The 72089-nt window shown below is 42.0% G+C and overlaps 1 protein-coding gene across 1 annotated transcript; it reads left to right on the forward strand.

Annotated features, from left to right (window-relative positions):
* Positions 1-23775: 23775 nt before the first annotated feature.
* On the forward strand, positions 23776-32352 carry bmp4 (bone morphogenetic protein 4). Its single transcript, XM_033641888.2, has 4 exons — positions 23776-24051; positions 27912-28034; positions 28689-29053; positions 31258-32352. Exons 3-4 carry the CDS (start codon positions 28696-28698, stop codon positions 32109-32111), a joined length of 1212 nt encoding a protein of 403 aa, XP_033497779.1. The 5' UTR covers positions 23776-24051; positions 27912-28034; positions 28689-28695; the 3' UTR covers positions 32112-32352.
* The last annotated feature ends 39737 nt before the right edge of the window (positions 32353-72089 follow it).

Consider the following 72089-nt stretch of genomic DNA (forward strand, 5'->3'; position numbering starts at 1 on the left):
TCCCGTTGTATCCACAAAGCGAGCAGCTCCCTCGCATTTCTGGAATGACTCACATTTCTTCCCTCTCCGTTCTCTTTTTAATTATTGCTGATCTTCTTATGTTCCAAGCCAAAATGCTCCCCCCTTCCCTTCCTCCTTCCTTCCCTTCCTCCCTCCTGACTTGTCCTTTCTGCCGTGTCACTGTCGGAAACTGAGGTGAGATCAAGAGAAAGCAAATCCACCGAGCTGCGGTGAAGGATACTCCCTTCTCGGTCATCTGGACTCCATTTTGTTTCCTTTAGATGTTATCTTTTTAGTCATAGTGCTTTACAATGAAACAATAAAGTGGCAAGATTGAGAAAGAAACCCTGTTATGTTAGTGGATTAACGTGTTTAAAATAAACAGGACCTGTAAGATGAGAACTGTTAATTTTCTCAACGCTACATCACCGGTGCCAAGTCTTTATTTCATAAACAAGATTAAATACCACTTGATGTCATCACTGAAACGTGTTTTTCCCATGCCCTCTGACAGCAGCGCTGGTATACAAAAACAGTTTCATGTCCAGAAAGTGGAGAGATGAGATTTTATCCCACCGCTTGTCTGAGAACAGAAGCAGCTGAGATGCAGAGTTGAGGATAAGAGAGGGGCTGCAAGAGGTACTGAGGCTAAAATGCAGGAAACCGGTTGAGTTACCATTTTAATTTAATGGGCTTATAAAATAACGTATTTTTGCCATTTATACAAGATGTCAAGTCAATATAAATTTGAGTGATTTAAGTGAAATTGGAGGATGTTAATTTAAAGTCAAAGCCCCAGAAACTTACTTTATTAAAAGACAATTCTGCTATATTATTAGCCTATTCATCCATCCATTTTATGCCGCTTATCCTGGTCTCCATGGCAGACCTGGCCCTGCAGAAAACTGTCCCTGCAAATTATTCCAAGGAATTCCCAAACCAGATTACATGTATGTAATCTCTTCAGTGTGTTCTGGATCTAGCCTGGGGTCTCCTACCAGTGGGGTGTTAGTGGAAAATCTTCAAGGAGAGACACTGAGGTGTAAGTGGAATGTTATATTTCTAGTTTTGGTCATTACATCTGCTGCATTTCAGCTATGATAACATTTTACCCAACAAAGTAAATGCTGAGATCTGAAACATGGCAGCATTGCTAAAAAGGAAAAGCGAAATAGGCAATTAAACCAGATTGTTTAACTAGGATATCTACATGATTAAAATCTCTTGATCCACAAGCACAGCAGGTTAAAGTTTAACCAGCAAGTCCATCTGTAAACATAAATACATTTTACAACAGTGTGGGTGGATAATCATTTTACCATTTGCTTTTGTTTTCCCTTCAAAATACATTTGACTACCTTAGAGATTTTTAAAAAAAACCTGTATGATCATCTGACTGTTTTTCAGTGATGTTGCCAGATTCCTAGCTCTCAATATTTTTGTAAATTTCCAAAAATTTAAAACACACGCCCACTTCACAAAGGGGTTGGCCAGGTGTGCAGAGCTGAGTGAGTATGCAGGTTCAAACCTTTCTCAAGTTTACTTTTTCTTAACCCTTCTGTCACTTTTCATATGTACAACTAAGTGCAACACTATGAATGCCTTTGGCAAACAATCAAACAATGTAGAGTCTTCTGCTCGTGATCTGCATTCAGTTTGTCCCAACACATTCTCACTCTAACCTCATCACATATCGACGTTTGGTCATGGACTTTCCACGTCACAACGTGCAAGGTACCCTGGGTGCATTGGTTGTTGACATTCTGGGACACAGTGTCAAGTTCTGCCTGTTACATGCATTGTCTTCTTTCAAAATACACTTCAATTTTCACAGGAAATTTAACGTTTACATACAGTCTCTTTCAATATAAACGTGGTAAAGTTAGGAAAAAAGAACAAGACATAAACACCACTCTCCCAGGTGAAAGTTAGTGTTTGTTGGACCCATTTGCCCACCCAACTCGGACTTTCACCGCCTTATTTTCATTCTTGTCCCGTCTCATTTCCCCAGTGGCGACTGGCTGCATATCATGCCTTCATTATAGGACACCTTTCTTCGTTGGGGTCTGATGCTGCAAATCACTGCCCAAGCGTTGGATTTCTCCGACTTTATTGGTACTTGTGCACATTTTCTGAAAGCTCACAGATACAGACAAAACGGAGCAGTACCACCAAAGATCATGGGGCAGCGTAACGTAGTTCAAGCATGATATGACCATAGCATACGACAAAAACATTTTAAAAATGGTGGAAAGTATGAATCGCTAATATACTGCAAAGAATTTTCAGTCTCCATGCTGCAGTGTATGTAATGGGCTCACAGTTAGTCATCGTCTACAATGCTGCATCCATTAAAAGGTATATTATTACGACCTCTTTCACTGCTGGTTGTTGTAAGAAACTTTCGACTCTGCCCTCTAGTGCCATCTATTAGATGTATCTATGGCAACATAAGGGACACATGGAAGCATGTGAGCAGTGATGGTCACAATGTCTGAAACGAACGAATCTATATTTGTACAGATGGGCATTAGGTGGATCTAGAGTTAAGGTTGTTGTGTCAGTGTTGTCATAAACCTAATTTATCCTTTAAAGTCTACAACTGTGCATAATTCTCCTTCATCTGTGATTGTCTTCATTTTTTTGCTATAACTTATATCACAATTCTGTTGTAGCCTGTTGTGTATCACTAACCATTATCTGCCCAAAGTATCTCAGCTAATGGAGGAATGTTTGCAGCAGAGGCCGATTAGCTTGAATCTCACCTGCAGAGAGAAACTCTATATTTTCACACATTATCCTTATCACCTCAGAGTCAGTTAAATCACCACTGTAATGGCTGCCATGTTTTCCTAGCTCGCCACCATCAGTTATCCCACTCTCTTCCTCCCCTGTGCATCGCCCCCTTCCTACCGTGTCTCCCAGTCCTTTTTTTTTTCCCTCCTCTTTTTTTCCCTTGATTTCCTCCAATCTGCCCCACGGAGACTGAGCCAGAGCACCTGCAAGTGCTCACTTTGAAAGATGTTGCAGGCCCAAGAATGCGCGCAGTAAACACATGAGAGCTGTATTTATAATAAATCAGCTTTATGGCCCTCTGATGGAGGTGATATCAGTGAAATTTATGCTGAGAGACCTCACCGTCCTTAGCAAAGCAGCTGTGAGATAGCACTACACCCCCTCAACCCCCCCAACACCACCACCACCACCTTCACCCCACCTCCCCGCCACCACCATCCCGCCCCACCCCAGCGAATAGCCTGGTCTGACTGGGGTTAGAGAGCCCAACACAGTCCTCTCTATGTGGCGGGGCCTGTGGTCCCTGGAACGGTAAAGTCCAGACTGAAATAGCGTGTGGGCAGGGTGGCGGTAATGGGTAACAGTGTGTGTGTGTGTGTGTTTGTGTGTGTGTGTGTGTGTGTGTGTGTGTGTGTGTGTCTGTGGTTGTGTGTATGTGCAGTTATACGTGTATTTAATGTAGGCTGGGTTGCACAAATAGCATAAGCCTTGTGGAAGAGACCGGAAGAGTGTCAGAGAGTTTCAAGGTACATCAGCGCTCCAGCGAGTCCAGGCCGCTGTTATCTCCACACTTCTTTGACATTCACCCTGAAACCTTTTCTAATGATCTTGCACATTGTTCTTCTGTGAGCATATTAAAGGGCCAGTGTGTAAAATGGGTTGAAAACAGTGACATCAGTGGTCAAATTCTAGATTGCAGGGCTCACTCGCTCACCCCTCCCGTTGGGTAAATGACGGTGGCCTCGTAGGGACAAAAAGCCTTGCGCAGACACGAGTTTTTCAGGAGTAGGTCTATCTAGCGACGAGGTAAATGTTTATTTAGAAATCTAAGCCATGTTACGATATTGTAATGAATCCCTCACAAGCAGGAGACCAGAGTAGCGTTCGGGAAAAAGGCCAGTTTATTTGAGCACTCCAGAAACTCCGGTAACACTCCAGGGGGTAAAAGACTCTGTCCCAAACTCTGACTCTTCTAGCGTAACACACACACTCCATACACACATACTCGTTTACAATACCAAGCGGGCACCCCCTCCCCTCTCTGCTCCACCAATCTCCAGCCCACACACTGACTGACAGCGTAGTCTGTAAACAGAGCTCAGCTGTTTATTTAGCCTAGCAATATCTCCGGACTATAGTAGCTGCAATGGACGACTCTGAACGCGATTTTGAAGAGTTTCTTGTAGCGGACACAGATCCAGAGCCATACCTGTTTGAGCCGGAGTACACAGATGAGAGCCGGAGTACACTGAGCGGGCGAGAAGAGAGGCTGAATCCTCCGCTCCCATTTTGTTGCACAGAATGGGATTCGGTGCTACCATCGTTGGGGAGATATATCATCAGGAGGAAAAGCGCCGCAGAGAGTTGCGTCTTCTTTTCCTCGCAGATGACGGCTCGGGTTCATTCTCTCCTGTTGCGTGGTAAGTGTGGTCCATTCGCAAACTTTATAACTAAAAAAACTTTTCACTACTCTCCATCGACAAACTACTAACACTCTCTGCTGTTTCCTCCTCCTTCTTCCTTCCTCCCGCTGTCTTCGTTGGTTTATTTATACACGCGAAACGCGTTCTCTGGCTGGCTGGATTGTCCGCTCGGGCTGCCGTACATACATGGCGGCGCAAGATGGCGACCTCTCTAAAGCAAGGCCCTTGCTATATATATATATATATATATATATATATATATATATAAAGCATAATTATAAGGCTACGAAAACCAAACAAATTATATTTTATAGCGATTATACACTTATATAAACATATTAATGGGTAGAATATTCAGATTCAGATTCAGATTTGACAATAAACCATGCCAAATATTACACACTGGCCCTTTAAAGCTCAAAGTTAAAGTTCCCCTAAAGTCATATTTTTAAGTATTTATAACTACTCTTTTGCAATTAATATTTTGTTTAATGTGTTTTTTCCACATAAAAAGTGGGGGGAAAAAACCTGTGAAAAGTACATGGACGCAGACACTCTTTCTCCTTCACTCTGTATTTGACCATGTGCCCTGCCCACTACTACTGCTTGCACTAGGTTTACCTCTGAAGAAGCAGTGCACATTAAAATGGCTAGCATTAGCCACAGCAGAGTCGGGCGTGACGTGCTACAAATTAAGTGTGGCCTACTTTTTTTTCTCAGCACTCCAATGATGTAGTGAGGAATCAACCAATCATATGTTTTTGTTACTAGCTGTGGTGCTATCAAAGATGGATAATAATACCAAGATACAAAATCCCACGATGGGCCTATTCAATCCAATGGAGTTGCTCACCAAAAAAAAGTTACTAGCTTCCGGGTTTTATTATCGTGGTATGTGGCCCACTGAAAATGCGCAGTAGTGTTTCTCCCGCTGGCCCCGCCCACAAGTTCCCGCTCGGCTCATAGACTTAACATTGGGATGACGTCACAGATATTTAAATCTTTTTTTTGGCTTAGGGAAGGCTTTACAAATATTAACCCTCCATGAAACAAAAATTCATAATAGAAGGAGTCGTAATTAACCTTGTTTGCATTTCGAGGAATCCTGTCAACAGTTTTACAGACTTCTATTTTATAACGGTAGACTATTGGGAAAATGCGTTTTGTGTCACAGTGTGTCACATTTTTTTGCTGAATACTGCGAGTGGCCACTTGGAGAAATTGGTGGCAACGCTGACCAGCGTTTCTGGAGGGTTAGGGTACTTTGTTATTTAGCTAATATAGCGGACACTGTTCTAGCTTTATGTGCATTACGTTTTGTGCACTACATTAGCAATTGCTTGAGCAACACATCAACGCGATTTTGGAAAAATGTAGCTGGCCATGCTGTCGTGTCGTTGCTTGTTGTGTGAACACGTTACCTCTCTCAATGACAGCTTACTGGCTCCGAACCGTAGTTGAACACACTGGCTTTTTAACATTAAATTAGCTAGGCTCGTTATCAGCTGATAACTAGCTTCTAGCGGTGTGGACCACTCTGCAGAAGGAAGGATGACGAGGCGTTCGGGTGCCGTTCACCAACAATGGCTTTATTGCAGTCCTCACCACAAAACAACAAACACGGCCTTCTCATGAGGTTGAACAGTAGCTTTGAGCTTATCTAGACACTTAATTCTGCTGACTATCATCACTGGCTGTCTGAATCCGTGTTTTTGAGACTGTCGTTGGTACACTGCAGTTCCACAGCATAAATGCTCAGCCATAGCGCTAACTGCTTCTTTCGCTCATGGCATTGCTTGAAAGATTATAAAAGACATCATATAGACACATTAACAACTGGGCTAAAAACTCGAATTATATTGGAGGGGGTCTTTAAAGGTGGCTTAAACAGCTTTGTCACAGTGATCATATTAAAAACTTACAGTAAAACCCAAAAAACAAGCGTTTAGTAAGAATGGGCTCAAGACTGTCCTACATATGCTATCACAAGCACAGATTCACACACACACACACAAACACATACACACAGCTACTCCCTTGATCATCCTGCCGTCTCCAACAGATGGTTTCTGTCACTGCGAGCGAATGAACAGAAAACAAATTTAAAAGCAATGATGTCACAGCCATGTCTGCGTGGTACGGTTTCACCTTACAGAACCCATTCCCATCATTCCATGATGAAAGGTGACCACCCGCCATTATTTGGTTTTCAACAGATGCAGGCAATAATAACAACGGCTGAGGCCCCGATGGTTAGAAGTGTTCTTAAAGCCTCTAAAACGCTGTGGAGTTACACATAATCAAGCCCCGAAATAAACCGCGTAAACAGTGAATTACTGTGTTTTCCTCTGATGTCATCTCCTGCTCGTCTTGCCAAGAAGGGTGCAGCAGCTTCTGTAAATGTTTGTTGTCCTTTTGTCAACAACCCCTCTTCAGGAGCCTTCATTCAAACGTGTTTGCCAATTTGGTATCATGCCGAAACGACACAAAGGTGGATGAGTAGAATCTGGGAGTGAGTCACACCAGCTAACTGTATTTAATACTGATTGCAGGGGAAAAGAGACAAATTTGTTGTTGCTTTTAGAAACCTCTGCTGAAGTGCCTTTGAGTATGGCACTAACAAATAATTGTTGACAGAAAGACCGCAGCTGTACACAAATCCTCCAGGTGTGAACGCCTCCAGCTGAATGAGTGTAAGCAGGCAATTATGGGAAAATGTTACATAAAGCTTTAAAATAAAACACATGGGTGTTTAGCTAAAGGTACTAGGGAGAAAATCAAATATGATCCAGGAAGTTTGATTCATATATCTAAGTTTGAAAGCTTATCTGGCAGTGAGGGAAAGTTTTAAAATACATTTTACTCAAATTATGTACTTAAAGGATTTGAATACTTCCTCAGTCACTGCACATCCATTTAAAATACTACAGAACAGGATTTCACTTATCTGGAAAAGGATCACTGTGACAGTCATTGTCGTGGTCACACATTAGAATACTGTGACTCACATTACAAAGCACACTTCCAGGCAGAGAGGTCATCTGTTCAGGAATATTTGTGGGAAACTGAAGTTTATATTCAACCTGTTACTCAAGCATTACATGTACTGTTTTACTGTTTTTAAAGACTGACTGATATTTTTTTTAGGGAAATTATCATAGAATTAGACTGTTTTGGGGCAAAGAATGTGAAATAATAACAGTAATACCACACTAAAATATCTTCACTAGCTCCCTGTCACAAATAGGTTCCAGTTTGAAATTGTCATTCTTACGTACAGAGCATTACACAGCCAGGGTCCTACTTATTTGGCTCAACTACACCACCTGTATTGCTCAGCTCACTCTTTTAATGTATTCAATTTGCTGTCTATCCCTCGCACTCGCTTTTAGATCCATGGTGATTGAGCTTCCTAGGCCGTAGCACCTAAACTCTGGAATGCTCTGCCTGCACCATTACAGTCTGCTGACTCTGTTGTTTCATTTAAAAGACAGCTAAAGACACACCTATTTAGACAGGCATTTTGGTAACTTGCACGCACTAGCTCTGTATTTTCTTTATTTTGTGTACTGTCATTTTTTCATTATGTATTGTGCAAACGATTTTGAAATTTTAATTACATGGCTGGGGTAGTCGCTTTATCTTCTGTGTTTTATTCTTGTATGTTGTATATCACCCCTGTGTGAGCAACAAAGCCTGGTTGGAGGAGGAGGTGGAGGTCAGGGTGAATGGATGGGTCAAACAAACATCAGACTTTCACCCAAGAGAATGCTGAGTGCTCACACACTCACACACCGATGGAACAGTCATCGTGAGCAATATGGGGTTCAGTATCTTGCTCAAGGATACCTTGACATCCAGACTGGAGGTGCTGAGGATCAAACCGCTGATCTTGCCATTACTACGTCACATACAGTATGATCCTTTTCTTTTTTAAACCTAACCACTTAGTTTTGGCGCATAACTGCGACCATTTCACAACATTAACCACGAGATTCAAATTGCTGAATCTTGCACTTGTCACTGCTACGTTGTTTTGGGAGTCAATGGCAAACAACCTACTCTGTTGTTCAGGTATGAGGACATGTCTAAAACCATGACCTCTTGCCCTCATCCCCTTCTGTCAGCTTCTTGTGTATCATGTGTGAAATAAATAACAGTGGGCTAGAAGTTCAGTGATGGGTGGAGAGAACAGAAAAACCACGAGGAGACGTGGTGTGATTTTTCCTCAGAGCAGCATGAGGAGGGATGGGGGACTTTTTTGAAGTCACTGGGTTGCCCTCTTTTTCCCCTCATCTCCTCTTCCTGTCCTCACTCCCCACCCTCCCCGCTCGGTGTTCTCACCTCCTCTCCCCTGCTGTGACCCAGGCTCCCTGTGGGTGGGGCAGAGTACTGGAGGGGAAACCGGCGGAGTAACGCAACAAATTTGGCAGTTACCCCAACACCAACCACTGGTGTGTTTGAGTGGTTGCCATGGTGACCGGCAGGCTCCCACAGCAGGGATTGAGCCTCCCGTTTTTCGCACCTACAGCTCCAGAGGAGATGAAGCAGCTTGTGATGGAAGGTGTTTGTTGGAGGAATACAGAAGGTGGAGGGAAGGAGGGTTACGTACATTCACTTTTCCTTTTTTTGTATTTTCTGTTGTGCTCTGGTTAAGATCAAATTCAGAATAATATGTTTATACATATCCTTTTTAGATCCTGCTCCCGGATATCCCCCCCCCCCCCCCCCCCCACACACACACACACACATATAAATAAACAAAATATTTCAAATGAGGCCTCAGATACCATTTAAAGTGTGCCAAACCACTAAAGACAACAATAACTGGAATAACATGGACACATTCATCATTATCCTGGCTAATATCACTAAAACTGTGGTATTTTCATTTAACTTTTTTTCTCAATAAACTTTTATTTCGTGAGCTTTGTGAAAACGATATGCTGTTTGCATGCGTCAATACAGACATGGCGTATTTGTGTTTGCTGAATGATAAAGGGATATTGATGTGCCTATAAACACACAGACTTTATAAATTAGACTTTCCGATGGGGAAAAGGGCTTTGAGTGCATGACATTTTACTTCGTTGGAAAAGAAAATCCAAGCGCTTACTGTTAGCAGTATCATTCGGTGCTGTGACCCAGCAGGGCCCTCGAGGGCCTGGCCTCGTCTCCGACGTCTGTGTGTGTAAGATCTGCAGCTGCAGCCCTCAAGTATGCTCCTGCAGTAAAGAAAAAAAAAAGCACAACCACTCTTAATGCTCCTGACTCATTTTGGAATCGCCAACCCTTTGTTTATTTATTTATTTATTTTATTGTCAGCGGAAAATTTGTGTCATGTCAACAGGCCCCGGGGACCAGCACAGAGAGGAGAAAAATGTGGCTTCAGTTAGCTGGATCCGTAACCATGTCTCTGAAACTACAGCGGATAAATCTGACTGCTTCTCCCTCCCCTATTTAGCTTTATTTGTGTTCAAGCCGTGTTTGTTTTTTGAGAATGGAGCATCTTTTTACGACACAATTGTACTCACTAAGTAACTTCCAATGCACTGACGTCACACACTCTCTTCTCCAAAGCAGCCTTTCAACACGAACCTTGATTTGACGTGGAATTACAGGTAATATGACTAAGCATGCTTTTAAGAACTTCCCAGCAGTCAACAACTCGAGTTACATCTGGCCTCGTAACTATCTGATTTAGGATCTGCACTAGCCCACCAGAGGTGCAGACCATAACTTTAACGAGAGAGAATTAAAATGGGCCTGTGGATTAACTCATGGATCACATTCAGCTCAGCACCCTAAGAAATCATAGCGTAATTCTGATGATATTCTCAATTAAAAAAAAAAATAAATCCAATAATGAATTGATCCTAATAAAAAAACCTTTGAGCCATAGACCTCCACTTGTGTCTTAAAAATATTAAAAACACATGAGCCAACAACACTGTAACTGTACTGGGTGACATGTGATTTCCTTGGTGGGGTACATATTCCAGCAATATTTAAATATGCTCAAAATGCCATATATTGATTAAAAAATATAAAGAAAATTGCTATGCTATGACAGGCAACTCTGCACTGCCATCTGACATAATCATTAGCAATCATAAATCCTAATCGTAAATAAACAAAGTGCCATTATTATCATTACCAATTCTAGTATTACAGTGTATTGCAATTCTGCGTGTGGTGTTGCTGTACTGCAGCAGGAGCTGTTGCTCGATTGCTGTGGGTAATTACAATCAATGTAAAACACTGTAGTGTCTGTCACTACACACTAAAGTGTAATTTGAGTGTTTAAGTGTCAGTCATTTATGTTGTGCTGCAAGTGTAATTTATACAAACAATAGCTTTCATTAATGGCATATTCCTATTGTATACTATGGAGCTGTACTTGCTTCTAATATAATATAGAATATAGGCTAATGGGAAAATTTTTAAATCTTTTTCTGGGGGTGGGAGAACCCGAGACCCCCCAGCAGATTTCTTCTCCCCTAAATGTTGACTCCATGGCTATAGCTTTGCTTCAGTATAATGACCTGGGGCACAATTTGAGTCAATCCCACATCAGTCTTGGCACTCATCGCCTATTGGTCTGATGACAATTAAGCATCTGGGGACAACAGCCAATATTTCAGGGGTTTCAATGTAGCCAGCGGGTATCCAGATTATTTGATTTACAAAAGGACAGTGTGCAATGACATTAATCATTTACAAGAAATGAAAACATAGTTGCACCAGATTTAGCAAAACGCCAATTTCAATCTGTAGTCCTACACATAACAAGCAGGTACAATAAGTAAGAAAAAAATTCAAGGTGCAATGCAGACTATAGTAAATCCATGTGCCTAACATAATAGAAGCAGTATGCACATACTGCACCATACAGAATGCAATATGAAATCCACAATAACTACCTTGTAAAGCGACCAGGTTACTGGTGCTGATGCCTTACATAATAAAAACAGTAAGTACATACAGATTCTGCATTCATATGCAGATATCTGCATCAAGACTTCCTTTTCTGTGCACCAGTCATTGTTAGCAGTCCAATGAGGAACTTGGGACACTGTATACACTGAGTCATGATGTTCTATAAACAGATACTTGCATATGAGTGCATATAAATAGATCTAAAAAAGCTAGTGAAAGGCTAAATCGCCGTCAGACGACAGCTGATGGATTCTGAGACTGCACTTTGGTCAGTGCCTCTTTTGCTCTCCATATCGACTTTTTACCTGTACGCAACCAAAGCCAACTCATACATGACTGGTCAATACTACTCAGACTATAAACGGACAACAAGCGCAAACCGTAACACTTCAAATACCAAAATCTTGTCCTGCCAGCTACAGATTCTACTTTCATATGCAGATATCTGTTAATGGGGATTAATCCGATGTAACCATCTTGCTACAATCCATAGTAAGTAGAGCGACAAATCCACTACTGAAAATAGTGCCTACAGTGCCCTGCTGTTTTGGGAAATTATTTAGCCTGTTTCTTTTCAGTGAAATATATTTGTGACCAGTTTTTAAAGATGGATTTTTTTCAGTAGGAACAAATAGGCTTGGGAAAGAAAATGACAATTTGTTGGTATTTTCATGGGATTTGTTGACAATAAGGAAGCTATAGAACAACACCAGCCTCATTTAACACGGTGACCTCTTGTCCCACATGCATGTGTGCATGTCTGTGCGCGCACACATTGTACAGTATGTTGTGTTAGCGTGCCTGCGTGAGTGTATGTGGGGTAAACTGTATCCCACCCCTGAGCTTCAGCTCTCAAATCAAGGCCCTGAAAGTAAACAGTGCACTGCCAGAGGACCTTGTTTATCAAATCTGCAATTGCACTCATAGAGCAAAATGACCTACAATTACAAGCCCAGCTAGAAATTAAGTTTTCAGTCAGCCATCCAGAAAAAGATCATAGGATATCCTGCAAAAGGGAATTCTTCAGGAGTCCTCCCCTTCCACCTTTTTTTCCTAAAAACGCCATACTGCCCTGGCTGTTTGAAGTGACTTACTCCTAAAATATGTTCCTCAGTTTCTGTGGAAGCGTTTATGTAGTTACCATGCACACTAGCACATGGTGGTTGAGAGTGTATATGTCACATCTTGGTCATATTTGTAGAATTTCCTCCCAAAACAACCACAACAGGCTCATTCTTCCAAGCACGAGAGCTTTGTTGCTACCGGCTTCGCCAAGATATTCCGACCACTCCTAAAACGTCAACCGTTCCAGCAAAAGCAATTACATGCCGCTGCCCTGAAAGCAAAGTGGAGAGGTTCTCTCTTTAAAGTGTGTAAAATTCCCTCCTAGTTTAATTATGTGGTGCTGGGTGGAACCTGGAGGCTACTCTCTCCTCTCTGCTTCAACATAAGTGCATTTTCCATGGCACAAGCATGCAACATATCGGTTCCCACAGAGAGATCGGAAGCACGGCGGATCCCAAAACCTAGGTTACAGCATTCCTGGACCTCTGAGCAGTGTGGTGACCTAATCGCCTGACCACCTACTGCTCTGTGCCAAATCCCAAGCAGCAGGCCAGACACCCCTGAGAGTAACATCCGACTGCGCCATGAAATATTACGTCAGGAGTGAGTCATTGGATACTGAGCCTCGGTTAGAACAGCTTTACATACTCACAAACACAGGAGCTTTACTCAGACTGGATTAAGCTGGTGAATAAACCGTATCACTGAAAGGAAACTTGTCATATCTGGCAGCCATATTATGCAGTTTAAAATGTTATAGTACATTTAATGGACACTGATTAAAAACAAAAAGTGGCCTTGAAGGTATTTTTTCTCACATAAAGAAAAAAAGTCTGGTATACAACTGTTGCACATGTATGCGTATGGTTACATCTATGAGCTATGTCATAGCCTCAAGAGTAATTACATGTGCCATCATTTTACATTGCACCGACCCAATGTGTTCAAAATTAGTTTAATTTGCCTCACTGAGGGACAAACACATACTGACACCAATCAATCACAAGTATATTTCTTGTGACAAAAAGCCCCCTCTCAATTCTGCGTCCAGCTGTTGTGCGGTTTTGACATTGCAAACAAATTCACTTTGACAAATTTCCAAGCCGGAGACCCCAAAGTTTGATAAACAAATCAGTCTCTCCTAATAAATCAATTCATGTTGCTTTTATTAGTGTTTTGACGTATCAGTCAAGCACATAATCAGTCAGCATGTGTAGATTACTCACACAACAAGCAAGACCGTGACTATTGACCAGTAGTCGCAAGGCAAAATATATGTATTAAATATATCCCCAGAATTATTCTTTATTGGTTTTGTAGCTGTTGGTAACAGTGTATTCACAGAGAATCATGTACGCAGTTTAATAACAAAACAGCCAAATCCAGGGTCATTACGATCACGTTCAAGCTTGGCCTGATCTAATTTGTGGGGTTACAGATTATGCTAAAAACAAGTCATGTAAAAGTGAAAACATACTTCTTGAACACATAAATAAACAAAGCAGCCAAACAGGGTTACGTCACAATGAAATAACACTCTGTTCGTCTTTTCCATACTAATGATATTACGATAATGTAGCTGTCCACTGCAGTAGAAGAGCAATGCTGTTTCTTTATTTCCATGACTTCTACATGGATTTTCAACTGATGAGGGTGAAAGTTTTTAGCCTGGGCCATGCAGCTCTGGTCTCATTTGTTTAGCACAATATGTACGTAGCCATTAAGTGCATGTTTATGAATCCTTGCGCACCCATTTTGAATGTTATAACTTGATTCAATGGGCATTATTATTGGTTATCAGCCTCAGACATGGGTTAAGCAGGGTCCTGCTACACCATCGAGTTGAGAGAGAGCACCTGTCATTGGGAGCAGTTTTGTTAGGGCTTTGACACAACAAGATGAAAGTTGGTTGTTGGTCAATGTCAGGTTGCGGTGAGTGTCTGTCTGTTTTACAGTGTGTCACACCATTGGCACTAGTGTAGCTTTTATTGTCTGCGTCGGAGATGGCAGAGTCTGTCAGTGAATGTAATGTGTCCGATTGGCAGTTCAACTCAGTGCAATAGAAAAGAAATGGAAGTGAGGTAAGTAAACAAATGATTAAAGTTAAGAGGGTGTGAGACTGAAACAAACTTGCTATATTAGGAAAAAGAGCTGTTCAGCTAAAACTGTAATTGTTTGTGTAATTGTTCCCTGGTGCACGATAAATATAATTTGTTCTTTCAATAACAGTTTCTGTTTTTAATATGCTAACTGGCTAACTAGCAACTCAGATTTATCCTGTTGGTCCTACTGTTTTCCTTTTTGAACGAAAAAAAAAACAGACTACAGCTGCCTGCTGGCATGGAGAACTATTTCCTTTCATGCAGGTGCAGGACACAACTGCTAGTTGGCCATTGGCTCTGGTGTGCTGTAGTGCAACCTTTTGGCCGACACACAGTCGACGTGAGGTGGCCTTCTTCACCACTAGTTTGTAGAAGTTGCTTGGTTAGCTACAGAAAAAAAAAATCATGGTTTAGCTTCAAATAAGTGTGTTTGTTACTACTATAACATAGTAACAATAACACTGACTTCATATTTCACACGGGACATGAACCCCCTACTGGGTGAAAGTGTTTGTTTGACCAATCTTCAAACCCAAATAACTCTCTCTTCTCTAGGTAGCAGAGCACCTAGTCTGCCTAGCTGAATGGTTACAGCACATGCTATATCACTGCAACACACAGGGTTCAATTCCAGTATTGGCACTTTCGTTGTATGTCATACACCCATCTCTTTCTCTGTTTATCATCTGTAAAGGCAAAATTGACAAAAAGAACTGTCAGCTAGGTGCACTGTGACAGCAAAAAGCTGACAGCCATAGCAACAGTAGCTAAAGGGTTGTTCCTTAGTGAACTGTAGGTACACTATGATGGCAAAAATCAGTAACATAGACTCCAGGTTCAAAATAATATAACTGAACTGAGCACTTTATTTCCCTTGATTCTCATGTGTTAAGTGTTTTGTCCTTTTGTCTGTTTCAACACTCTCCTCGCCTCTCCTGCTGCCCATGGTTCGCCCACACAGGGATGTTAGCATATTCCAACTGCTTGGAATTCCTTCCTGCCGTCTTGGGAGCACACACTGCATTTTAAAACTTGTTGGGTCCTTTCAAGTTTTATTTGAAAGTATGTAATTACATTCTTGAAGGAATAACGGGTCCCTGGAGTGATTTGCATGCTGTATTAAATGTCATGGTTCGAAAAGACGCTGTTGACACTTACTCGTTTAAGACCTTCTTCATGGCCTCAAATGATATGACAGCTTTGGACGATGTAGATACAGTAAAAATATAATATAGAGAGGTGGTGGGCTTGGAAATGAAGGCAGAGGTTTAGAGTGTACTCCACCTCTGTACAGTCTTGTTGATATCTTACTTCACAGGGGTTTGTTATGGTGGCTGGAGCTGGTCTGTGATTTATGAGGTTAGACCTTTCACCACTGATAGAGTGCATGCAGTGTGATGATGTTATGGATGCCAGTTTCAGACAATTTTTGATTTCCCAATGGTTAACTGGTTAATTTTCAAGAAAAAAAAAGCAATTTGTTAAATACAAGGGACCTTTCCTTGTATTCAAGCACTCCATTGCCTTAGTGAGTTTTAGCCCAGGTTTCAAAGTGCTGTCAATTTAAAGGTGATAAAATTTAAAAGTTGTGTGATGCAAATGTGTCTCTTTTATTTTAATTTTCTGTTGGCTTTGCTGACAGACAGCCAGCTGGCTGCATCAACATGTGGAAATGTCTTGCCCGCTGCCCACCCTCAAGTTTCCACTGGCTACCTAATGTTAGCCTTTGCTGTTCTGCATTGTGCACCAACTGGATCAGTTAGAAGCTAGCTAGCGGCGCTGCTCATTGGCACCGCCGGTACCACAACCAGAACAGCGTTGTGAAGGAAACATGGTGGCCGACCTCTGGTCTACCCTCAAGTACTTCTAGTGAGTAGTTTATTTTGAGCTGCAAAAACCTTTAGCATTGTTTGCTAACGTATGTTAGCACCACTAGCTGTGCTGACACTGCTAATGGTGCTAACAGAACTAGCAGTTATAACTAGTGATAACCAGCTTAGTTAACAATACTAAAGGGGGTTGTGCACCAAAATTGAGCTACTTACTCTCCAGGGCAAACTGAGGGGAGACCAGAGGGTGGGTATAATGTTTCCATAGCAACGCTGTCAGGTCAGAATGGCTGTACCCGTTGTCATGGCCAAAAGAATAGCGCTGTTAGCTACGTTAGCTACCACTATACCCAGCTGGCAGGCAGTGTAGTAAACTGTAGAGAGGCAAAGTTAACCCATAGACCGGCACACATAACTGGTCAAAAGTACTCTCAGTGGTTAAGTGATTAAAGGTTAATTGCGACACTTTTGCGTTTCTGCTTTTAGTTCAGCATCGCTTAAGCTCTGACTTTTGAGGATCAGATGAGCTGAATAGGAACTTACATTAAGCTACCTTCATAACCTCATTTTGAGAATATAACAACGCGATTACAAATATTAACCTTGAAGTTCTGGTCACAGGACCTCTCAGGACGCTGTATCAGTCTACTGCCTTGCGTTTGATTTAATTATGTTCTATTCTGGTCAATTTCCATCTGTTCAAATCTAATCTGTTTTTCTCTTGAGCACCAGTACATAACACTTCTACATAACATGTCACAGGTTCTCAATCACAAAGAAAGGCCAGCGCTGGAGAAATCATTTGGCTGCCTCTTAGCTTGGCCTCTTAGGGACTGCAGTGTGGGCAAAGTCAATTCCCCTCTCAGATTAAAGGAGTATCTTCAAGTGCCAATCCAAATGGTGATAAAAAAGCTTTTTAATCCATTGACAAAGTTTCCCATTGTAACCCCCCAGAGTCCCAGCATCAGGCATTGCCCCACTCAGGCTGCGTCTGGACAGTGTTGAAGCCCGAGTGTGTCTCCTTGCACCCTGACAGAGGGAGAGAAAGGCCTAAAAAAAGGCCCCCTCCGCCACTCACTTGACCAGCTCCCTTTGATAACATCTGGCAGGGGCAGGTTTGCACCAGCGACAGCAGGAGATGGAGGGACATTAAAGTCCTGTCACTCACTTGGCAGGAAGGCAGTGAGTAACCCCACATCATTCGGCAGACCAAACCTCAATCGCTTGCGCTGGAGTGTCACTGATGATTACTCATTCTAATGGGTCTGATGATATTCCCCAGCAAGAGTGTTATATGAGATGATGGCTGCTTTTTATTCTGAACTATAATCCCTTTATCTTATTGTTAAAATAACTTTGAAAGCTGATACTCTCTTCGCTATTCAGGCCAAACGTCTCTGTACAAATGTATTTCTGACCACAGAGCAAGAACAAAACTGCTGCGACTTGAAACCTAAACATTCTTTATAGAAGGAAACTTATAGTTTATCTAAACAGTGATGTCTGTTTAAGGAGATGGGCCGGAAAAGACTATCTTTGTACTGGGTGAAGGGGGGTGCAAGCAGTTTTGAGGGGGCTAAATGTGAGTTTCAACACAGCTCCCCCGGAAAGGCTCAGACCAATTCAACATCCATCCCTCTCCATTTTCTTTCTGTTTACTTCTAGGTTCATGAGTTTACATGCCAATTCCATTACAGGGATTAAAATAGTTTGTCCAATCCATCCTCAAACTCTGCTTCCCTTGTCCTTCTCCCTCCCTTAACCCCTCACACCACTTACAGGCTTTCAGGTCCCAGGGCTGGGTTAGGGGATTACAGGACAAGCAGCCCGAGCACCCGAAGAAACACAAGGTGGCTGTGCTGGAGAATGTTCCAATGAGATGTCCGAGCATTAGTGAAAGCTGAGGTTTGATCAATGGCTGTGGCGCGTGTCTGCACTAGTGAACACTTCACGGAGTGTCTGAAAGAGAAGAAAGAGAAAATGAAGGTGTGTTATGACATGGGGGCTCAGGGTACAGGCGGCCGGGTCACCTTTGAGCTGCTGCTGATTAAGGGCTGGTGTTCACAGGTGAGCGGCTCCGAGCAGGATTTACTGACATGGGCACAAAGGTGAAATCACCCCACTCTTGCAGCTAATGTCAAAGCAGCAAAGCATCGCTGACCTCTTCCCCAAATGGCCAAAAGGCAAATGTCAGAAGATGAGTGAGCTCTTTGACTACGCTCAGCTCACGCAAAGAAAAGTAATTTCAGTGAACATTTCAAGTTTCTTAAAGCCACTTTTTTCAAGCAAATTATGTACAAAAAGATAAAAAGTTAAAAAAAAAACTAGATAGATGGTTTGGGGCACGAAATACCTGGATCTTTTCACATTTTTTTTCTCATCAACACATGCACAGCCCCACACTTTCAGACCAAGGGTTCATATTGTAGGTGGTGAAATAAGTCAGTCGGTCGCAGCCTGTAGGTCTAAGACACCCGTAGTTGGTAATCTCCATCGGAACTGGAGGGGCTCAACGGGGCTAAGCCTGGTCAACACCTCGGAAGGGACATCCACAGCATTTCTTCAAGTGCTCCCAGCAGCCTGGTAAGTAAAACACAGCTGGGGTTTCATGTGCGGAGGAAACCTAACAAGACTTTCAAGGCCTTTATAAGCAACACCGCTGGAGAACATCTACAGCTGAAATTTTGATTTATGTCAATAGAACAAAATTACAAGGCGTAACTTAATAGAAACATATCGATTTCTCCAAAAATCAGTAGTGAAAGAAAGTGAAAGGTCAAACGTTATGTAAAGAAATGAGAAATGACATTCAAAAAATGACACTGAAAAACGCTCAAGTCCTTAAAAACATTGATTTGCATTAGGTACAATCACGCTGATACTGGCATGCTGGATGCCCCCATTATAATGACGTGCCACCACAAAATACAATTGCGCTGGAACATTGTTAATAAGTTAGATATATAAAAAAGAAGCAACCACCATAATGTTTTCACTGGCCTCCATGCTGCTTTCTACTGTTTACTAACCTGGGCTGTGATCAGCCCCAACAAAATGCAGCAAAATGTTCAAAAACAGAACTGGTGGTGCTTTGAATACCCCGCCGCTGGGGGGCAGGAAATATATGTTTACATTGCCAAAGCAAGAGTGATACAAGAACAAATATTGTATGTACAGTAAATAAAGATCTACCAGACATTTATTTATATATGTCGCTGCTGATTGGCTAACACCTCTGACAACCAAAAAACAAGAGAAAACATAACTCAAAGCCCTCCACACTGTTTCACATTGTTTCAAGCAAAGATGTAGTTCAACCTGGAAACTGTATTAAAACAGTGCACACCATTTCAGATTTAATGTGCCCCTGTTTTCTGGCCTGTCTGGAAAAACAGAAATGCCCTCATCTTCTATTCTACTGACAATGAGAAAGCAGTCTATCGTCTATTTTGAACGGGGTTTCCCGCGTTTAAAATACCTGCATAAACACACTAATTTGTTGGAAAGGGGGTATCTGATAATGATTCAAACTTGGGAAATAATCATACAAGTGTGACATGAGAGTGAAAATAATAAGGGTGATTTCCTGCAAGAGCAATTTCTTAATTTAAATGATAAACCTCAAAGTATTCCTGCCAAACACACAGCTGCCACAAAATTACATGCTGCTGTCATCAGTGACACTGATAAGTGACACTGATGAACCCAAAGCAACAGAAACATAAAAAGGTTTCTTTGTTGTTTTTCTTTCCATCTCACAGCTACATGTACAGTACAGGGTGATCTTTGTGCTATCTGTCCATCACAAAATTGCTCCATGACTCTGTTGTCTGTTTTTTTTTTTTTTTTTTTACGTGACTGTTTTTGAAGCTTATCTGCAGTTTGCATCTTGTGGTCTGAGGTAATGCTGGTGTAGTCTTGCCTGGTTGTCTTGACACATCTACAGATTACGTGCATAATTGACGTAATGTCGCGATATCTTATCCATCCCCTTAATTCATAGAAACACCCTTGTAAAATATGTTATAATTTGGCCATTGTTGGTTTATCTATACAAACATGGTATTATAGTGTCTCTGCAACACTGTGCCTATGATGTGTCGTGGGTTTTATGCACAGTGATATAACACTGTGTCACACATGTCTTAACAACTTCGCAAATGTGTTAAATCAACTAACATATGTTGTATAACCACATTTCAGTGACATTAAGATGCAGCAATGTTCAATTATACTAACAATGTTTCAATCGGTGGAGATAATTAAACAAATCTACACTGAAACACAACCTTGAAAACAGTTCTGGCACTTTGTGATAATATTGTAAAAACATTGCATAAATACTATATATTATCAATCTTTCTATTTTCTAGTATCAAGTGCTAGTGAGCTGCGACACTTGTTGCTGTTTACGACCCTTCAGCTGTATTCAATATGAAATTGTGGCTCCAATAATCTAATGATATCAAACCATGCAATGAGGCTGACAAAAAGGAACGTTTGATCCATTTTTAATTTGCTGGTGCAACATCAGGTCATCGGCACGATCAGTCCCAGACATCAGAACTTGAAAGTGAAAACATGAAATATGGATCCCACAAGAAAGGCTGCAAGTCTGACCAAGAATAAATTGTGCATGACAAGGTCCCCCATCAAAGAGACAAATGGTTTTAGTAATGAGACAATCACAGCTTGAGATCCAGCATCACGAGTCATGCAGAAGGTATGCGCTGGAAGGTGAGGAATATTAAGTGGCCTGAGTCACAAAGAGCATCCCAAATGCCACACACGCAACAGGCTGCTAATCTGCAGCTCTCGCATAACTTTTTGCAGCGAGAGTTATCCTCAAAGCCCAGGGAGGTGAAAAGAAGAACCAAAGTCTGTAAGGGTGACTGAGGAGATCGATAATGATTAACAAAATAAATGATCTGATTTAAAGGGCCCCACAGTGCAAACAATGCATCAGAGTAGAACCACATAAGTAAATGTAACACGACAAACAATGTCAGATTATTTGCGTCCGAGGTCTCTACAGACCGCTGTTCAGTCAATGTTGCCTCACAAGGTCTCTCACACAACCGGAACAATCCAGAGCAGATTTAAAGCATGACAGAATCACTGTAGCCAATTTATCTCCGTGTTTCAGCAGTAAGTGTCAGACCTATAATCCTTCTTTAGGACTAAATCAGCATTAAATGTTTCTTTCTGAACTATTTTCAACCCAAAGCTCTGTTACATTCTTGCTGCTCTCTCATTGGGCACAAAATCAGGAGAAATATTTGGACTAAATCTAATCATTATCTGAGGGTTAGTCAACAGGCTGTGACAATGACACTTCTGAGATATGCAGCTTATCAGTATGTTAATCCACTTCAGCGACATTGGTCATTACGTGTGCGGAAATTCCCAAGAACCCGGAAGCTTGGCAAAGTTTGACTCGTATTGCTCATTAAGACAATAAAAAGCTTTATACTTCAAACAATAGTAGTCCAGCTCTGGATAAACTATTGACAAGTGCAGTGTGAAAATGTCTACGGGATTATATTGAAGAAGTTTTTTTTTTAAATTTTTGAAAGTCAGCATGCCTTAAAAATATACATGACTGCATACAAGAATAAATCTTATTTGCTATTCTTAGATTTTAGCACAGCTTTTGATCACAGGATTCGAAGATCAAATTATTGCACAAGATCAATTACAGCCTCTTCAATTACAGCGTGGTGCACCACAGGGCAGCACCCTAGGTCTCCTACTTTTTTCCTCCAAAGAATTCCTAAAATATGTATCTCATGCTTTTGCTAAATGCCAGACAATTTTGGTACTTTGAGTATGATCTATAAATCAATGAACTCTCTACCAAAAACAAACAATAAATAGTAGCATATTATCTGTACTGGTATTTGGAGAGGTGCTGCAAGGGGAGACATCACTGCAAGCACAACACAAAACAGAGCAGCAATTGTTATTTTGAAATAGTTAAATGCTGTAATGCTTTTGGCTGTTGGATCGGTGGGACATAAATAGGAACAGAGAGTAGCGGTTCCATTTCTCAGACATCTTAAGGGAAAACAGATTTCTTTGTTTCTGTCAAACAATAATAGAATCAAACAGGCAATTATCTGAGAAATGCTTTTGAAAAGTATGAAGACTATTACAGATGCAACATTAAAGAGGAATGTATATGATTATAGTGTGTTCTAACCCTTTCAGCATTTTTTTAATAAATGGCAACATATTTATATAAAGTTTTGTGGAATTAACTGATTTTGTCTTTTTTACTTTATGAAGAGCTCTTGAGAGAGTAGCCTAATTAAGTTTCTACTATTTTTAACAGCTCCATGTGTACATTGGGAATAACTCCAAAGATATTCAAGCACATTGGTTTCCTGTGGGATCTGGGGGTCCCTAAAGAGGGCCCATTGGACCAGTCTTTAAACTTTATGTTACACCCTAATGAGCATCAGAACCTGTGTAAGGATCTAATAGTGCTAACTCACAACAACAAACATCTTCTTAAATGAGGTTCAGGTGTGGTATTGGGTTCAGGATTCCCTAAAAATGACTATTACCACATGAATTTAATCACCATTCCATTTCTGTATATCAGTGACAATGAGCGAAGAACTACCAAGGGGCTTATTAACACTCACGATTTGCTCTATGCATGCCAGATCCCTGAATAAATGCCCCTACATCTGAGACAAATGAAATAAAAATAATCATATTTTTTTAAATCTTATTTCTATTATATATATATATATATATATATATATATATATATATATATATATATTTTAATTATTTTTTAATTTTACTTTTTTTCTTAAAATAACTTTGGTTTTATGTCAGTGCTAGTGCGGAGCAGAGACCAGTGACTGCAGGATTTTTGGTGGGTGATATATAATAATAAGAGCTGCACAGGAAACATTAATTCTGAAAATTTGTCTTGCGTTTCTAATTTAATTTCGGATATATTTTTAATCTGACTTCCTTGTTTACATTATAACTAATTTGGATAACCTATGTAGCCAATAAATGCAACTGAATTTCTTTTCAGACCATTATTTACATCTATAGATACATTTTAGTTAGGGTACCACAACGTTACTTTGCAACAAGTACTTTACTGTCTGGACCCTGGCATTTAAATGCAGATTCAAACCACTCAGCATTTGACCCGTCGGCTGTTATTCACAGTCAAATTACAAAGTTTCACATAATGAAAAAGAAAATAGTGCGCGCAATGAGCTCTCTGTATTTAAAGTGGAGGAGGAGAGAAGGGGGGTTATCCAAGGTGTTTGAGACAGATGAGAGAGGTGGGGGTCGGGGAGGGAGGAGGAGGCAGGGACGGTAAATTGGGCGGACACATAAAAACTGCAAGGGGCCATAGATGCTGGATCATTTGGAAAGTCTGGCCGTTCCGCGCACCACCCGCCCTCACGAGCTGAACTGGAGACGGATAGGAAACCCCGCTGCAGACCCCGAGCGCCGGCCTTCACCCCGACCCCGTCTCCTCTTGTCCGGTTTAGAGGTGTCGCTAAAGGATTAATGAGCCAAAAAGGCACCCAGCTTCTCCTTTAAGGCTCATTTCGGCGCTTTTCGGCTTTACGCCTGGACTGCCTTACACCTTCCCTTTCATATTCACTTCATTCGAGGATACCTGTACCTCTACTGATGGTAAGCGCTCATCTACTGACACATTCACACGTAACAGATCCAGCAGCGCACACACGGAACATGTTGAAAAATACAAGAGGAAGCTGACAGTTGGTGACTTTTTAGTTTGGGTCTTTGGTGCTTGTGCGCGTTTAAAGGACTTCACTGAGAGTTTGGACAGCATTCCCGGTAGGAATGCGCAAGGATACATGTCTATAAACACCATAAATCTAGCTCATGACACAGAAAGGCAGATAAAGTGGAATTAAATTGTGTTTGGGGACGAATAGCGCAGCAGTCCTGGTGGAGCTCTTAGCAGGTTAAAGCCTTTTGTGCCGGAGAGTTGAGCACTGACAAACCAACATAGTGAGGTCATTTTCAAACAGAGCGTCCTATTTCTCTACGCCTGTCTTTTTCCAACACAATTAAAATATTCCCATTGTTACGATGCGTAACTTTTCCCGAAGTTTGGCACCGATCCTTCCCGATTAAACACCTGTATGTGCGTCGTGTCTTCCCAGTGCGTAATGTGAAAGATGGAGATGACACAGTTCGGAATTTAAACCAGAAGTTTAAAAATAAACATTACATCTGTGTCTATGTTTCAATTAATTTAAGCGTAACATAAAAGTTCTCAGGAACACACCGTGCGTAACAGAGCCAGATTTTAAACGGCACATTTCTGTCAAGTTATGACAAAGTCTGCAAAAACAGTCGGTGCCAGCACGTTATATTAGCACAACAGATGTTATTCCGGTTTGTAATTGCTCGGCATTGTAATGTAAGGAGTCACAGGTTTTCACATGTTTTCTAACAAATGATTAAAAAGTGGAATTGCGTCATTTAATACTGTAAAGCTGCAGCACAGAAAACGTTTTGCGGCCTGCAGGCGCATGGCGTCCTTGGCACACTCCTTCACTTTTCAACTCAAGTTTCTGTGCTGTAGTGCAGAGAGACAGACTCGCCAAACTCTGGGTGAGAAAACATTTTATATTCGTGTAATTATGACTTTAAAAAATCACGTGCGTCTGGCAAAGGGGGTTTACTTTTTTTTTGGTCATTTCAGGAAAATAAATTGGCCCAGGTGTTGATGATATTTTGGGGGCTTTTCGCGTTTTATAGGCCTGTTTATATTATTTCACACTCTCAAACCTGCGAATCAGTTGAGAGTATTTATCTCCAGAGTGGTTGTTTTAGTTTCTTCTGTAAAAAAATAAAGATCTACACATGAAATCTCAAATAAAACTCATGCAGCTCATCATCTCTATCTGAGTTGTTGCCTCTTAGAATCCACTACAGCTAACAAAACCATTAACCTGCTTTCAGTGATCTCACTGACTGTGAATGTTCTTACTGTTGAACTGCTCACTGGGAGCAAATAAAATCCCAAACCTGCACTATTCAACAACAAGAGACATTGCAGGTCTGTTTTATTTCTCTCAACACAAATGAGGATATTGCATTTGGTCGGGCATGCTGGCTCAACGTGAAGCCACAGTTAATATTTAATATACTTCCAGCTTTAGTTACAACCCATTTGTTTCAGGAAGTTAAACAGACCATTTAAAGTCTGTTTTCCTTTGCAACTACTGGCTATTTGAAGTAGCCATCAGAGTCACTATGAACTGTGTGTGATCTGAAGCTTAGAAGCACAAACCAGAGAAGCACAAAAACGCAACTCCCATGACTATAAACGTGTTGGTAAACCGATTACTGGCATCGAAAATGATAAAAATCAGGCCAGAGATTTGGCTGTTCCCGTGGTAACCTGTTGCCCTCCTCCCTTCCCTCCCTCCTTCTCGTCTTCCCTCCCACCATCACTGTCAAATTCCTCAGGAAACACATCTGAAGAGCCATGTGCATAGTCTGATCACATTATCTCTGGTCAGAGAGAGAGGGAGAGGCCAAGGGGGATCGAGCAAAGCCAAGGGCAGTTGACTGCTCCGGCCTAATTGCACCCTGGTCTGCGTTTGTTGTTGCAAAATGTGCCTCTGTCTGTCACTCGGTTCGGACGTCCTCCGAGTGTGAAGCTTCTTAAAATACCTCACAATCTGGGATCTGAGAGTCCACAGTGCTGATAAATATGGAAAACTGTTTTTAAAAAAAAAGCACAGAGTTTGGTGTAGCTCCAAGTGTTTTGCTTTTTTTCTACCACAACTGGTGAAAACAGGCCAGCAAAATGAACGCGATGACTTTTTTTTTGTGGAGTTGAAAGTTACTCCCTGTCTGCCTTACATCTTCTTTCATCATCATCGCACCACTTTGAGTGTCTGTCTGTTTTAGCCTGCAGCTTTGTCAGTGGCTGGTTACAGTTACAAGATGTTCTGTATGGTCAGTGTTTTTGAGTGCTATGAATCCCTGTAATCATGGGAGAGGCCCTCACTGTACAATGAACGTTTGTTGTAAGAGATGTGCACGCACACACTCGCGCACACACACACGTTATCCCCCCACCCCATGGGTAATAGAGCTGATCATGTTCTGAACCCTCCTCTCTCTTTGCCACAGTTCTCACGAACATGCAAGCGGTGGCACACACTCGTGCACGCGGACAAGCCCGTTTAGCTCATGCACGCTCACACACACACACACACACGGAGCGCACATCACCCTTTCTTCGCACACACTGGATCTAGTGTCATGACCGAGTAAAGGGGGGGGGGTCAATCGGAGGTCAAAGTCTAATGCTGTTAGGAAAAAGATCCTTGATTGCATGTACAGTGAGCCATGCAGGGGCCAAGATAATCGTACAGATACAAACCCAGACATGCATACACACACACACACACACACACATAATGTTCCTGTTAATGTGCATCCTCACTGTGTAGTAATGCTTGGGTGCTCTCCAATGGAACAGGCTCCAAATGATGACCAAAGACCTACGTCGCTCCGGAGTAGAAATGTCTGCTCTGTGGGGCTGTTGTTGTGGTCACTCTGTTAAAAAATCAGTAATTTTATTAGCATGATTCAACAACATTTAGCACATTTTAATGACGTGTAAAAAGAATTGAGTCATTAGAGCCATGTTGCTGTGCTTGTTAAAACCTAGCAGAGGGGAAAAAAGACGGCTAAGACGGAACCTTTTTTTATTTTTAGGTGTTTTTACGATCTCAGTTGGAGAGTTTGATCCAAAGACTTGTTGTGGTTATATATATATATGATTGAGAGCCCTGCAAAAAACCTACACACACCAGTGCTGCATGTACAACTCTCCTACTGATGACAGTGATGTCAAAGAGCAGAAGGCCTGTCATCAGCGTCACTTCAACCTGTGTGATCCTCAAGTGGGGAAGCGTTACTAAGAGATGAGGCCCTTTTGAGATACATGTATTCAGTTCCTTGTCTGAAATGGGTGATCTCAGTCGCTTGGAGGGATAAAGGTTGACTGAGTTCACTTGATTCCTGCAAGCAAACAGCGCTCTTGTTTTGGATATAGATTTTTACCCCTCCTGATCAAAGTGTTGTTATCAGCTCTTTGGTCTTGTGTGTGAACATGAGAGGGTAGTTTCAGACTTCTTTTTTTTAACTTATCTTTTGATCTTGGTTTTTGCTTATGAAATGGGTTTCTTATCAATTCCTGGAACAGATGTAATAGTGTAATGAGGTGTGTTTTCAGTCTTAGGTGAGTGTAAGGCGTTTGGGATCTGCTGTCTGTGTTGTGGCACATACCTCCTTACATTCCTGTTACAGTAAATAGCTAGCTTTGCCCATGAGCCAAAATGATAAGCCTTAAAGAGACACCGGGTCTCTCTTTTACCCCCACACACACACACTGACACAGATATACTCTCTACTACTCTCTAAGTAAATAACATGTGACAGTGTTTGTAACTGTGTTCAGTATATAATCCCTCTGTGATTTCATCTGTGTCTTTCAGGAACAGGGTCACTCCAACGTTCTCCTGCTGCCGCCCAACACCACCTAACATTTCCTGGAAGAACGTGTCCATTGCCCGCTCCCAACAAACATGGACTGTTTTCCCATGCTTTATTTTCTGTCGGTAAGTAAGTGGACCATGCCATTTCAATTTGTGGCATGTGACACATTGCCGTGCATCTCGCATTCACCCCCCCCCCCCCTTTCCTTTCTGTCCACTGAGTCACTGATTTATGCAGTCAGACTTTAACTGAAAGTCCCTATGGGGTTTTGGGCAAGGCACTTGTATGAGGAAGAGTTTTTTCCAGTTAAATGTGTGGCACATATTCTTTGGTTTGCCCCATGGCTTGTTCAGAGGAGACTCCTTATCGAGTTAAGAATTTGCTCTGACCCCAGGGCTGCCTCTTCTATTTGTCTAATCATACTGGAGGAGGGAGGAGACGGCGGGGGGAAGGGAGGGAGTGAAGAGGAATGGCCCTCAGATTCCATTCAAAAAAGTTGGGTTCTTGAACCAGCTGTTTACCTTTGGAGGATGTCGCCAAAGATAAACTGCAAGTTGTCTATCTGATCGGGGGCTGCTTTACTGTAAACAAGACAGACTGGCCTATTTAAACCAATTAGAGTCTGCCCTCAGTGGAAATAGTTAGAGAGGAGTACTGGAGCTGGTGCAGACATGTAGAACAGGGACAGACAGTTATAATGGAAGCTTTTCTTGTTCTGTTTTTGTGTTTTCTTCCCCTCTTCTTTTCTAAACTTCTATCTCTGCTGCTCCCCCCAGAGACATCATGATTCCTGGTAATCGAATGCTGATGGTCATTTTAATATGCCAAGTCCTGCTGGGAGAGAGCAACCATGCTAGTCTGATACCTGAAGAAGGGAAAAAGAAAGTACCGGGCCTGCAGGGTCGTTCGACCGCTCAGAGCCATGAACTGCTGCGGGACTTCGAGGCCACGCTGCTGCACATGTTCGGCCTCAAGAAGCGGCCGCGGCCCAGCCGCTCGGCCACCGTGCCTCGCTACCTGCTGGACCTCTATCGGCTACAGTCGGGGGAGGCTGAGGAGGCCGGGGCGCATGATATCGCTTTTGAGTACCCAGAGAGGTCAGCCAGCCGGGCCAACACTGTGAGGGGCTTCCACCACGAGGGTAAGGACAAAGATTGAGGATCTTGGCATCATATTTGAGAGGGGAATTAAAAGCACACAACTATAAAGCGAAAATGTTGTCCTTAGTAGAAAGAAAGATGATGAATGCATCATGTCAGCACAGAAACATGACGCCATGCTCATTCTCGCCAGGCATTCCAATGATTTTGGTAGTAATGTATTTCATTAGCATGGGCGAGGACTGCTAAGTATTCAGTGTAAAAAAAACATGTCCTACATCCCTTGAAACATGATTGTAAGGCAGCTCCACCCATCTCACCATAACCAAGGAATCTAAGGATGTGGTCACCAAACACTGTCTACAGAGGGGCAAAAAAAAAATCTGCTAGACAAGCTCTCAAGAGCCTCATTTGACAAAAGTCTGCATGTTTGGTTAGCAGCTGAAGGAAAAGCATACCATCATATTACTGACTTACACTTCTCACCCCACCCAGCAGAACACAGCTTAAAAAAGCCTGGTCTTGGCCTGGAGTTGGAGTGTGCTCCTCTCTCATGTCTCCAGTTTATATGGAGGGCTCTTTTAGAAGGACCTTCCTCAACGTGCAATTATCTTTAATGCTACTCTGCAGCCTTCTAAATAAAGCCCCTACTGCCAACAATGTGGGTGCTGAAAGCAGACGCTGCAGCTCTCTGTAGAGATGGAAAAACAGTCTCAGGAGCTGGTGTGATAGAAAGAGTGGAACGTTAGAAGGGTTTCTGTTTATTGTGACTTGGATCTGCTTAGTTTTAGCGACAAACGCAGAGGTTTCAGTTGGGCTCTGAGAAACTCCAGGGTACCCGATCTGTTAAATGTAAGTCGAGGTTGGAAAGCTAGACTGAAACATGTCGGGTAAATGCTTGAGAACAATCTTTGGCAGAGAGACAGAGGTGATGTACCGGACTTAGCAAGCGTGGTGAACTGAGCAAACTGTGGAGCTTTAGGGCTACAGAACATGTCCGCCCTTAGGGGGAGGAGTGAGGAAGGAGGGATGAGTCAGCCTTAATGGGGCTTGTCAAACACACTACTAGTGGCAGAACGTACCAAGGTTAGATAAGAAGAAAGAGCACTGCCATTGGAGGAGGAACTTCCGCCTGTGATGCAATGTGTGTGTGCACGCGTGTGTATTAGTTTCTACTGCTCTCTAGAGGCATTTACCCTCCTTCTCCTTTGCTAAACTATGTTAATAACATGCTTTGAGGCCCTCCAAGTGGGAGTGCTCGCTTCCATGGAAGCACCATTGTGCGACAGTGTTATTCAGTGGACTGATCTGTCCAAAATACCGTGAGTTACAGACTGTTAGGTGAGGGGACATGTTTACAGGGTAGGTAACAGTTCATCTTGAGCCCAGCAAGAAAGATGTGTTTTATTGGCCGTGTGCAACAGATGACATCTCCCTGTTTTTCATTCATTTCACTGATGTTGTGAATTAAACTACAAACTGCGGAGTATTTGAGAAGGTGTGCACTTTTCACATTCTGACTAAGCTTTGGTTGAGGATTTGAATACATTTGCTTGCAAGACCTCCGTTCCCATGGGCTTCAGATAAATGAGATTCTACTGTATTGTCTGACTCCTTAATGATTATTCATGATGAAAATGATAAACGTCTTAAGTGAACAAACTGCGGAGCTAATCAAAAACACAGCAGGTTTTAATAATGAGAACCACCTGGGTAAGATTAGGGCCTGGGTGTGAAATAACAGGGGTGGATTGAGCAGGAAAATAGTAGACACAACATTCCTTTCCCCAACAATGGTGATCTTGCCAGAAATCTGCAGACAGAGCGTGGAACAGGGAGCCTCCACTGTGTTTATACTGTAGCTGTGGTACGTTAATCACCACCCTCCTTGTAATGCATGTTTCAGCAAAGTGCTCAGGGAAAGGCATTGAGAGAAGGGCTGGATAATCCTTATAGATAGATAAGGAAGCGTGGATGATGTATATTTATATGCCTGAATATCCCAGAGGCCTTGAAAAGTGTGCGTGATGTACATTCTTTTGTGTCAATTGAGCCACATTAGAGTGTGAAATTAGTTTCATAGTTTAAGTCTGAAGGTATACAAGAGATACAGTATCTTCACCTGAATTTATATGATGTATATATGAAGAAAAGTTGTCAATTTACTTTCTACACAATGCATTACAAGTTCCAAACAATAAGGAATTATGAAGCTAATGAAATGTCCCTCATTTCTCATTTTCAGAGCACATGGAGAGGGTCCATGAACTGGACGATGGAGAAACTGCGCCCCTTCGCTTCCTGTTCAACCTCAGCAGCATTCCAGAGGATGAGCTGCTCTCTTCCGCCGAACTGAGGCTCTACCGTCATCAGATCGACGAGGCCATCGCCGACGCCTTCTCAGACGACCAGGGGCTTCACCGGATAAACGTGTACGAGGTGCTGAAGCCCCCACGGCCAGGGCAGCTAATCACGCAGCTCTTGGATACGCGGCTTGTGCGCCACAACGCGTCGCGCTGGGAGAGCTTTGACGTAAGCCCCGCAGTGCTGCGTTGGACTCGTGAAGGCCTCCCCAATTATGGGCTGGCCGTGGAGGTTCTGCACCTCAACCAGACGCCGCGCCACCAGGGCAGACACGTCCGCGTCAGCCGCTCGCTACACCAGGAGCCTGGCGAGGACTGGGAGCAGCTACGCCCCCTCCTGGTTACCTTTGGCCATGACGGGAAGGGTCACCCGCTGACCCGCCGGACCAAGCGCAGCCCCAAGCAGCGGGGCCGTAAACGCAACCGTAACTGCCGGCGCCACGCACTGTATGTGGACTTCAGCGATGTAGGCTGGAATGACTGGATAGTGGCGCCCCCTGGTTACCAGGCCTATTACTGCCACGGGGAATGTCCCTTCCCTCTGGCGGATCATCTGAACTCAACCAACCACGCCATTGTTCAGACACTGGTGAACTCTGTGAACAACAACATTCCCAAGGCCTGCTGCGTGCCAACAGAGCTCAGCGCAATCTCCATGCTCTACCTAGATGAACATGACAAGGTGGTCCTAAAAAACTACCAGGAAATGGTAGTGGAGGGCTGCGGCTGCCGCTAACACACAGACTTACAACAACTTGGACATGAAAAAAGCAACATGGACGCGAAAACAAACCAGAAGGTCTTTTACTCCCAAAAATGTTCACTTGGACCCTTATTTATAACTTTTATGTTGAGGTGTATGTTTGTCTCACTTTTTTTTTGTTTCTTTGACAATATGATCATATATTTTGACAAAATATATATATTTATATCTACATATTAAAAATAAATTGAGTCCTTATTTTAAACATGAAAAAGCTGTACAACTTTTCATAATGTACATTAGATTGTATAAGGTTTTTTTTATTGAGAAAATAGTAAAAACAATCTAAAAAGTAAAGTTTATTTACTGGTAATATTTATTGCATTCATATGATATACATTTTGGAGAAAAAAATAAAAACCTGAATTGTTTCCAATAACACATTCCAGCAGATCACAAGATGCACCCTTTGTCTATGTGAGTAAATTAGAGCACTGCGTGTCACAGTGATATCAGTTGAAATAATCAGAAATGTACACTGACTTTAATTTACCTCTTTATATTAACAATCTGATTTTAGTAGGCCCCTTAACACAAATCCATTTTTACTTCTTTGCAAAATATCTGTAATAACAATACTCAAAGGGGTTGTAAAAATTTAAGTCAATTTGGATCTAAATTCGGAGCCTGAAATGTATCTTGGTGGCTTTTTAAATGTGTTCAAATCGTTTTTTAGCCAAAAGAAAAAGCAGAGGAATCTTTCTGATGCTCTGACTTTCCCAAATAAAACTGGTTTGGTTAATTATCTGGCATCTCACCAACTTTGAATGATTCACACTCCATCAAAGAAAGACAAATAGTGGAAATGATCACCCTGCGGTTCCACATTTTCTCAATTTCCCTCCGATCTTAAATGGCAGAAGCTGTTACAGAAATGGTATGCCATTTCAAAGCTAGCAAGCCTTCGGGTTAGGGCCTTATTGTTCTCAAATTTCACTTTTATGTCAATTAGGCTAACATGTGGTGGTTGGACACTCGCTAATCCAACTGCAGCCGGGGCGGGTTGTTGAGCCCGACTGTGAGAGAGTGATTCTATTGTTCTTGACATCCCCACATTGGGGGCATGATTGTGGCCGATGCGTCCTGCCCCTGACACAAGGCGGCTGAGTCCTCAGAAGAATCAAAGGTTAGACGCTCTGTCTCCTGCCTTTGTCTCCGGCGGCTCATGCCGGCAGAGCAAAGACGCCTGTCTCCAACCTGTGCCCCATCACACAATAGGCTTCTACATCACTTATTTACAAGTTGACGGCTGGCCCAAATTATATGATAATGTTTAGAGAGAGGAACTCCTTTGAACTGCTGGGGGACATTGGCTGTGCATTGTTTCGTGGAGAGTGCCCTGTACATCATCGTGTCTGATGCACAGGGGCACAGATAATTAGAAAGCTGACGGTATATTCATTAACAGGATTCTTTTAAACTTTAAAACCACTAATTTAGGGTCATAATAATTGGTGTCAGTGACAGGACAAAGATAGAAAATGTATTTTTAAACTTTAAAAATGTTTTGACTGGTATAACGTGTCAACATTAGCTACAACATTAGCTGATTTTTTTTTTTTTTTTTTTTTTTTTTTTTGCTAACAAGTCAGGTTTGTTAGTTTTTTACCTACTGGAGCATGCACAGACCCTCAGGCCCTCTAATGGCCACTGGGCTTCTCTTTGATGCCTGCGTATCAGCATCAAAAACGAGGGAGGCTGCTAAAGGAGGAGAAGATGGAGAAGAATTTCATTTTGAAGTGGCTGAAGGCAGCAGAGAAGGGGCTGAAGGGGGGAAGGTACATGTGTGTGTGTGTGTGTTCAGGAAAAACGGGGTTAAGGGGGGGGTGTCTTTTCAGCAGCTTGACAGAGCAATTACAACATTTCAACTGATCTCCTCCTGAAGTCGAGATACCATCAGCCGGTTATGGTAATTGTCTTGCCTGTTCATTATCCCACTACCCTACACAAAGAGAGGATGCGTGTTTATTAAAAGGCTCAGAGAGGGACGTTTATATAAGCTCAGCACACCCAGTGAGCCTGCTGTTCAGTTTACCAGCCTCCAGTCGAGCCCTTAAAGTTTGTGTTTGACGGCAAGTCCCAAAATGCCTCATTGAGTGTCATCAGCCACGTGAGTCTTTAGAACCTCAGGAAATAGAGAGATAAATGTGTGTGGAGGAAGGTAGGCGGGGTGTGGGGGTTGGGGTCTATTACAGAATGAGTCCTTAAAAAACAGATTGAGGGCTTTGTCATTCCTATGTGACGTGCCATTCAGTCTCCTGTAAGTGCTCGTTCTCACGCAATTACAGGTGAGTCATTATGCAGCAGGTCTATTGACACTGCTCGACTAATTGACTGGGTGAAGTCTTCAAAAAGCTTTTTATTTGGACGTTCCACCGTAAAAGCCGAGTGTTTATAGACAGTAAACCTCCCCGCAGGAACAAAGGAAGATGATCCTTGCTCGCATTGCCTTGTTTGAGTGGGTGCACTCCATACCTCTATCGCTGAAATCTTCCCTTTCTCCCCCCCCCTCGGAGTCACCAGATGTTAGAGATCTGAATGTGTGTGTAAACCAGTCACGTGTCACAAAATACATTACAAACCAATTAAAATTCGATTTCTGTGTTTCCGTAAAGTTAAAGGCACAGTTCAGTTTTTGACAAAAGGTGACTGTAAATCCTGTTTTTAAGAGTTCGAGCCGGCAGCTACATGTTCCCTCTCAGACAGCTCATTGGTGGAGTGATATGTGACTGGACAAAAAAGTAGTTCTAACTTTCTGAGAGACATGACACAAGAAATAGCTGCAAGAAAAACCTGATTGTGTTGTAGCTGTAAATCTTTTATGTTTTTAACATGATGTCATGCCGACTGGCTGGGAAATCTTTGTTGAGTAAGGGTACATCCACTGAGGTTTTTATTTTAAAACAAAAACAGTCTCTCTAATCTCCATCCACACTAACACGCACATTCACATACACTGAGCATGCGTGTGCCTGTGTCTGTTTTATGTAGGGCTGATATCACTTGTGAAGATGTGGAATTGTCACACATCTCTTAATAAAGCTTGCCTCCTGCACATGTAGGCAGTAGTAACACTATAAAATGCAGAATTTAACTGACCAAGACAGCTGCTAGCACAGACAACAAGGTCAGAAACCCCTGTAATTCTTTATCCATGTTGAATTAACCTCTGGTAGTCAAGGCTGATTTCATTTGTTTTCTCCTGCAAAGGGTCACATGATACAACATGGGTGTCTGCCTCATCATTTTCAAAAGTCTCTGCCCATCCAGATGGAGTTTTCAAACTAGCAGCATTTTCAAAGGTCTCCATTTTAGGGGTTTGAAAATGCTAGTGTGGACCTGTACGACATCTGTTGCACGTCTGTCCGTCCTGGAAGAGGGATCCCTCCTCAGTTGCTCTTCCTGAGGTTTCTACCTTTTTTTTCCCCATTAAAGGGTTTTTTTTGGGGAGTTTTTCCTTATCCGCTGTGAGGGTCCAAAGGACAGAGGGATGTTGTATGCTGTAAAGCCCTGTGAGGCAAATTGTGATTTGTGATACTGGGCTTTATAAATAAAATTGATTGATTGATTGATTGACCTAAGGTGTAAATGACCAAAGCCTAAGTCTGTCTACCTCATGTAAAAAAATCCACACTATACCTTTAATATTTTAATTTGGTTATGTTAACTACTGCTGCGTAACTTTGAGGTCAGTCTGCATTGAGGTCTTTCACATGTTCATGTTTTTCCAATGGCAGCCAGAGGTGGTAAGTAACAAAGGTGCGTCTTTACTGTACGTAAGTTAGCAGTTTTGTACTTTGACTGAGGCCATGTCTACGAGGTGTGTGTAATCACCTGAAAATAAGAACTGATGTGTTTTCGTTACCTTAGAATGAGCCACTTCTATCTACATAGGGAACATGTTGCACGGCCATGTTTCTACAGTAGCCCAGAGCAAACAAATCTAACATTGGCTCTTGATAGGGTCATTTGCGTTTTCACATTGGCCACCACAGCTGGATCCCCATCTGCCCCTTGCATTGTCGGAGTTACACTGGTTTGTAATCTGTTCAGTGGTTTTACTGGTTTAAAACAAACAACTCAGTTTGTTTAGGAGAGGAGGAGACCGCTGTGGATAATTCAAATCCCGTTAGAAACCTCTGAATTTCTGAATCTTAAATTATCAAAGGACAAAGACGGGCGAATATTACAGGTGCTAGGCTAGCAGCCCGTTACTGACGAGCCGAACTGTGTCAGAGATCCATAGATTTGTAATGTGAAACTGCTTTATTTAGTGTTTTTACCATTTTAAATCATTTGATTGGATAATTTCACTCGTGGTAAAAACCTCCTCAACAATGCGTACTGAATAAATTTTAGTTGGCAAAAGTTTTCGCTAGTTGCAATCTGCATTTACCGCTAGACGCCACAAAATTCCTCTAAATGTTAAGTGTGAGATGTAAAAAACAACAACAAAAACACACACAACTGCTTAACTCTCAAAATATTCAATTTAACATGATCAAAAATAGAAACAAATGGTAAATCCTCTAATTTCAAAACTGGAAAAAGCAAATATTTGGCTTTTTTCCCCGCGATATCTTGAATTTTCTGTTGATCCACAAATCAGTTACTTGGCTAATTGTCCCAGCTGTAATGCCCACTAAATCATTTTTCCCTCAGGTTTGGTCCTCTCACACTAAACCATAATGTTTTTTACCCCTCAACATGGAGCTGGAGAACCTTTTTTCCATACTGTCAAAACTGGAAAACAGCTATCTCATGGCATCGTGTGGATGTGTTTTCTAATTTTGAAAAATTTCTTTCACCGCCAACTCCTTTTGTGATCTATTGTTGGTACATCCAACCATGTGATACCTCTGACAACTTTTTCTTTATCATGTCAGGTGAGTTAATGATCATAAAGTATTGATTTAATTGCATCCAAATGTACCTCACTGAGAACTTTTAGCTTGGTTAACATATAACATGTACAACAAAAACCAAGAGATATCGAAGTGAAAGTCAAATTAAAACAGAAATAAGTGCCCAGAAGAGACAGAACAGAGGTTTAATCTGCCGGCATGACGCATTCTGAAATACTTAATATTTTATCCATTTACTGCCAATCCCTGTTGCCAGAGTTTTGACATACCAACAGAAGACAAACAAAACTGTCAAGAGCGAGGTCGGTAACTGGGGCACTGACTCTGCAGGCACATGCTGCTCTTGAAAATTTCAAATCTAATTTTTAAATGCCTTGAACACCACAAAGGAAATTCTGCTCACTTTCGTCATATTAGGGTGGCGTCAGTAGTTGTGAACAGCTGTGGAGATCTCAAAACATCTACAAATAAAACCAAAACTATCTGCAAGACTAGATATGACTTGAGGTAAAAATACTCTGTGGTTTGGTGGAACTGACCCTCAAAGAACAAAAAAACAGCAGTGTTACTCTACTGTACAAGAACAAGTGTCTATGGACCATGTGTGGAGGACAGGATGCGTCACGCTGCACCACGCTAGAGTCCCAAACTGGAAAGAGTTAGTCGACGCTCTCTTGTTCTGCTCTGTTTGGTAGAGAATCAGGAGGGGCTATCGTGATGATAGCTCATGTCAGTGCTGCTCCAGGTCACGGCCTCTTGTTTCACTCTCCCACTCATACTTCCACACACATGCACGGACACACACACACATTCTTTATCATAGCCTTTTTCAGGGTATATCATTTTTACACAAAGACACGCACGCACACACACTCAACACACAGGTCTGAAACCTTAGACCCTTTCCGCTGTCCATCTGTAGGGGTTATCTGTGTGACACCTCCTCTCACCCCTGTCTGTGACTCATCTCCACTCATCACACACACCTCGGAGCGAGCACATGGCAGCCGGGATGCTACACGGTGCATTTGAGGGGATAAAGCTGTCATCGATGGAATACTTTGGCCTTGGGGTCACAGGCACAAAACGCATCCTCACAAAGACACACAGTGCGGTGCAGTACAGTGCATGTAGAGATGGTAACAGCAGAGGAGGATGTCACTCTGCAGGGTTCACACACAGGTGAATTCATCATAAAACAAGTGCATTGCTTTAGTTGACAGAAAAGTAGTTTACTACACTCACTACACTCAAGGCTCAAAATCTTCAGGGCAGTTAATTCCAGTCACTTAACTATTTCATTGGTGGCATTTATCTTTATTGTTTGGGTTCTTTTGATTCAATTCCATTTACTTTCTGTTGGATTTTTGTCTGATTTTATTTGCCTGAAATGTTTTAAATCCTGGTTCAGCCATATGTAAAGCACTTTGTAACTTAGTTTGGAAAGTGCTTCAAAAAGAAAGTTAATTAATATTAATAAAATACACTTGAAAGCCTGTCTCTATATGCCTAAGCTATTTTATTTTTACAAAGTAATTCTGCTATAGGGCTGCTACAAAGTCCCTTCTTCAAGCTGCTTTTGATTTTTACACAGAAGCAAACAACAGCAGCATCATGCCGCCCCGGTGTGTGATTTGAGACAACAAGCTGGTGTTCCGGAAACAAGAGGCGTGACGTGTAACACGACAGTGTCAGCTTCTAGTGTGACATATAACTTAGGTGTTGGCAGCACTTTCTAAACAATAACAATGGCGTGATATGGTAATAACAACCATTTAGCGTCCCTGTTATATGGCAGCTGATCTCGTCCTTTGCTCGGAGTGTAAGAAGCTCCCTGACCTCATTGTTTCCCCAATTTGCCCCACAGTTAGCCCCACACTGCTACTACCTGCCTAATAAATCTCCTGGCAGTTGGTTGCACAGATAACACATTGTCAGAAATGCCACATCCGTCCTGTCCTGCTGGCTGTTGCTATACACAGATGTCGATTTGGCGCCGTTACTACCTCTGTTGCTGGCTTAAAGGTGAGACAACTCTGTCTCCCCATTCCACAATCGTACATTTATAAAGAACGACGAGGCGGAATAATGGAACTGCAGTGCAAACAAAACAGAATTGCAAAATAAATTTAAAAAGATGGGTGAAAGAAACATTTACATTTCAATGTGTGTGCTTCTCTCAAATTGTTTCAGTATCACTTCAACTAATTCTGACTTTTTCATAGTATTGTGATGACAGCAAAATTAAAAGAGATAAGGACGAAGACTTTAATAAAAAGGGCTCAAGGTCAAAAAACAATTTAATAGGTAGGTACATTTTTGGAGCTTGTGTAGTGGTTGTAGTTTGTTATTATATTCTCATTTATCAATCAAAAGAAGACCAACACATTTGTTGGTTCCAGCTGCAGTTTGAGCTGTAAGTTGGAACAAACGTGCAATTTTAAGGCATCAAAATGGAGATTTTTCTCTGTAGTCTCATACTGTACAGCCTATATGAGATTAGTCAATTAATTGGAGAAAATAATCAATAATGAAAATAAGTGTTAGCTGCGGCCCTACATTGCCTCTTCAGGTTAGCTTGGTCACATTTAGGACAGAGAAAACACTGTTGTTGCTAGCCAAAGGACATCAACTAAAAACACTGATTATGACTGACAGTTGTTAGGGTTTTAGTCATTCTCACCCTCTTTGAGCTTCCTTTAACTTACACTGTGTGTGTGTGTGCTTGCCTTTACACGCACACTTAAGTACACGGTTACAAATGTGCAGTTGCTCGCTCCATTCAGGCTGTTAGCACCCCTGGTGTCTGTCACTGATGTTAGAAGAAAAACAATGAAGGCCTCTCAAAGAAAGCTTAATAACAGTAATTGCTGCCTGAGTGATTAGAAAGAGTATCAGATATTTCCATCTTGACAACTGTTCCCAAACAAAGCGTACAGGAACAGAGGGTCTGGGGCATGGAGTGTATGAGTGTGTGGGTGTGTGTGTGTGTGTGTGTGTGTGTGTGTGTGTGTGTGTGTGTAGAGGGGGGGTTACATACTGACTGTGTGATTAAACCCCCTCGACACTCGTTTCTCTCACCGAGCCTCCCCGACTGGGAAGGGATCGCAGTGGAAATTTCCACTTGTCGAAGAAACAACCCGTGGGTTTAAAATTTGGTGTCAAGTGCCAGTGTCGCTGTGTGGACGGAATGCTTCTTTTGTGGGCGAGTCTCTGGTGTAATTTCGGGCAGGGCAGGGTGTCCCTGCAGTAGGCCTTTCTTCCTCAGGCCCTGTGCAGTTTCATTAGATACGGCTAATGAAAAGATGGCTGCTGGACAGCCTGGCCCCCCGACGCTCCTCTGGCCTGTATTTAGAGCCCCCGCCTCGCATCTCCCACTGAACAGGTGTGCTGGCTGGCCCTCCAGCACTACAGCAACTCGCTGAAAACACTTTTCATCTCCATCTTCTCTTTAACAGGCCATGGAAGGTTATTTTCACAAGTTGATTTTACAGCATTATTTTCGTTTAAAGCAACTTGTTTACTTCCATTAAAGGTCTTTATCTTTGTTTTATGGCTTTGGTTTTATACTTGAAACACAAACATAGGTGCCTTCTACTGTTAGCTGTTAAAGTAAACACTTTTACTCTCATACTAATCCCAAGAACATAAAATAAAACATGATTTGTAACCTTATTTACGATTTATTTAGTGTTGTGCACGCTCACACTTCTTAAGAGCTAGCTCAAAGGTCAGTTCACACAGATTAAAATAAATTACTTCACGTTCATTGTTCGCAATTAGAATTTTGAACCACATTCATAGTCCTGAAAAGACTAGTTCACGTTCATTTCTTCCCTTTTTTTAAATAAAACAATCTTGTTATCATTATTTACTCGCAGATATGTCCCAAGACTAGTTTGATGCTCTAACTCGATGGGTTGTTTCTAATTCATGGCCAATGTGGCTGATGTCATTTTCAGACCCGGCAGTCACAATTTGCATTAAATGTGAGATTTTTTCATTGGAATCGGTACTGTTTTAATAATAAAACTCCTTCAAATATTCATATAAACTGACTTTAGCTGTACCAGTAGCTGCGTTGACTGAATTGCTAGTTGCACTAACCACACAGGTGTCGAAGTCTGTTGCCCTGTCAAATAGTGTTTCCTTCTTCTTAAAATGTGTATCGCGCCCTCTGTGGTTATGTAAAGAAAACAGTTCTTCAGTGAAAACAGTGATTCAGATTTAGGGGAAAACACAACAAAACAGACAAGTGTGCGAGCATTGTTAACTGTTGCAAGAGTGAGCACTCACGTCCATGTCAGTTAGTTGGAAACATTAAGTTCACGGTTCACCAAAAACATGACCATGCTCAATCACCCTGCAGACACATTACATTTAAGTTTAAGTTTAAATTTATTTACTTTATTAATTTATTAATTCAATGTTTTCACTCTTGTTTGTCAATTACACACAGGTCCAAAAGACACACACATGCACAAACAGGACCTATACATGCACAAAGTGGAGAGATGTCAGAGTGAAGGGGCTGCCCTTGGTGAGGCGCCTCGAGCGGTTGGGGGGTTCGGTGCCTTGCTCAAGGGCACCTCGGCAGTGCCTAGGAGGTGAACTGGCACCTCTCCAGCCACCAGTCCACGCTCCATATTTTGGTCCAGACGGGGACTCGAACAGGCGACCCTCCAGTTCCCAACCCAAGTCCCTATGGACTGAGCTACTGCCGCCATTTGTAGCGTACATGACACGCCCATACAAACCATGTCCATTAGTACAAGACCAACCCACCAACAATGGCTACTTGAACCCTGCTACAACACTATACTGTAGTGAATAAATAACAAATGTCACGTAGCTGCTCCAGCTGCAGTCATACCTACTTGTCAATGCACAGCACTGGATTCATTTATGGTACTTGGTAGCTTCTAGCTTACAACTTTCCATAGTTTGTCCATAACATACATTTATATTTCTGAGTTAACCAAGAAATATACACATACTGTATGTGCTTTGGTTTAGTGCTGTACTTCTTATATTCAGTACACACCTGTATAATGTTTTGTACAAGAATCTAATATGTCTTTCCTGTGGCAACTGTATTTTTAATATAAATATTTTGGATTGATGAGGACCAAACTGGAATCAGAACTACCAGATCTATTTGAACAAATGAGCGTTTTTTGAGTCAGTGCACAGCCATTACTCTTTTCTTCATGAGTATAAGCACTTTTCTACATCACAGGGTTAATATACACAAGTTAGGCTGTTCTCATGCACTGTTTATTCATTTACCTAGGAAAAGTAATTTATCATAATTCATATACAACTCGCGTAGATGTGAAGGCTGCAATCACATGACTAGTGCACTGATGGGAGGAAAGAAGGAAGGAGGCCATGTAATAAGGGAAGTTGGGGTGGTGGGTAAGTTTCATAACACAGGACTTTCCCCCAGGAGATCGGAAACATGTGAAACCAAGTGGACTTTAAGGTATTTTAAGATACGTTGTCACCATGTCTCTATTCCTAAACCTAGCCACAATAACTTTACTTTCTCCGTAACTTTACGATAGGTATGTAATGTCATTCCTGGGGGGCTAATTTGTGAGATATCATATAAACCATTGTATGAGCATACATTGACAATCAACTTAAATGCATGAATAAGATAGAAATGGAAATATAGGGATGTAGCCATTTATATGTTAGTCTTTCATATCAATATTTGTTGCCCTACAGACAGTCCAGTAACAACGAGAGGCAACATAAAGTGTCACATATTCTTCTCACATCCTTGTCTTTATTTACACATGTGGCAGGAAATTACAGACAGTGAGTAAATCGAGTATCCCTCAGTTCATTTAACAATCTCCACTGCTCTGAAGCCTCTGGCAAACTGAGACGTTGTAAAAAGCCTCCTGTAATTAGACAAAGCTGTTTATGCACAACTGCTCCATCTCGTTCACCCTATTCCCCTTCCTATGAAACACTAATTTGCCTTTCAGCGTGATAATAGTTGATATACAGTATGGTGTCATCTGCTGACAGCTCATTGTTTTGCTCTTACTTACAGAAGCCTATTTCGGCTACTGGCAGCTTTTCCCTCTCAGGTACATAAATATCTGAGAAGAGGACTGGTGTTTGGCTGGAGCGCGGCCCGAAAGTTAGATCTCAGTGTTTATTTGCTAACAGACTCCCTCTGTGTTCATACGCTGACCCTTTGTGTGGCTCTCTGAGAGGCAGGTGGATTGTGCCTCGGGCTTGCGGGCTACAGTTTGAAAGCAACAACGTGAAACCGGAGCTGTAACACGACCCCGAGGCAATTAGGCCCACAATGAGGACGTTTTTTTTTGCATTCACTCCTTTTGTGTTGCTAAATACTATTTAAGAGCAAATAAAATGAGGAACCTCGGATGCTTTGGCAGAGAGGCCGAGGAAAATGTACAACCAGGTAGCAAATCAGCGACAGATTAAGTTTTTGTGCCTGAGCGATGTTGGGTTGTCTTACATAAGTTGAGGGAGTTGCTCCAACGCATGTCTGTCCTTTGAAGTTGCCCTACCTGGTTGTGCTGCTTTTTTTAGTGTGTGTATGAGCAGGGAGGGGGGTTGGTTGGGCTGGACTGGACTAGAGGATGCAAGACCAATGGAGTCCATTTTCGGGGGGAGTTTTAGCACAGCAGACCCTTTACCACGTTCACAGACAGACTGTGGAAGCGGGAAAGGTGCAAGGAGGGCTGGAAGAGAGCGAGAAAGAGACCCTGCAGCTCCTTCCCTCCTCCTTCTTTCCCTCCTCCCTTCCGTTGCCATATACCCTTCCCTGAATGGAGTGTGTCTACCGGATCTGCCCAGGATGAAATGTCATATCTTAGACTGATCCTTATCTCTTAATCGCTTCCTTTGTCTCCCATGATTCCCCAGACCCTCCCTGACTTCCCTCCTCGGACACGGCCCTTTGATGTGTCAGCCACAGTTAGGGACGCTGGGGGTGGGATATTTGTGGTGTGTGCATGCATGTGTGTGTTTTAAAGTGGCGGTCTGGTTCTGCTCTGAGCTAACAGGAGCCCCAGAGGTTATCAAGATTCGATGGTGGAGCAGACCACTGGAAAGGGTTGTTATTTTGTTAAGTTGGTGCTTTGCGTCTCTTGTGGCTTTAGATGCAAAGAGATGGTGTGTGGTGTTACATGCGTGTGTATGTGTATGGTCCCAAGAATGTCCGTATGGGCTGGAGGGCAGGAGTAATGTGTAACATAGACAGTAATATGTTCCTGTGTGTGTTTGTGCATTGATGACTCTACTTCGGGTAAAATCTTAAGTGATGATACATCAGTCTCACACACTATCTCTTGGGGCTATAAGTCGATGTTTGCGTGGGTCAGACAGTCAAATGTGAAACAAATGTTAGAAATACAAAAAAAGGATACACAAAATACGAATACAGGATCAAAGTGTGAATTCAAAAAGCCTCTGGGTATTACAGATTAATTGCTAGAATCCAGGAAAATTTCTATCCCAGGTTATTTACATCCTGTCTAAAATTGACATGAAAGATATCGTACTCGATCCAGTTATTTTAACCATTTCTAGCCTTGCTGGCAGCAAGGTTCTCTGGATGGCGAGGTTAGTCTGTTGGTCAGTCAGCCGGTCTGTCTGTCACTTTGGTTTACACTGTAATATACATACATTTCCCAACCCAGTCTCATTTCGAAGTCATCGAATACTGGTGCTCAAGCAGTGACTTCTGCATCAGACACCGACAATAAAAGCTGTCCTCTCACGTCTGCATGATATGCACCCAGGCACCGTCACTGTGTAACAGGGCCTGACAGCATCGGGGGAAACATGGCCGGACAACAGCATAAGTTAAGGGGGCGAAAAGTCCAAGTAAGATGGATGGGAGCAGTGGTGGATAGGTTCAACAACCACAGACTTTCTCTTGGGAGGCCGGTGTTCGCTTTCTAAACCTAACCATGTGCATGTGTTGGCTAACCACGTATGTTTGTTGTTGAAGGAAGAAAATGTCAATTTGGGTGTAGTACCGACATAGTATGAACAGTTTGTGAGACTGTACCTAAACTGTACATTTCATGTGAAAACTGAATTGTTTTTTCAATTATTTATTCATTTTCCATAACCACTTATCCTGTTTGGGGTTGCAAAGTTGTTGGAGCCTATCCCAGCAGACACTGGGTGAGAGGCAGGGTACACCCTGGACAGATCGCCAGACTATCACAGGGCTATCACATAGAGACAGACCTGCATGTCTTTGGATTGTAGGAGGAAGCCGGAGTACCCAGAGAAAACCCTTGCTGACACAAGGAGAACGTGCAAACTCCACACAGAAGGGTTTTGTAAGGACATAATGCATGTAACAGGCTAAAGTTGATATGACGTCCCAGAACGTCAACAACATACGCACCCAGGCTACCTTACATGTCATACGTAGACGTGGCAAGTCCATGATCAAGCGGCTATATGTGATGAGGTCGGAGAGAGAATGTGTTGAAATTTCCATGATGGTCCCCAGGGGATAAATCCTACGGAGTTTTGTGATCTGCTGTCTTTTGCTGTAGTCTCACCTGTAGGTCAACATATCCTCATACAACTGCTCGTATGATATCTTCAACATTAACGCCCCTACTGGTTAGGTTAGGTTAAGAAAAAGAATTATGGTTGGGCATCCTACATTACGTACTTGACGCAAAAGCTGACTTTTGGTTTCACACCACACACAAACCCCAGTCTCCTGGGTCAAAGTCCTGTGCTTGTTTGACCTGTCCATCTCCATTGTGATTTTCATACAATGTGACCTCACTTCCTCCTTTGCTTTTGTCATATGACAGAGGATAGCCTCAGTGCATAGGTCATGTGATCACAGCCTACTGGAATAATATCGTACGCAATATTATGCACATTGTTCATATGGCATCTTACAAGAATCACGGTTGGGTGTTGTCACATTAGATTAAGTATGTAATGTGACTGTACATATGTAAAATAAGTCAACATTGACTGTTTACATGAGACACCAGCCCTGTTGTTGGACTAGTCAAACAAAGAGTCAAGAGATGAAATAATAAATGTTCCATGCCCATCCACTGCATAATGGAACATCACAGAACTCCATATACGCGCCCCAGCGAGGGGCGAGCTGAGGATACCTGGCATTCTGGAATACACACGGGTGACAATAAAGCCTACTGCTGCAAGAATTGACAGGCAGTAAAGACAGTGCACGATTGATATCAGTCACATGCTGTATTCCTGCTTATAGCAATTCATACAAAAGAACTAATAAAAAAACAGGTTCTAAATTTGAGTGAATGGAGCCTGTCTGGACGAACAGCCTCAGCAGGTTGACATTTTTGGTTTTTAGTTACCTGTCTTCACACCTATCAGAACAATTGCCATAAAATTTGGTACAGATATCCACGGTGCCCAGAGGATGAATCCAAATGATTTTGGTGATCCAGTGACTTTCTCTCCAGTGTACACAGGCACAAGTAAATGGATTAAACTGACTTTTCATTTGTATTATGGACACATTGAAAATTGTGAACATTTTCACTAGAGCAAAGATGTTTATCAAAGTCCCTTTGTCCAAACAGAAGAGACACATCTTGTACAGAATGCGTCTATAAGTCACCAGAAAGCTAATTTCAACTTTCAAGGCCCTTCAAAACACATCCAGACAACCCTTATTCCATTGTTAGCATTACTAGCTTTGTATCTGTAATGTCAGTTGTGTTGACTGGGCTCATTAACTTACTCACTGTATATTTCATTTCACACAAGAATTTTAAACATGAGATAAAAAAAGTAGATATTGCTCAGTTCCTCAAACTGATCTAGCAGATACAGTAGGTTTAATATTTTTACCCCCCCCCCCCCCCCGCCTGCAGTTGGCTCTGGACATACTGTATTCACTGCACTGATTAAGTTTCCATATTTATATGCAGGTTTAAATAATTCAACAAAGGAAAAGCTAGAGTGACCTGAGGTCTAATTGAACACACAGTAGATCTAATATTTTTGACCTCCCTACCTCCAGTTGACCCAGTCTTCACTGCTCTAATGAATTTTCCATGTTTATCTGCAGGTTTGAATTATTCCACACAAACAGCTCAGTGTTGGAGTTCTTGGCAACATTCTCTGAAATTATTATTGAAAGATTTAATGTGAAATCTCCAATGAAGCTGAATTTATATATCTATATATCAAATTATTTGATTCAATATTCTGGAATTCAGACACATGTTCCTATCACATTTGGTGCAAGCCAAGGTAAAATATAACGCATTTAATACAGTTTTAATCTATTAAGCATGGGTGGATTATGAGACAATGGGCCCCTGGGCACAGACATGCAAAGGGTCCCACCACCTCTCCTACATAGGAGCCAGACACACAGACTTTGTGGTGGTTTTGTGTCTCTGTGCGATCGTTTTGTCTCCTTGTGGCTCTTTTGTGTCTTTTTGTAGTCATTTGGGTCTCTATAAGGTACTTTTGTGTCTCTCTGAGGTAATTCTGTCTTTTTTTTTGTTAATTTGGGTCACTTTGTCGTCATTTGTGTCTCCTTGTTGTTGTTTTGTGTCCATTTATAGTCATTATGTGTCTCTTTGTGGTTGTTTTGCCTGTTTTTGTGTCTCTTTGCAGTTCCTTTGCATCACTTTGTGATCATTTTGTGTCTCCTTGCAGGTATTTTGTGTCTTTCTGTAGTCATTTGAGTCTCTCTGAGGTAATCTTGTGTCTCTTTGAGGTAATTTTGTCCTTTATTTTGTTAATTTGGGTTGCTTTGTAGTCATTTGTGACTCCCTGTGTCTGTTTTGTGTCTCTTTACACACATTTGTGTCTCCTCATTGTTGTTTTGTGTCTCTTTATAGTCATTTTGTGTCTCTTTGTGATTGTTTTGCCCGTTCCTGTGTCTCTTTACAGTTCCTTTGCATCACTTTGTAATCATTTTGTGTCTCCTTGCAGGTATTTTGTGTCTTTTTGTAGTTGTTTGAGTCTCTCTGAGGTAATTTTGTGTCTCTTTGGGGCAATTCTGTCCTTTCTGTTGTTAATTTGATATCTTTGAGGTCATTTTGTTCTTTTTTGTGTCTCTTTACAGTGATTTTGTCTCTCTGTGGTTGTTTTGCATATTTTTGTAGTCTTTTAATGTCTCTTTGTGGTCATTTTGAGTCTCTTCGAATTTTTTGAGTAAAATTTTGCAAGTGAAGGCCAGTGGGGCCCCTGAGCCTGTGCCTGGTAGGCCCATTCAGTAATCCATCCATGCAGCTGAGATATACAGTGGAAACGGGCCTGTGTTCTGCAACTGCACAGTGCAACAGACCACTATATGGAGTGTAGGTCAAGAGTGAATAGAAGCCTCAGAAAAGTATAATGGAGTCAGGTAAGTGTATCGAGGTTAAATATAAATACAATAGGAGTGTAATTAAATTGGAAAAACTAGGCTGAGCAAGTCAGATCACAGTCAGATCTTTTGGGTTTCATAGGGTGACCTGAGGATGGCTCCTTCAAGATTAAGGTGAGATCAAAAAGGTGCTGCTCCTGCTTTTCCAGATATCCAGTGGGAAGGTGTGTGTGTATGTGTGTATGTGTGTGTGTGTGTGTGTGTGTGAGAGAGAGAGAGAGAGAGAGAGCAAAAGAGACAGACCGTGAGAAAAAGAAAAAGACAGACGGAGCTTGTTTGAAAAGGCTCGTATCTTCCAGCTCATCTTCGAGCAGATATACGCAGTCATATCTTGAAACATGTGACTGTATGAGTGGGAAATGTACGTGTGTATCCTATCACAGCTTATTGTATTGTGGTCGGCTCATTTTGCCAATCCAGCATCCGGAGGTTCATTCTTTAGTCCCAAAAGGAATCTCGGGCTGAGGCCAGGGGTGATGGGGGCACATTGTCTGCACCCTCTGGTGGCAGGATGCAACAGCACAACCTGCCCCTTTGTGTGTGTATCTTTGTGTGCCTATGTGTTAATCTGGAGACAGTAAAAGAACGTGCTTCTTCAGGTGAGAGCACAATACTGTATGTTTGTGTGGGGAGGCCACCCAGCATCAGCTGCATATCCCGACAAAGATAGGAGACCTGGCTTACAATTAGAGGTTTTTCGCTTCAGCCAAAAGCAACATTGTTCATTTCAGTGAAAGAGCGGGGCCCTCGGTGGGTCCTGAGCCACCTGGAGATGAAGGAGGGCGGAGGTGAGTGGAAAGCAGCAGAGAAGAATAACAGCATTAGTGTCAGAAAGAAAATGTCACCATGAGAAGAGGCGCATCGACATGTAATGGTAGAGCTATTATTATCCTGCCGTATGCAGCCCAGCGTTCTCAAACCCTGGGTGGATTTTCTAAAAAACGGAGCAGCATTGTTTCAGCCACTGGTGCATCTGTGTGTATTTGCACATCCAAGCCAGTGTAGAGAGAAAATAAGCCAGCCACTTTCCCCCAGATTTAGGTCTGAGCTTGAATAAACCCTGACACTCCCTCCTTTGCGAGCGATTGTCAAGAGGCTGTTTGTTGCTCTTGGCATGAACATACACAACTGTATACATTTAGCCATGGCCGTCGGGGCATTCAAGAGTGAGATCATTAACATATGGGCCGAGCAGTTAAAGCCTGCAGCCATGAGCCCTGGGGGACAGCCTGGCTGTGTAAGTGAATACTGATCATATACTTCAGATATTATTACCTCTCCCTCTGTGGAAAAAGCCTGTTCACTAAGTACTTAAAACCACAAAACGGAGCAGGTGATAGACAAGCAAACAAATCAGGCAACATGCATTTGTATTATTAGGAATTTTTCCTTAGAAGTTAAGGCTCTAACCCTGGACTTCAACTTTTGATTGTTGCTTGAATGATTGGATTTCATGGCCTGGATTTTTGCTGATATGTTTGACTTATAATAAAAGCTGTAATTGAAACAGTTTTCCTTTGTGTATCTGTCTTTGTTCATTGACTTATGACTTTTATCCAGGCCATATCACAAAACTTTCCAAGTGTAGTGATCTCAAACTTGCCCTTTTTTTAGCATTTGTTGCTACAGACCTAACCCAAAGACTCCAAAGGGAGGAAAAACTGTGAAAACGTACAATTAAACATTTCAGACAGTAATAAAAAAGGAGTGGAAGAGTCACGCCAAACAAACAGACCTGTTGCCTTGGTAATGGACAAAGCCCCTGCTGAGGTGGTGCATATGGGCCCTCCAGACTGTCGGGAGAAGGTATCAGAATGAGCTATATCTCTAGAAAGTTAAGGACCACTAGAGGAATAGTTGACAGACGTGAGTTGAGGAAGACAAACATTTTTTTTGTTATGGTTCTAATGTCCTGCATGAATCTGAGGAAAAGGTAGAGGAGAACAGCATCCTAATGAAGACCAGGCTATCCTGGAGGATGGTGCGTTCTATTGGATACAGCACGGGGGTTTCCAAAACATTTGCATTCATTTGTCCTTTACATTTCAGAGAGGACGTGCACGCTGCACATGTTGCCTAGGGTTCACACAAGCTCCTGCCACATGTTAGCCTCTCTGCTGCTTGTTGCCACATACCTGCCATCAGAGATATTTTAATGATATACAAGAGCAGGCGGAGAAGAAAGATGGAGCTTCTGGCTGTGGTGTGATTATGTTAAAAGGGCCAGGTAAAGAACATGGCGACAGTTTTGGTACTGGATGGGACAGATACATGACTAAAGCACTCCGTTTGACTGGTCAACACGTGGTGTGTGTGTGTCTGTGTTTCTGTGTGTGTTTGTGTGAGGCTCGCGGCCACAGCCGTGCCCGGAAAGGCTTGGAGCAAAACCAGTCATTAGGAAGTGAGGCCGTCTGGAGTGCATTATGGGCTGGGTACTGTAACTCTTACAAGCACAGGCTGCTATCAAATCAGGGATGAGGGGAAGAAGGAGGGAATGAGAGACTGTGAGAGAAAGATGGGAAAAAAATCATCATACCTGTGTCAAAAACTTGCTAAGCTTCCTGTAACTAACAGACTTTAAATTAAACTTAAATGTCAGTGTCGTGGAATTGTCCAGCTGCAGGTACTCAAATCAGGATAAAAGATGTTTTACAAGTTAAATCGTTGTTTGGCTCAGGTCTGGTTAAAATGCAGGTGACAGCTTGGAAAAAGAGAAAACGAGTGGAATCAGTGAGGAGTTAATGGGAGAGGCAAGGAAAAAATGAGGAGAGCTGAGGAACAGATTGTTAAAGCATTTAAGCCATCAAAAAGACGGGAGGAAGCGCTGAACGGATGCACGGATGGAGACGGTGACAAGGCTGAATCAGTGCTGCGATGTTAGCCACAGCTGAAGTTTTGACTGCACCTCTCAACAGTTTGACAGGTTTTGGTGCTTCACATCAAATTAGTGCTTACAGTGGTTCTGCTTAGGTGTCATCAAACGGACATGATTCACTCTAGACCATACAAAGAGAGTCAAACTGAAAAGAAAAGCACAGCAAGCATAAACAAAAGTAAATACTTAGGACTTGTTTAATGATACCTGCGGGGTGTAGCATGGAGCAGCTTCGACAGAGCCAGGTTTTCTTTGCCTCAGCTGGCTCGACAAACCCTAAAGGCCCAGTCGGAGATAACGGGTACCACAAAGGTGGTTATCAACTTGCTTTATCAACCAAGGCTTTTCTCACCGGGCTCTGTGTGCATCAAACTAATGTATTTATTGCACCACTCAGTGCACTCTCAGTGCCTACAGTTTATTTCTAACATGACAGCTGCACATTTTAGAGCTCTTAAACTTTAAACTTGATGCAGCAGATTTAAATTTGTACTCAAAAGCTGCATTTAGGTCTGACACTGTCCTGTAATAAAGGATGCATGGACATCATTTCAGTTTTTGGGCAAATCAGAGTGCAACTAGAAAAGTGCTCTCAGTAGAGCGCAGATCTTTGCCAAGCAGCCGCCAGGGCTGACCGCAGCCACTCGAGACAATACTTATAATTTCAGCAGATGCAGCAGTGTCCCAGAAGCTAATAAAAAAACATGTCTTGTCTATTTTTGACAGAGTTGCGGTGCGTTACACAGAGCAGATCAAGTTTTCCTGCTAACAGGCACTGTATGTGAAATATATATACGTATATAATTATGAAGATAAATGTATTTTTAATGATTAAAATACAGCAACAAATGTTTGATCCATGTTGTTCATAACAGGACATTCAACTGTATTAACTTTGTCTGAAGGCTACAGCACAACAAAGTATGAAAAACAACAATAAACATATTTAAAACAGACCCAAAAATGTAACTACATAGCCTGCTTTCTTACCAGAAGCACAAATATCAAGGAAAGTAAACTGAATCAATAAAATCTGCAAGTCTACTATATCAGGCAGGCAAAACGCTCTGTAGAAAACAGAACAAAACCTCGTGGCAGCTGGCCTTGGTGGAAATGCCCAGGTTAGGTCTGCAGCATAAGTTACCATGGCAGTCAAGCTTGTTCTAAGGAGAGCCACCTTTGTGACACCAAAATCTCTTTAGGTTCAACACACCTCGCTAACCCACTCATCTAGCTTCGTTGTACACCCCTCTGGTGAGTACGTCACAATGAATTTAAACAGAGAGTCTTGTCTGAACTCGTCCCTGTGTCTCGGCTAATAAAATGTCATTGCAAATAACAGTACTCAACAAGATGATCAGTAAAGATCTGCACAGGTCTGGCCTGTAGTACATGTTGGCAGGGCAGTTTTCCTTTCCTCTCCAGTGCTGTGGGCAGACACGTTGTAATGCCTGATCATAGTGCAGGCTGATTAGTCTGCCATCGCTCACCACACTTGCACCAAATAGCTGTTTGGCAACACTTTCTAAATAACAGGCTGTCATGTTTTCGTCACAGTGAAGCATTATAAACAGGAGATTGAGCTTCCCGGAATCAGGACAGAAAAATCTTCAAAATCAAACTCTTAAAAAGCTATTTCCATGCAGGCCTCCATCAAGCAGCACGTCTAGAATTCAGCCCCATTGCCAAACACAGCTGATGTTTCAGTGCAGTAACACAAAAACTGATCACCATAAGCACAAGTTTACTCAGCACAGAGAGCTCCAAAATTTTCATTATTGGTTGTCACTACCATGTAGCACCATGTTTAGCAGATGTGATTTGCTGATTTGAACACAAGTAGACACATCGCCATTCCTGCCTGTGTCTATCATGAGTCTCCAGCTCAACACTTGTGTTGAGATTTGGTTACTGTCTAAGTCACTTCTGCTGGAGGGTCAAACGGCCCTGTGCACATTTATCATGCCCAGCCTCTCGCCAGTCATGTTAGCAGTTGTGTCAGTACAGCTGCAGATAGCGCTGTTAGCAGAAGCTAACGCGTCTCCTTCCATAGGGCAAAATGATGGATAGTCACACACTTGGTCCGACTCATCGTAAAGTGGGCAAGTTATAGAGCATTGGCATGCTGGCACCAAAAAAACCCACCACGTCCTGTATTGATGTCTTTTCTTGTCACATCAGGACATGCTAGCATTTACGCTCCAAAAGATATGTGCTCAAACCTGTTGACCACCTGTTTGGACCTTGATAAAGCAAAAGTTTCAACACTTATTACTGTAACCTGAATTCTGTAGTCAACTGGCCATCACTCCATACCAGGTGAGAGATCCACTGGTATCAGCTCATTTGGAAAACTCATGGGCAAATCCCCACTATGGGCCTGTCCCAATACCCACACTTCCCCTAGAAATACCCACTTGCACTTCGTTGTGCGCGTTCACATTTAGGCTAGTGGTGTCCCAAAAGAGAATTGAGGTAGTGGAAGTGGTTTCCAACACTTAAAACCCGCCCTAGATTCCAAGGGAGCCCCGACCCACACTTTCAACAAAGTGGAAGATGAAATTTCCCAGAACACCTTGCGAAGTCAGCAACTTCGGCAAGTTTTGGAATAACAATTTGTTACAGTACAATTGGAATGTAGGCTATACAAACAACAGATGGTTGCACTAGCGTAAACGCATCGGCAATTTGGTTGAACACAGCGTCAAAATATTTAAACAAATCGACTTACCCGAAAAAAATCGGTCAGAACTAGAAGACGTTGTAGGCACCTCCTGTTTTCAGCGTTTCTTCTCCGTTGATTCATCAGACGGAGAAGAATAAACATAGCACACGCCACAACACAAGCACTGGAGCCGGCATTTTCAAACCTGAATGACTACCGGTATCTTGCGTCGCTACTACGCGTGACGTATGCCTGCACGTCGGCCACGCCAATTTGCATTAAGCGGTCTCTCATTTCTTAGGGAAAGATCTCTACCCTAATATTTCTCACTTCCCTCATCAAGGGTTATCTCGCAAACGAGGGCACTCAATACTAAGTGGAAGATTTAAGGGGTAGAAATGGGATTTGGCCTATATCTCCACTCACTACTCAGTTTCTTAAACAGTGACTGCAATTTACATCCTAGCAAATTCATTAGTATGGTCAGTCCTAAAGTACACACCTCCTTTGACCGTCACTCATTCCAGTGTGCCACTCCTAGTGACTAGAACAAGTTAAAAAAGATTAGGGATGCATGATAATATCAGCATGTCATTGGTATCGGCCAATATCAGCTAACTCAGAATCAGCTAACTTGCTTTTTCTTATTCTCCATCTGCTGGTGGGCCATCACAATAAGAGTATGCATGGATAATATGAGGTTAACTCCACTACAGAAGAGACTTGATGATCATTAAAATTAGGTGGGATAAAAAGGTTGATCTATCAATATTGGTATTGGTTATTGGCCAAATGAGTTGATACATATTGGCATGTTGGATATCAAAAAAATCCAATATCGTGCATCCCTAAAAAAGGTGCTAAAACACACCTTCAATAACTCACTAGAGGTGATAGTTTCCGATCACTGCACTTCTTTTTGAATTCTCTGGAACACAGTGTATAGATTGTGTTGTATATTGTCTATTGTTGTTTTATTGCACTAGCTGTATCTGTGTTTTTATGTCTTGCCCCCGTCTCTTGGCCAGGTTGTCAATGAAAATGAGAGTTGGTTCTCCGACTGACGTATCTTGTTAAACAAAGGTAAAATAAAAATAAAAAAAGAATAAATAAAAATGCATGCCAGACCACCTTGGCAACTGGTTTGCCTCATCAGATCACAATGCGTCTTGGTGGTTGTTTACTCTTGTATTTAGCGCTGTCCACATATGAGCGAATCGCCCAAGACGCATTTGAAAACCAAGTTTGAACAGCTGGGTCTCTGTCTCTGCACAGTCAATCTGGGTTTGTATGGGAAGTCCCTCTTGAAAACATGCCTACACCCACATCTCACCCACAACACCCATACTAAGTAAGCTACAGTGCAACAGTGGCACAAACAGAGCAGACAAATACAGACTGTTTTTCTACAAAGACTTAGAATCATAATACGTCTGTGGTGATCACTGGAAGTGTGCAGATAAGTTCTACAGAAGCAATTAGCTGGAAAATTTCAGACTGTGGGAAGCTCACGTGGTCACACACAACGACATCCTTGTTCCAAACTCCAGAATGAATCCATAAAAAAGACTGCATCATACTTATTCACCCAGCACTAACCATAAACTTCAAAAACACTCCAGCTGGATGGGTCACAGGTCACAACCTTGGCCGTCCCACGACAAACTTTTTCAGGTCATCTGTGTCCTTTATCTATTGCTCTCTGTCTATATAGTGAAAATAGAGTTGCTTTTGGGGTCTGAAAAAAAAAAGCCCATGAGTCATCGCTGTGCATCATTCAACCACAAAAATACAAACAGATTTCGTTGCTCGGTGAGTTTGGTGAGGAGGCGGTCGGGAGATTTACAGAGAGTCGAGCCTTCACAGAGGAGCAGCAAATTGTGTTGTAACTGCTTAGTTCAAAGGGTATTCTGTTGATTTATCAGTTGAAGTTTTGCATTTTGGCTCTGTAGTTTAAACTTATGAGACAATCAGAGCAGGTGGCTGCCATTTAAGGCATCGTCTTTGACATCTTGACTTCATCCTGGTGCTCTGTTTTTTGATTTAGCAGCAGGAGAGGAAAGGAATTGCCTGGCAAGTGTCTGGCCTTCATGTTACAGCGGTGGACATATTGAAACACCTGTTTAGATTTATTGTGTTTGGATAGTTGGCAGTGGATGGATTCCAGCACCCTGCTTCTTGCACATGTGCTGCCAAGAAGACACACACACTCACAATGCAACTATCTTAAACACTCACACACACTCACACACATGGATGAGTAAACATCAAGAGTACATATTTGTACAGCCCAACACACACGTTGACACACTGTATTCCTTACAAGTTTTACAAATGGCTTGGTCAAAAGATCAATCATAAAAGCAGACTTTCTGGAAGTCTGTGTTAATGCCTTTCGTTTCTGAACGTACCCCCGCTGAGTTCAGGCACACAGGAGAAGAAACAAGAGAGCAAGGCGGGAGGAGAACAGCACAGTCCAACAGAGAAAAGAATAGTGGAATCAGAGCTGACCATACATCAGTCTGCCCTGAGATCACCTTTGACACGGCCCCACCTGTCAGCACGGACCAGAATCACGCTCCTGCTTTTTCTCTGAACCCAACCGCATTAAACCCAGAGCACATTCACTGTGCAGCCTTTTCTGGTGCCGTGCCAAAGCTCCTCTTTCTGCCGGCCTGCATCTATCTATCTGGTGTACAGACTAGAGTTAAAGAGGAGCAAATAGATACGCCATCTGGCAGTTGTCTGGCCTTCGCTGTCTGTGGGACATATGATGGATTCTATCGGGAAAAGACGCCAAAACACAAAATGGCTGAGGTCAGTAAGTTTAGGAAATCCCAAAAGTGGGAGAGGGCTGCGGATCTTTGTTGTTTGAATGTTAGAGAGGGATCTGGTGCTGTGGATTTGGATGCTGTACGGGTTGGTGTCTTATATCAAACTTTAAATCACAAGAAGTGTCAGTATTTACAAGGCGTCTGGGCTCGAGTCACAAATTCAGTGACTTTAACTCAGCTTGACAAAATCAAGGAAGACCTGCAACTCGACTTGGACTTTAACACCACACCAGTGACTTTTGACTTCACATGGACTTGAGCCTTTTGACTTGATAACTTCCCCAAAGATTTAAAAGTATGTTATTTGAGAAGCATACCACAAATCAATTGATTTCCCTCCATTTCCTGAATCAGCTCATCTTAATGCTTTTTATACTCAGCAAGTTGACACTTAATTCCCCAGATTCACTTTGTTTAAACAAAGAACTAATGTTACGTTACTGAGTGCCCATTTGAAAAAATGGTACTAAAGATAGGTTTGTTCATGTACAAAAACTATGTGGCAGTCAACAACAAAACTGCAGTATGCTAAAGGTACAAGACTGAACAAAATTACAGATGGAGACGCAACAAATTCCGACCTCGTTTGACATTTGAAGTTAAATAAAGAACAGTATGTCTATTTTAGTATTACTGTCACATATTTAGCGACTTAATGTGGGTGTCATGAGCTTACTGTGGTACATGTTAATAATACTATGTGCTATGAATGTGCAGTGTCAGCACTACTTTTAAGGAAGGGCGGTTGCACTTGTTTTAACAAACCTATTTAAAGAAATGAATGTCAATTAAAAAAAACCATCCATGATTTTAGTTAATATATTGTTACTCAGTCATTAAAGCAGTGTTACATTTGGTGAAACTTGCATTACGACTTGTTTGGGACTTGAAACTTAAAGTTAACCCTCAAAGACCAAGACAGCCACCCAGGACTAAAAATAGCTATTGCTCTTAAATGTTTAATAACTTTTAAACCACTACATCTATCCACATACTTTAAAAAGTTGCGTAAAGTGGAGAATCTCAGCTTTTCTATGGTATCACACATGTCTTGTTTGGACATTCAGAGGCTCTGTTGTGAGCATGAATACGCCATCACATTCTGCAGCATTGATTAGCCCATATACCTCAGTCCTCTGAGCCAAGCAGCAACATTGGTGAATGCTTAGTCCCACCCACGTATTCCAATTGGTTCAAAATTTCACTGTGGTGGTCCAAGACATCATCCACACCAATCAACATTGGTTTTCAGAAATTTGAACAAACACAGAGAGAAATCGAGAAGAAGTAGGCACAGTTGCTTGCATGAAATCGCACAAAAATCATAACGGAGCACAAAGCAGGACCAAGATGGCAAAATGTCAGAGCATAGCCGAGAAAGCATTGGGACATTGAATCCCCTACAACACTGAAGTGAACCCTCGTCAGGTTCAGACGCAGGCAGCGAGTGCAGTGAGGAGGGGTACAGACAGCAGATCCATTTATTTCGAGAATGTAAGAATATAGGAATACACCCGTTTTTCTCTAATAAATGCAGATAATTAATGGCTATAACTTGCTAAAGGAAGGCTAGGTGTGGACCAAAATTCATTTGGAAGTCCAACACATCTAACTACAACTTTCTAAAAACAAATCATGGGGTTCTGTTTGTGTTCACATTAAAAAAAACAACAAAAACAACAACACCAAATGTAAAATTGTGACTTTGAATGAGGGTTAGACTGAAACTTCAGGTTCTCCTGAATAAAATGATGTATGGCACCTGATGCTGACCCCTAGGATGAGTTAGAAAATCAAAATAAATATAGGACAGTCAGGCGACCCCGAAATTGTTCTAGGTCTTTAAGGGTTAAGGACTTGAGACTTGCCTGTTTTGACTTGGGACCTGACTCAGGACTTGCCTGTCTCAATTTGGGACTTGAGTGCAAAGACATGAGACTTACTTGTGACAAAACAATGACTTGTGCCTACTTCTAGTTTTTACAGTTTGCTATACTGAAAGACAAATCAGACAGAAAAATCTCAGTGTCTATCTTTCGATCCTCTTGAGAGGCCAGCTGGTATCCGTTCCGCCCTTTCTGGTGGTTCATGTTTGTCGTCACGCTGACGCATGTATACGCTATCCTAATTAGATGGTTGGGGGACCCAGACAACCGTTTGCCAAGGCCAGACGGGGTTCTTCCCTTTCCTGTGTGTCATAGCATGACGTCACAGTCTGGGTACCAGGGCACCCTATCATTGGCATGATCAGGCAGGACGTGATGTGTTTGGGGAGTGACTGAGCCAACCTCAGAGTCCTGTCACAGTCCCAGTCCACCACGCAGCCCAGGTTTAGGAGGAAGTAGCCCATGTGCCAAGGAAGTGTGGGCTGTGCCACTTCAATCCAGGAATTCTTATCATGTTGACTTTTCAAAAGGGATGCACCACACTGCGGTTTAGTCTGCAGCTGGGACAACAAAGTGATGAATGGAGCGGCTAGTGAGGAAGGGATATGCCCACACACTCACCTCCTCCCTCTCTCCTTCTCCCTGTACGCCCTCAATCAATTCACACACACATACATACGTACACCAGTCTCAAATCCTGTGGCAGCCATCCGGGTGGAGAAATTTGCGAGCTGTGGGGCTCTGCAGAGCCACTCTCCAGGGCCGTGGCCATAAAACAAAAGCACTTGTAACATGAAAGAATTCCTGCAATTTACAAGAGGAAGTGGAACATCTGAGGGACGAGGTTTGAATTCTCAGTTTGCTCTTCATGGGCGAAGTGTCAAAGCCGGGGTGGCTGCCGCTGGCTGATGTTTCCCCCTTTCCACCACTGCTGCCACCACCACCCCACAAGTCAAAGCCCCCCCCTCCATCCCACCATCCTTATGCACTCCCTTCAATGCTAAATGTACTTCCTGTTCCCCATTACACCGCCATGTCTCAGTGACCAGTGAGACCTCAGTAAAACATGTCCACCCTGAGTGCAGGCACCCACCGCGCACTGCTCAGGGGCCGTCAAGGGCTTTACTTTGAACCTGGCAGCTCTGGGGAACATTCCTGCCTTGAAAGGTTTATTTGGTTATCTCTCCAAATGCCCCAAGGTGAAATATACTGTTAAGTAAACTAAGCTGATACAAACCAGTTGTAGGCATGCAATAGTAAACAGATTGTAACTGCTCATGAAATGGTTGCTGCCTGCATCGGCGCAGTGTGCTGCACACTGTCTGCCTCCACCCTGCAACGTCAGAAATAGCAGGTTTTTCTCATAATGCATGAGAACTTTAGATGGACGTTTGCCTCGAGGCAACGTGGGGTCTGAACTTTCCCAGGTCCTCTGGTTTTGTGTCTTATAATTGTCTGTACTTTTATGACAAGACTCGGCATATATTGCACAATTCCGACATTTTATAGAAGCAAGGACTTTGTTTTTAGTTTTAATGTGTGCAAAGGTACAACCATTCTTTGCAAAACAGTGTGTAGTGAGTGTGTAACCTGCATGTGTTTGTGTGTTTGCAGTTTTCCAGAATTTGGTCTGCATTCATGTGGATAATTATAACTTTATGGAGATTTTTTTCCCTCCCTTCCTTACAACCACATCTGCAGCAGAGGCAAATAGTAGAGGAAGGGTGGAGGCCAAACTTTCTGGTTCTCTCTCTTTCTCCTCTCTCCGTTTCTGTCTCTTTCTCTTTGCTGCCTGCCTCCTCTCCCTCTCTCTCTACCCCTCCTTCCTTCTGTCGCTCATCTTCCTCCGTGGCCCGGACCACCTACGTTTGGAGCCTTGGGTGGACCCAGAACCATTGCTATCAGCGCAAGTGTACTCAAACGTCCCATAATGACTTCCACTTAGAGCCAGTCCATAAACACTCTCAGATGCACAGAGACACACTCTCAGGGCTCAGGCAGGCTGGCTGCATGCTTTTCTCCTCCACAGAGGCTGCAGTCACTTAGCTAGTTTCCTTAATTCCTTTCTTAATAGGAATCTGTTTGTTTGTTTGTGCATTGGTTCAGTGCTTCAGTTCAGTGTTTATTTGGCTGCCTGTTTTATGAGATTTTGCAAAGTCCTTCGAGCCACCCTAGGAGCTGTGCTAACCTCACATATTAAACTTGAAGCTTTTTACAGTAACTCGTTGAGTTTTCCGGCAGTGGTTAGACATGCGGCGAGGCTACCTCCACGAAGATTTGCCCGTCGGAGCGGCTATATGACTTTGTACTGTCCCCAAAGCTACAAGTCCCACGCCTGTGGACGATGATGTCAAGCCATATTGTGTAATTATGTTTTGCGTTGTGTTAAATACCATAAAACTCATGGACACTGCGAGGGTGGAGCTGACATATTCCTTTAACTCACTGAATGACCTCAAGCTCATTTAAGTGCAGTAAAACGCTGCAATTGGTTTAGTGAAACCCTGAAGAGGATGTTGTGTGATTAAAAATGTCAGTTTGTTCTGCGTTATTTGTTTGTGTTCTCACAGATGTCACTTTTAATCTATGTGAGTATTGAACTGAAGAATGAGTAGTAAAATTATTAACAGTGATTCCATTATATGATCAGCACTTACAGGTTCAATGTTTAAGATATGAGTAGAATTTTTGTTTGAAACATTCAAAAAATGAAACAACATTGTTTACAGAATTGTAAGTAGTATCAGTTTTAACATTATGTCAAAGACTACTATATATTGGGCTGCAGACATATCTAATGAAATGAGCATGCTAACCACCTAGCCTCAACTTGTCCTGCCGTTTAATACCACTTATATCTCGTGAGGTGATGCAATTCAGTCTGCCCTCAGTTCAACATGGGAGGACAAAGTGGTAGAACTACAGACCCGGTTGTGGCACAGTAAACACTACATGAGTGTGAATGGTTGTCTGTCTCTATGTGTCAGCCCTGTGATAGTCTGGTGACCTGTCCAGGGTGTACCCCGCCTCTCGCACAATGTCAGCTGGGATAGGCTCCAGCCTCCCCACAATCCCCAACAGGATAAGCAGTTATGGAAAATAAATAAATGAATGAATTAAACAATAATAAGTTCAATAAAAATGTAAATGTACGTTTGATAAATCACATTTTCAATGCAATAGTTAACCGTAAACTGCTGCAATAAACACAATCACCTTCACATTTACGTTTGTTTACTGTGTGTTTCTACCAAAAATGTTTTGCGTTGGTCAGAGGGTACTTGGCTGAAAGAAAAAATTTCAAAGCAGCACAATATTGAAAAAACTTTGAGAACCACTGATATAAACTACAGGGCGACACCACACTTGAAAATTATAAGAGCAATGTTATTTTGACCGGCTCTCACAGTTTTAGCAGTTGGGTGTACTCTTAGTAGTTGGCTTTTTTTTTACATTAAATAACTGCTGACTATAAATTTAGATTGTATAGACCCAGACTGGTGAAAAGATGCCCCCTATTTCTTAAGCGCGTGTGGCCAGGCATTAAACATCACACCATTAAAAGATAACTGAATTCTTGGGTCTTACTTTTGAAGTTGTGTCGATAATTGTTGTGGCTCATTCCTGTTTTAAAGGTCTATTGTGTAGAATTTAGAGACATCTAGTGGTGAGGTTTCATATTGCAAGCAGCTGAAACTTCTCCCTTGTGCCAAACTTTTTGGGAACTACAGTGGCCAATGCGAAAGGCCCCGTCTAAAGCCAGTGTTTGGTTCATGTGTTCTGGGCTACTACAAATACAACAAGACGCGATGACTCATGGAAGAGAACCCGATCCATTTAGAGATTTAAAAGAGCTAACTCTAAGATAACTAAACATACTTATTATTATACACTAATGAAAACATGATTATGAATATTATGCCAGTAGATTCCCCTTAACCCTACACACTGCAGGTCTATCAGGCTTAAACTGCACAGAGTCAACTGTAGAATCAATTCATTGTTGGTTTTGTTTGTTAAATGGGATTTAATCACATTAAGAAAACTACAGAATATCACCAGACACTCTTTTATGAAATCGCACATTAGCACCTCAGCAGACAAAATCTCTCACGTGACCCTGACACCTGTAGACACTGATTTGAACTTTATCATGTCAGAGGAATGTCAGAAAAGTCCAGCGACAGCATCTGTATCACAACACCTGGAGTTTATCTACCGGTGAGATAAACACAAATATTCACACATCATTCTGCGCAAAACCTCCTAAACACATCATACACTCCCTGTTGTCAGAGATTAGGTGGACTATCTCCTGCCTGCTCTGACAGGATAAGAGAGATAGGCCTTTTGGAAATGACATTTTTGCCAGCAGACTGTAAAGGCCGTTACGTGACAACAAATCATCTCCCGAAGGTTGGGGGAAAAAAGAAAGGAGAGAAAAAGAGAAGATTGAGATCAGACTTTCAGCTGCTCTGCTCCCATCTTCTATCAGTGTTGACATTTCAGTGTTTTATATCATGTCAGAATGTGGTTTTGAAAATGTGCCACTGACATTGCGGTTCTGAAGCCGAGCTGTGGAAAACAGATTTGAATGTGTTTCGGGGTTTTGGTTTTTTTTTTCGCCTGTTTAGGATTTCCAAACCAAACATGAATAGACCCTGATATTCTATATAAATGACAAGCATGTGCTCATGTTCACACAAATCCAGAAATGAATCAAAGACAGTCAGATAAAAACATCCAATAGCCTCTTTCATCTGGATTGTTTAGAATTTTTCCATCTCGTGTTTATCCCTCGAGCGAAACTATGCATCTTGTTTTGCAATCAGCTTGCCTTTAATCTGTTTGGAACATTGTCTCCCCCTCTATCAGTACACAGGTGAGTTATCGCTGCAGCCCTGCATCCTGCCAAGCGTGGGGTTTCACAGCTCAGGGGCCACTATCAGGACTCGCACTGAACAGCTATCTTCACATGTGGGCCAGAGGGCGGACATGTCCACAGCTCACAAGATCAGACACAGCACTGAGCCCTGCCATGATATGCCTGCTCTGAGGTGATGTTGCAAACCTCAGGAGATTACAGATGAGCAGATTTGGGATATCAAACATGCGATGGAGCAGAGGGTGTTAGGTTTTCTGAGTAACTGAGAGAAGATGGTTCTACTTAATGCTCTGTTTAAAACTTCAAACCTGGAATTTAAAAAATCTTATGAAGACCAAACATGAGCAGATAAAATCACTCAACTTATGACATGTTAATCAGAGAAATGCACTTAAAAGGTAGGTATTTAAGTGCGTCATAAAACTGCCTCCATGGCCATCATTGTAAACCAGTGTGACCATATGACCAAAATGTGTGGTTGTAATCTGTACTGGTTCTTTTTGATTCAAGTCATCCTCCTCTTTCTGTTAAAACATATTTTCCCGGTTACCCTTTACAGTCAACTGTCAAATGAAGCCAAGGCTTCATTCCACAAGGTACACTTACTTGTTTTTTCCAAACTTTTCAGATGGATCTTGTGGCCTTCCTCAATGAAGCAGGTTTACTCAGCTGTCATGGGGATGGTTCGTTATCATCACATGACCTACACATGAAATAACTTGATCAGAATTTCATATGAAATGAGAAGTGGCTGAGAGTCTTAGAGAGAAACAGTGATGATAATTTATTAGTCAAAATGAAAGAAAGCTTAATTAGCAAGACAGCTCACTTGTCATCAGACCTTAGCCGATGGGTTCCAAGACTGCATTTGGGCCAATGTGTTCCACCTCTTTTGCTCTCCACATGGATTTTTAACCTGTCATTCAGACATGGTTCATCAATGCAATACCTACAGTTTCTGCATTCGTATCAAGATATGTTTACAGAAATTAGTTGCTGTACACCTTTGTTTTTTCTAGTTTACACGTAACTGTTTGAGTTTGTTGACCTTTTACCTCATGCACATCAGCAAACAAATAAATGATGACACAGATTTAGTTACATACATCATACTCATAGTTTAGTATTGTTGGCAGTATATTAGGCCACATCCACGCTACTAATTTTTTTCATTTTAAAACAGCATTTCAGTACAAAAATGATGTCTGCACACACAAGCAGTATAGCATCATTTCACTAAATACACCTGTGGTATTCCTACTATGACATGTCGAAATGTCTGCTGTGAAAAAGTAAAGTTAGGCACTTTAAAATGAAAACATATTAGTGTGGATGCGGCCTTGGTTATTTATTTGTAGGGACACATTCACGAACATATTTACATAGACGCCACAATGACTGTGTCAGCCTGTTTCAGCGGTGACGCCATATTGGAAAGGTAAACAGTAAACAGGGGAGCTGTATTTTTTCTTGATAACACGGCCTATAATGCTTAGTTTTCTCAACAGATTGATGATGAGTCATTTTTATATTCAAGTGTATATGATCTATGTGGAGGGAAAAAAGTTTTGTCTCCAATCAATTATTATCTTGATATTTAGGCTATAATTGCTGCTGGATGCTCACAAGAGGGGTGTGTGTTAGGCTTACATAAACTGGATTACTTACCTGGTAGAAAATAATTCATTATTATGAGGAACTGCAAATACTCAAGTTTTTTGAGCATGAATTTGGCTTACTTTCAGTGGTTAAATACAGTACAGGCCAAAAGTTTGGACACACCTTCTCATTCAATGTGTTTTCTTTATTTTCATGACTATTTACATTGTAGATTCTCACTGAAGGCATCAAAACTATGAATGAACACATGTGGAGTTATGTACTTAACAAAAAAAGGTGAAATAACTGAAAACATGTTTTATATTCTACTTTCTTCAAAATAGCCACCCTTTGCTCTGATTACTGCTTTGCACACTCTTGGCATTCTCTCGATGAGCTTCAAGAGGTAGTCACCTGAAATGTTTTCCAACAGTCTTGGAGGAGTTCCCAGAGGTGTTTAGCACTTGTTGGCCCCTTTGCCTTCACTCTGCGGTCCAGCTCACCCCAAACCATCTCGATTGGGTTCAGGTCCGGTGACTGTGGAGGCCAGGTCATCTGCCGCAGCACTCCATCACTCTCCTTCTTGGTCAAATAGCCCTTACACAGCCTGGAGGTGTGTTTGGGGTCATTGTCCTGTTGAAAAATAAATGATTGTCCAACTAAACGCAAACCGGATGGGATGGCATGTCGCTGCAGGATGCTGTGGTAGCCATGCTGGTTCAGTGTGCCTTCAATTTTGAATAAATCCCCAACAGTGTCACCAGCAAAACACCCCCACACCATCACACCTCCTCCATGCTTCACAGTGGGAACCAGGCATGTGGAATCCATCCGTTCACCTTTTCTGCGTCTCACAAAGACACGGCGGTTGGAACCAAAGATCTCAAATTTGGACTCATCAGACCAAAGCACAGATTTCCACTGGTCTAATTCCTTGTGTTTCTTGGCCCAAACAAATCTCTTCTGCTTGTTGCCTCTCCTTAGCAGTGGTTTCCTAGCAGCTATTTGACCATGAAGGCCTGATTCGCACAGTCTCCTCTTAACAGTTGTTCTAGAGATGGGTCTGCTGCTAGAACTCTGTGTGGCATTCATCTGGTCTCTGATCTGAGCTGCTGTTAACTTGCGATTTCTGAGGCTGGTGACTCGGATGAACTTATCCTCAGAAGCAGAGGTGACTCTTGGTCTTCCTTTCCTGGGTCGGTCCTCATGTGTGCCAGTTTTGTTGTAGCGCTTGATGGTTTTTGCGACTCCACTTGGGGACACATTTAAAGTTTTTGCAATTTTCCGGACTGACTGACCTTCATTTCTTAAAGTAATGATGGCCATTCGTTTTTCTTTAGTTAGCTGATTGGTTCTTGCCATAATATGAATTTTAACAGTTGTCCAATAGGGCTGTCGGCTGTGTATTAACCTGACTTCTGCACAACACAACTGATGGTCCCAACCCCATTGATAAAGCAAGAAATTCCACTAATTAACCCTGATAAGGCACACCTGTGAAGTGGAAACCATTTCAGGTGACTACCTCTTGAAGCTCATCGAGAGAATGCCAAGAGTGTGCAAAGCAGTAATCAGAGCAAAGGGTGGCTATTTTGAAGAAACTAGAATATAAAACATGTTTTCAGTTATTTCACCTTTTTTTGTTAAGTACATAACTCCACATGTGTTCATTCATAGTTTTGATGCCTTCAGTGAGAATCTACAATGTAAATAGTCATGAAAATAAAGAAAACGCATTGAATGAGAAGGTGTGTCCAAACTTTTGGCCTGTACTGTACTTGTGAAGACACCCCAATAGAGACAGAGGACATGTCAGTCCCGCCCCTATCTGAGGGAAAAAAATTACATCATTCTCCATTGATTTTGTATTGCCTGAAAGTGCCTCCTTGTCATCTACGTCTGCAAACAAACAACACAAAAATACCTAAAAACTGCTCTGTGGCGGGATGCTCTACGAACATGGTAAAGAATCCATAACTATGTTTTTCCAAGCTGCTGGACCTTAAAACTGAGCTTTTAAGTAATAAGATATGAGAAAGCTGTATGATCCTGACACACAGTATTCATTTGTGCAGCAAGCATTTTGCTAATATTTTGCTAATGACTGGTTTTGATCTTTGTTAGTTTAAACGATGATCTTACCTGGTGATCCGATAAAATAGTTGTAAATACCAAAGTATTTCACTACTTGTCATTCAGTGGGATAATTTTTCCGAGATAAGCAAGGTAAGTAGGACATTGACACATACGGACAATATTGAGTTTGTCAGTGTGACTCTAAAATAAGCCTTTCACATGCTGATATCTAAGGTTTTTAGCCAGCCACAAGCATTTTGTTAGCCTTTCAGCCTTCAGTTGCATATTTTTAGGGGCCGATAGCTTTCCTCTCCAGTGGTTTTCAGAGTATGACACATTTAACTCTGTCTATATATAATGTGATTTAAAGTGGAACTGGCAACTTATTAACTTGCCAGCGCGCTAGCTAGCTAACGCTGTCTTCTCACCAACTCCTTGATCATAAAAGATTATAGAAATTGTCACCGCTACTCATTTGAGAAAGGCCAATGCAAGAAAATGTGTTTTTATTTGGATTATCAAACATATAATGGGTTGTAGGAATTTGTTTCTGGCTGCCAACAGTAGCCATAGCTAACCTAGCTAGTGGGCTAACGTAGCTAGCGGGCTAATATTAGCTAGCCTTTCATTTTCCTGTACCTGGATGGATACAGGAACAAATATATGCCAATATATTACATAAACAAAAAATGTATTTTCTTTTGGTGGCCTTTCTAAAATGAGCAGTGTTAACATTTATTATATTCTGTAATGGTCAAGGAGTTAATTAGCAGTGTTAGCTAGCTAGCTAGAGCGCTAGCAAGTTGATATCTACCTCTACATTTAACTATATTATATTGAGACCTCTCCACAAGTATTTAACCATGAAAATATGCTTAATTCATGTTTGACATAAGCTTTTACAATTCCCCATAATGATGAATTATTTCAAACCACATAACTAATTCAGTTCTCAGTTGCTTGCATTTGTTTACAGGTAAGTATTGCCTCTCCAACATGGCAGCCTTGTTGAAGTATGATCTAGTGGCTAATGAGCCATTTCTGTTTCTATATCTATTGGCACATTTGGTTAACTTTTGTACAGTCATACTTTAATTTTTAATTGATCTGTATTTGAGTTACCGGTGCTGGAGTTGCTGTTGTTGTTGTTGGAGGACATCTTGCTCTTGGAGCAGAAGATGCACACCTGAAAGCAGAGCTCTTAAATACAGGAAGTGGTCAATCAGACTGTACCAAGTGCCTGAGACATCATGGGGGGGAATGGGAGTCCTACTGAAAAACTGTGTTTATTTCTTAAATAATATATTAGTTTGTAGGGTGGTATTGTTTTGGTTAATTATTATAATATTCAGACTGATGAACTAATTCTTCTTTTTTGTTTTATTCGTAGTTTAGCTAGTAGTGTTTTATCTGTGTGTTACCCTGTTGTTTAAAAAAAAAAAAAGGTCATCTTATATGTTTCCCTTTGTGTCCAGCTTGTTAGTCAATTTAATCTGTTTAGTTTTATTAAGTTTATGTTATTATAGCTGAAGTTATGTTCTGTTTAGGTGACCTCTTCAATGTGCCTAAAACAACCCTTGTAATATTGTAAAATTGTTTGTTTAAATTTTGGGTAAATAAAAACCTTCCCTTTGAAAGTCCCCCTGTGACTCCTGATGCCTAAAAGCTTGGTCCCTCACATCCTCTAATACTGGCTGTGCATCTGTGTTTATCCCACAAATGTGTCATGGATCTGGTATGACTTTTACAGAAACCTGTCTTCATTTAAAAACACCTTGCTACCTAGAGACCAGTTACTACAATGGCATGTAGCAGTGGCTTCCCTCTCAGGGTCATGCAGAGTTCCTCAGAGGGTGAGTCAATTACACTTGTGAGTGAGTCAATTAGTGTTTGTGACTCACTTTGTGGGCCCATTTTCTCCGTGAGTCACCTAGACGAGCCACTGCATTTCCCGCAACACAAAGAGACTCTCGTTTTTTTTCTTTGTTTTTTAGGTACCCACTGTTTGGACAGAATAGTTCCCTTAATTGACCTCACTTTGATGTTCCCAGTTAAAGGTTTTGTCTGTGTAGTGTCACTCAGCAGGAAACACTAACTAATGACGATCTCCCCCTCTCACTCCTGAATGGTGTTTTTTTTTAAGATGGTATGGTCTCCAGCGAAGTGTTTTCCCCAATACAAGTGCTTCCTTTTAAAAAAAAAAAAAGAGAATCTTGTGAAATCCTAAAGCCAAAGCCACAAAATAACAACATTAATTGGATGAGTACTCCAGGAGCTGTAAGTCAGTAAGCTGAATGAGTAAGTCAACAGTCACTGAGGCCACGTCCAAACCAAGGTGGATAAATCTGGGAAACCATTAACATGGGGAAAATGACTTCCAACTAAACCAGTATTAAAGTTGTTGTTTTGTTAAGTTCTCTGCCCAAACTTTAAAACCAAAACAACAATCAAACAGCTAAATATCTTCTTTTTTTTCAGTTAAAAAGCCACCCAATGTGAATTAAGGTCATTAAGGTATTATACATATTGAGTGGTTACAATTTAGCAATGCTGGTGTTCTGTATGTTGGGTGGCAGCATCTTCACCACACAGTTACCACAACCCTCACCTATGGTCATGAGCTCTGGGTAGTGACCGAAAGAATGAGATCACAGATACAAGCGGCCAAAATAAGTTTCCTCCGTGGGGTGTCTGGGCTCAGCCTTATAGATAGGGTAAGGAGCTCGGACATCCGAAAGGAGCTCGGAGTAGAGCCGCTGCTCCTTCGCATCCAAAGGGGTCAGCTGAGGTGGTTCGGGCATCTGATCAGGATGCCTCCTGGGCGCCTCCTGTTGTAGGTGTTCTGGGCACATCCAACTGGTAGAGGGCCCTGGGGCAGACCCAGAACACACTGGAGGGATTACATATCTCGTCTGGCCTGGGAACACTTTGGGGTACCCCAGGAGGAGCTGGAAAGTGTTGCTGGGGAGAGGGACATTGGGAATACTTGGGGATGCCCCTGCGACCCAAAAATCGATGGATGTTTTGATAGGCTTATATGTTGTAGCCTCGACAGGCTTTCATATAACACGACACAAGTCTATTACTCTTTCAGCAGAGTAATATGAAATTACATCTGTTTCTCTGCCATTGTGTTCAGTGACAGTCTAACAGACTGAATGATTCATGTCATTCATTTCCCTGCTACAGGGTTGTGTACGGGCGCCCTTGGAGGCAAGGGGAAAGAATTTGTTTTGTGGGCAAGGTTGGCCAAACCCTGAGTTTATCCCCTGTGTACGAGGTTATCTCCCATGTACACGATGTGATCTTTTACGTACAGGATCTTATCTCCTATGTAGAAGATATTATCTAGAAGACACACTTTTAGGTTTAGCTTATTGTTTTGAGTGTGACAAGGCCTTGCAGTGTTTAATGCACAATACAAAGGACATTGAAACTTCTTCCAAATGCAGCATAAAGAAAAGGCTTTACCTTCTCAGCTTACTAACTACAAATGTCCACTGGCAAACATAAAGGAACTGTGCAGTGGCACTGGCAGGATTTCATCATACTCACAAGAACCGCTCGCCCACAACGTCTAGGATCCCACACATGCACCTTTCAGTCTACTCAGCCTAAACATTTATCTCCTACGATAACATCTTGTACGTGGGAGGTAATATCTCGTACGTAGGAGATTAACTTAGGTACTGGCCAACATTGCCAGCAGTTTTTTTTCACCTTGTAACCCAGACGTTCTGTAGTCAGGTGATATTAGGTCATAACTTGGAAAAAATCTGGGGATGAGGCTGCATCTGTCTGATATGATAAGGTCAAAAGTCATGAGTAACAAGCCCATATAATTTTCACTAATTGTAATTTTGCATTAATTAATTTGTAAAGGTGTTAGTATAAAGTATTTTAAACATGACCCAGACTAGAAAACCAAATGTTGAACCTGGTTGAACCTGCTCAAAGACCATTTTCTAAAACTTTTCACAAATCAGATACCAGTAAAATAAGCTCCTGGTTTCTGCATTTATCATGTACACATGATGAGTCGCAGCAGCAAGCTGAAAAAAGCTCAGCTATCATCTCTCAGCAAACACTTGCAGACTGAAAGTACCTTTATCTGGACAGACGCGGGATGACACAGCCCAGTCATGCTGCTTGGTGTCTGAAGATTAGAGGTAACCTGATAATCCCTTTTTTAAAATGTTTCAATGTTGCCAGACACAGTTTGTGTGTTGTCACTCACATATTTTCCAAATGTAAGGAGCACCTCAGAGAAACTCACTTACTGGGCTTGAAAAATGGTTGCTTAATCTGGACGGGAGGCCAAAAACGTAGAGGAAAACATGAGTTTTTAAATTTAGTCAGCTTACATGGGACATGGCCTGAGTCATCCATATTTGTATCCTCACACACTTCACTCTGCCCCCGTTATGCACCTCTATCTCTGGGGTGCTGAGAGCAGAGATTTTGGTTCCATCATCACAGGCTGAGTGGCTGCAGACAGGAAGAACCGGCCCATCTGCTCAAGTAGTTTTGCTGCTGCTGCTGCTGCTGACTGTGGAGGATGTGAGTGTTTCTGAGTGCTGTTTTTGTTATTTAGCATTAATAACAGCCTGCTTTTCAATTCAGTTCAGCTCGGTTCAACGTGTGCTTTATTGAGATGATGAAATGGACAATATGCATATGCACGCACACAAGGGGAATCATGACCACCTGTACAATCTAATGTAATGCACCATAAAAGCCCCCTCTGTGAAGCATATGATGTTGATACTCTGTCTCTATGGTAACTTTTGAGGCCAGAGTCTGTTTTTGTGCAGGATTGTATCATATGTGTGCTGTTAACCCATCAGCCTATCTAACTACTT

This window comes from Epinephelus lanceolatus, chromosome 15 (assembly GCF_041903045.1).
Source record: "Epinephelus lanceolatus isolate andai-2023 chromosome 15, ASM4190304v1, whole genome shotgun sequence".
Taxonomy (NCBI): Eukaryota; Metazoa; Chordata; class Actinopteri; order Perciformes; family Serranidae; genus Epinephelus; species Epinephelus lanceolatus.

What these genes read in the sequence shown, in the direction of transcription:
- bmp4 (XM_033641888.2), top strand. Translation starts at nt 28,696, where the DNA reads ATGATTCCTGGTAATCGAATGCTGATGGTCATTTTAATATGCCAAGTC. An exon ending in GAGGGGCTTCCACCACGAGG is followed by an intron (nt 29,054 to 31,257) that starts GTAAGGACAAAG and finishes TCTCATTTTCAG; the next exon opens with AGCACATGGAGAGGGTCCAT.